General features: G+C 40.4%; 6 protein-coding genes, 1 long non-coding RNA gene and 1 other non-coding gene across 13 annotated transcripts in view; 5 read left to right on the top strand and 3 right to left on the bottom strand.

Moving 5' to 3' along the window:
- LOC137600458 (protein TANC1-like) overlaps positions 1-1499 on the bottom strand; it is a 32384-nt gene extending 30885 nt beyond the window's left edge. Inside the window, exons 1-2 of one of the 2 annotated variants that reach the window (XM_068322111.1) lie at positions 1411-1486; positions 1-117 (exon numbers count right to left, since the gene is read on the bottom strand). The exon at positions 1-117 is cut by the window's left edge and continues 210 nt beyond it. The gene's annotated coding sequence lies outside the window, so the exon portion shown is untranslated. Of the gene's footprint in view, positions 118-1410 lie in introns of both variants that reach the window. The other variant, XM_068322105.1, reaches the window with a different exon arrangement.
- Positions 1500-6404: 4905 nt separating this feature from the next.
- LOC137598832 (uncharacterized) lies at positions 6405-9329 on the top strand. The gene is made up of 4 exons (XR_011036728.1): positions 6405-6529; positions 8279-8451; positions 8732-8809; positions 9189-9329. It is a non-coding gene; the product is annotated as an uncharacterized lncRNA (long non-coding RNA).
- On the top strand, positions 8847-8978 carry LOC137601112 (small nucleolar RNA SNORA31). Its single transcript, XR_011037028.1, has one exon. It is a non-coding gene; the product is annotated as a small nucleolar RNA SNORA31 (small nucleolar RNA).
- A 2225-nt stretch (positions 9330-11554) lies between the features above and the next one.
- gtf2f2a (general transcription factor IIF, polypeptide 2a) lies at positions 11555-18057 on the bottom strand. Its single transcript, XM_068319319.1, has 9 exons — positions 17949-18057; positions 17468-17541; positions 17160-17184; positions 16610-16748; positions 15518-15577; positions 14373-14454; positions 12487-12586; positions 12216-12359; positions 11555-11691 (listed from the first exon to the last, which is right to left on the bottom strand). The coding sequence occupies exons 1-9, from the start codon at positions 18009-18011 to the stop codon at positions 11569-11571; spliced, it is 810 nt and encodes a 269-aa protein (XP_068175420.1). The 5' UTR covers positions 18012-18057; the 3' UTR covers positions 11555-11568.
- Positions 18058-20546: 2489 nt separating this feature from the next.
- On the bottom strand, positions 20547-23728 carry gpalpp1 (GPALPP motifs containing 1). The gene is made up of 7 exons (XM_068320890.1): positions 23534-23728; positions 23311-23440; positions 23147-23230; positions 22796-23039; positions 22442-22606; positions 22245-22343; positions 20547-22102 (listed from the first exon to the last, which is right to left on the bottom strand). Exons 1-7 carry the CDS (start codon positions 23619-23621, stop codon positions 21884-21886), a joined length of 1029 nt encoding a protein of 342 aa, XP_068176991.1. The 5' UTR covers positions 23622-23728; the 3' UTR covers positions 20547-21883.
- ercc3 (excision repair cross-complementation group 3) lies at positions 22919-30967 on the top strand. Of its 2 annotated transcripts, XM_068320879.1 has the most exons (16): positions 22919-23034; positions 23154-23268; positions 24728-24927; positions 25015-25251; positions 25358-25407; positions 25497-25632; positions 26232-26402; positions 26733-26937; positions 27226-27540; positions 27680-27864; positions 28285-28487; positions 28583-28679; positions 28997-29114; positions 29235-29353; positions 29969-30118; positions 30209-30967. In XM_068320879.1, the coding sequence occupies exons 3-16, from the start codon at positions 24886-24888 to the stop codon at positions 30344-30346; spliced, it is 2166 nt and encodes a 721-aa protein (XP_068176980.1). In that variant the 5' UTR covers positions 22919-23034; positions 23154-23268; positions 24728-24885; the 3' UTR covers positions 30347-30967. The 2 variants fall into 2 exon arrangements, with proteins under 2 accessions (XP_068176980.1, XP_068176970.1); XM_068320869.1 differs by lacking the exons at positions 22919-23034; positions 23154-23268 and adding an exon at positions 24031-24191.
- Positions 30968-32869: 1902 nt separating this feature from the next.
- cyp27c1 (cytochrome P450, family 27, subfamily C, polypeptide 1) lies at positions 32870-41299 on the top strand. Of its 3 annotated transcripts, none has more exons than XM_068311044.1 (9): positions 32870-33309; positions 34668-34804; positions 34998-35197; positions 35545-35754; positions 36658-36821; positions 38764-38930; positions 39191-39269; positions 39481-39684; positions 40248-41299. In XM_068311044.1, the coding sequence occupies exons 1-9, from the start codon at positions 33022-33024 to the stop codon at positions 40365-40367; spliced, it is 1569 nt and encodes a 522-aa protein (XP_068167145.1). In that variant the 5' UTR covers positions 32870-33021; the 3' UTR covers positions 40368-41299. The 3 variants fall into 3 exon arrangements, with proteins under 3 accessions (XP_068167145.1, XP_068167135.1, XP_068167153.1); XM_068311034.1 differs by having other exon boundaries at positions 34614-34804; XM_068311052.1 differs by lacking the exon at positions 40248-41299 and having other exon boundaries at positions 34614-34804; positions 39191-39295; positions 39481-39621.
- Positions 41300-43381: 2082 nt separating this feature from the next.
- Positions 43382-53914, top strand: rbm26 (RNA binding motif protein 26). 2 transcript variants are annotated; one of them, XM_068311023.1, is made up of 22 exons: positions 43382-43829; positions 44012-44130; positions 44247-44365; positions 44527-44612; positions 44706-44965; positions 46139-46411; positions 46515-46757; positions 47821-47961; positions 48053-48193; positions 48310-48418; positions 48545-48701; positions 48855-49055; positions 49726-49827; positions 49925-49993; positions 50097-50195; positions 50300-50374; positions 50692-50859; positions 51122-51226; positions 51353-51556; positions 52170-52256; positions 52428-52541; positions 52849-53914. In XM_068311023.1, exons 1-22 carry the CDS (start codon positions 43771-43773, stop codon positions 52936-52938), a joined length of 3021 nt encoding a protein of 1006 aa, XP_068167124.1. In that variant the 5' UTR covers positions 43382-43770; the 3' UTR covers positions 52939-53914. The 2 variants fall into 2 exon arrangements, with proteins under 2 accessions (XP_068167124.1, XP_068167115.1); XM_068311014.1 differs by having other exon boundaries at positions 52846-53914.
- Positions 53915-67091: the final 13177 nt, after the last annotated feature.

Below are 67091 nucleotides of genomic sequence, written 5' to 3'. Positions count from 1 at the left end.
AGTTGAGCTTCCTTGTGAGATGCATCACTAGTGAACTGAGAGATATGTATGCATCCACAGGTCAGCACATTCCCAGCTGCCCTGCTTATGAATTCACAGACATTGGCTTTCCTGTCCCTGTTGAGACAGAAGCAAGAGGTTGCGTTAGGTTGGGAGTTTGCCTGTGCACACGCCTGCCAGGTGCTCTCAGTTAGAAGACGGGTTGTGAATTTTAATGAGCTCGGTGTCGACTCTGTAGCAGAAAGAAGGAGTGCCATAGATCTGCCATTGTTATTGCTCCTGGAGATACTGGCATTGTGTGGCCGCATTAATATATCACTGTCCAAGGCTTGATGTTACTTTGACCTCAGCCCCTAGCTTTTCTGAGGTCCATGCTCACCTCTGCAGAGGCTCAATGAGCTCTCACATCTCTGTGCTTCCACCAGCTGGTAGTCCTCCTTCTCACTCTTCACCTATGTACCATTATCAGCTGAGTAACATGCATATTGAGTAGGCATATTAACAGGATGACAGGACATCACAGATTACAAGAACAGCTCACTCCTCCTCACGAACATCTTTGTGTTTAGACATCACATTCATTTTCACACTCCCTCCACTGGTTCTCATTCTGTCTTGCTGGCTCATGCTCGCCTTTTAAAAAGGCACTGCAGTTCATTCCTCTTACTTTCTTTCCTTTTTTTTTTTTTTTTTAAAACACAATCTTTGCACCGTGAGAGGATCAAGGTCAATTTTGAAAGCCAAGCCTGGTAACTTTTATTCCAGGAAGCACATCACAGCCTTTGTTAGTGTTCTTCACTTCACAACTGAAGCAGCTAATGAATACTCAGAGTGCAAAAGTGGATGTGTATCTGAAAGATGCGGAGGAGAGAAAACTTTGCATAGCAATAAGAACCAATCTGGAGTATTGTGAGGACACACTGAATGTCCAGTTCTATTCATCAAACCAAATAGCAGTTGCTATTGGAAACGGGAAGCTGAGAGGTGCCTGGCAACTGGGATGAAAGATGCCTCGTGAAATCTGTTAGCCTATGGGTAGCCCTCTTGTCAACAACATAACGGAAGCCGGTGGAAATGTAGGAATTCAAAACATTACCCTTAAACTGATGTTAAACTGCACAAACAACATCAAGATTAACAAAGGCTTGGACTCAGGAGAAACTGATAAATCTAATCCACTCATTATACACAGGCAATTACACAAACATCATCACCCCGAAACATATATGAAAGGAAAAACTTCATGAAAGGCCTTTTAAATGTAATTAAAACAAAAGTGCACACTCACCTCCCCTTATTTCTCACCATTCACACTCCCCTCACCTGCATCCCATTCACTCTCTTTCAGCTCTCTTGATCAATACCTGGATGATCTGACAAGATGCTAAACACAAACGCTCCAGCTCTCACCTCTGTTGACTGTCTTGCCACGGCACGAGGCAAAGACAGGAGGTTCTCTCGCCCTGGAGGAGCCATCCACATACTCCTGCCTCCTTGTACGTCCTTTGGCCACGACAGAAAGGGAGAACGGAGAGCAAACAGGGTGGTGGGGTGGGAGGGAGGGAGGGAGGGATTGAGGGTGGAGATGAGAAGGATGAGGGATATGAAAGAAATTGTATGTGTGAGAAAGAGAGAGAGAGAGAGAGAGAGAGAGACAGAGAGAGAGAGAGCGTGTGTGTGTGTGTGTGTGTGTGTGTGTGTGTGTCAGAGAGAGAGAGAGAGAGAGAGAGACAGAGAGACAGAGAGACAGAGACAGTGACAGAGAGAGAGAGAGAGAGAGAGAGAGAGAGAGAGATATTAAGCCCCCCTCTGATTAAATCTGTGGTGCGGAATTTAAATTGTGTCCCAGAAGTATAAAACAGTATGTACTTAGTGCGATACGAGCCTTGCATGCAAATACTACAATACTCACTCTGCTGTGTTTACGCAATACATCAACAACTCTAATATATGTGTCCTTGTGTGTCTGTGTGTATGTGACGAACAGCAGTGCACTCACACCTACAGTACGTGTTTGGGTGTGTCTCAATTAATGCGCAAATATCTGAGGATTCTTGGAAGCACAGATTCTCTGGCGTTGGAGAGCCTTTCAAGGGAGGAGATGTTTGCGAACACAGAGTTTTCATACTCAAGGTTATTCATTGTTTACATGTATGTGGGTGGACGTGGAAACACAGCGTGCAGTTTTTTTATACAAATCTAATGTATGATTTGCACAGCTACTAAAGACATGACAGTACATGCTTTTTATTTTCTGTATATTTCCTCATCATGTTAGTGTGTGTCCTGGGGACAAACAAGATGATGCTGTATGCAATGAAATGTGTGGGCACCTTTTTCTGAATGGCTGTAGTTGCACTACACTGCCACCCAGTGTTTCTTTAAACGAGAACCCTCCAGGTAAGAAAACAGTTAGTCATTTTTCATCCAAAAATTAAGAGAGTATAAATGGCTACAGAACGCTACATAATTCCTAAACTGACTACATTAAAGTAAAACAAACTAAACCAAATGGCAACTTCCTTCAAAACTCACTTATGTTATTGGTATATAGTTAGAATGGTTATTTAAGCAACTCATAAAAAATATTGGGTGTTTGTTTTTACTGTTTTAAGAAATGAGATTCACATGAATTTGGCACACATTTTGTTAGCTCACTAAATAATCAAAGGAGCTGCATGCAAAAAAAAACTAAACTCAGCCCATATCTTCTTTTTAAAAACTCAATGAGATTAACTATATATTGAAATTAACATTCAATATGCAGAAGGATGAATATTTGTCATTTAATACCAGAAGGCTGTTTTTTTTATATATATACCTCTCGTGATTGGGGAATTTTTCTTTGTGATCACCTTAAATTAAAACAATCTCAAACATGATACGTTAACAATCAGGATATTGTGAGGAGACAAATCATTGTTTACTGTGCAACTTATACAGGCCTGACTAATCTCACCACACATTACTGAGAATGACATTTTTCAGGAGACATCCTCTCTTCAATGCTTGAATGTTTTAATCAACAATATTTACAAGGTAACTTAATTTTTGTAAAGCCTATTCTTGGCTTGATGACTATATTTGATATATTTGTCAGATGCTGACATGGAACATTTGCATTTATTTGTGTAGATAAAAGCACTGAGTCACATACTTGCTTCCATCTACTACCTACTGTTCACGTGATGCACGTGACAGTGCACTGAATCTTTTCACATGTGAAAATGGAAAAAGAAAAAAGAAAAAAAAAGAACAACGTTCCCTTTGAACATGACTTTTTGCACACACAATCATACAATCGACCCACCTAATTGAGCTTCCTCGCCTGGAGTGCTTTTTCAATCATTTACTCTTACAATCTGTCACTTATTTCTGGGCCCTAGGGCTCTATAGTATGGAAAGCACAGAAGCTCTCCACTAATCAAGACAAACCCATGAGTGTTCTACTATACCTTCACAGCTATATAACTAAAGTTTTTCCATCATTCTCAGCCACTCTTTATGCTTTATTTTTTGCTATTGATCTCATGCAGCCTACCTGTGAACTTGATGCACGATTGGGAGGAAACGATGTTGGCCTGGCGAGGGAGAAGAGGGGAGGATGGCAAAGAAATGGACACACCCTTGATCAGTCTCATAAGTTTAAGTGGGCTTGTTGTGTAGGTGGTGTTAGGATCCTGGAAGTTTTTGGCATGTCCACCATTTTTTCTCTGCAAATCTCTGTGAGCGTACACCTCCCCACCTGCTTGAGGATGAAAGGATAAAAAAAAAAGATGAAGAAAAACAGATGTTCGGGTTAAAGAAGCATTATGTGGGAAGTTTTCAGCAGAATCAAGGGAGGTTTTATTCTGAACAGTGGCTGTGCAGCAGATCCACCATATTGCATAGAGAGATGTGTAAAATATGCTTTGCATAAGACTGTGACACAGAGAACATATTGCTGACTGAGATCATGGGAAATTGGCAGGGTCCGAACATCTAATTCAAGGAATGAGCTCACACTCAATAAAGAGGCTACACTTTTTAAATTTCGGCTGTATGTTTGAATCATTTTACTGTCCACTCTTATTAGGTCCATTTACTCCATCTTGTGTCTTTGAATAAATATTATTCAAGAGAACCCATTAAGTCTGATGATGACAGATCCATTATTACCACTTATCTTGGTTCTCCAACATTTTAAGTTCTGTCTGTGGTATTATTCCGTCATTACTTCCTCTTACCCTATGTGATGCTATTTTTGCTATTAAGAACATGAAGAGAAGAAGAACGTAAAGGCCTAATTTGTAGTGTTATATATTTACCTGACATTCTGTTGGATACCTCCAAACAGTGCAGAAAGATAACTGCTTGGAAACCTTTCACTTCAAGACAAGAATCTCTTTGAAAATAATAAGAGGCCTCAAAATGTTAATCACTTTAATGATAATAAGTATGTCCCTCTGTTCTTGTTTCCAACAGCAGCAATTATTAAATATTAATGAGCAAGATGGTTGCTCTAATACTGAGTTCTACTTATGTTCATCTGTCTGTGCTCCATAATCTGAAATCTCCTCTCAATTATATCCGTTCACTCCGGGAAAAATACATACATTTAGCCTCGTTTCAACAGCATAATGTTGCATTTGTTAACGGAGTGTTTCAGTTCACATATCACTTTAATGTTCAGTCTCAACAGTGCATTCTTAACATTTGTACTATGGTAAGATTCATTCCATTCATTTGTAGCTGCTTCCATAAGTCACTGGTAAATTCAGTGTGTTTTAGTAGGTCAGGATGTTTGCCTAACCCACTCCAACTCATGACACACTTAAAATGCAAGCAGCGGAACATTATGTGAAGGACAGAACACACTGATGAATTAGGCTAATTGAAATGGCTCTACTTAAATCACCCAAGAGAACCTGAATATTGCCATCAGTTAATACAAGAACAACAAACATACAGACTAATGATCAGAAATTTAAAAAAAAAAAAGATTCCTCTGGATGCAGTCTGAAATAAAAATGTCATAAAGGTAAGATTCAGCCCCATGAATGTTCCAGTTTCCAGGTTGCTTCAATGTTGTCTTACCTGGATTCCTCTGGCTCTTCTTGTCTCTTAGTTTTGCTTCTCCCTCTTTCTTATTTTTGGTTCCAAACACTGCTCTGAACATGGCTGGACGGTTGTTTCTCTTCCATCTATGGAAGAACATGCAAAATGTTAATTTGCATTTGGAGCGAGTTATTTCACGCATCATAACCTCCATTTGTTAGTTCTTAACTCAGCTGCTAGAGAATGAGAATTAATTGACATTTTGTCTCAAACAATGAGTCTTTTTTTTTTTTTTTGCCATTAAGCGTTTCAACAAACATGGATCATCACACGGATAAACATTTCATCCAAAAAAAAAAATTGTTCTCAAGTTACCCGTTATTAAATGTCCTGTGGTGTTCGTCCGTCTTCACATAATGGGTGGCTGATGACGTCCAGTTCAGACGTGCGGCTGCCTCCTCAGCCTCACTGCTGGAGGAAGGGTCGAGTGCGCGCGTCGTGAACGTGCGTGTTCGCCTCATGTTCCAGTTAGAACCATGCCCTTAATATGATTTATTTTGAATCGGTTCGGTCTTTTAATTTGAAACTTTAGTTGAAACTTAACTTGTTTAGTTGTTTTGAACTCCGCTATTTATTTCATATGCGCTGCATTTATTACACCACCACGTGATGGAGAGAGAGAGAAAGAGGGAGAGAGATTTTTATTTTTTAACATCATGTTTATTCATAAAAGTCAAATTACAAAATAATCACGTTGACACAAAATCAAAAAGGGATTCAAGGAAAGAGGATGTTCAATAGTACTGTGAGTTTTCTGAACAAAGAAACATCTAACCCCCACAAAATTAAGAAAAAAAAACAAATATCCGTTCTCCACAATCATGTCTTCAACTTTTTTCCCCCATTTTTTTTCAATCTATAAAACTCTTGGTCTGTAAAAACTGGTTCACCACTTCTCCTTTTTTTTATTTTTATATAAAAGCAGACGTTATCCAGAAACATATGAGGTTCTGGGGAAAAAAAATCTACTTTTGCCATCAAACTTTTTGAGTCTTGCAGGATTTTTAAAAAAAAATCTTTTGTGAACACACACATATATATATATATATATATATATATATATATATATATATCACATATATATATATATATATATATATATCACATATATATATATATATATATATATATATATATATATATATATATATATATATATATACACACATATGTATACATACATACAGATATACAGTACTGTACATACAGGCAGACAGACATACATTTCCAACAAGTTACAACAGTTCCTACTCTGTCCTCTGGGGGGCGAAATGAGTCCCAAGCGGTAACCTATAAAAGCAGACCGCGTTACACTGTTGGGTCTTTTCACCGGCTGTGCTTTCGTCGAACATATAGGGAAGTGTAAATTGAACTAAAATATAACCATGCCTGCGTTACGACTTCTCAGTCGTCCGTACCATCATGCTCCTTTGTAAGTATAGCGCTGGTTCTCCCTGTAAGAGGATCAGAATGATCCGCTAACGTACTATTGATAGTTGAACAGGACACGTGTGCCGGTAATGGCGTTCGATTGCACACGTCTATTATTCCGTTGTAATATACGTTGCAGATGTGCCAAATAAATGTTACACGACACACGGATAATACTGAACAGCATTGATCCAGGGTTCGAAAGTCAGGGGAACACGTTCTACGAAACTTAACGTGGAACTGTTGAGGCTTACTCTATTATATTGGTCAGCTAGCTTACCTTAATGCTAACCCCGGCTGTGTCGTTAGCGCTGGACAGATCACACGTGGGGTAAAGGAAAGATACATTAGTACTAAAAGATACATTAATACTAATCCCAACCTTAAAATAAAAAAAACAAAACATAAGATAAAGTTAAAATAAAAATAAGAGGTCTATTTAATCTTGAGTTATGGCATTTATATAGTCTATTACATTCAGTGCTCCTTTGGTTTTTAATATACTTAGTTTTTATTTCATTCATGTAAACACAAAATAACTCGCATTCATAAAACGACACTTGTGTATGTTTTTTGGCCAGAATAATTATGGTATTGTATACATTTTCCCTTTTTCTATCCTCCAGTCAAACGCCAAATTTAATGACATCGTAACTTGGATCGGGTGAATTTGAACCATTTTCAGATATCCAGTTTTGAAGAGATCTCCACAAGGTTGTCAGAGTCACGCTTGGAAAAAAAGATCTTCCAATGATTCAATTTGGGATTCACAAAATGTAGCGTCATTTTTTTCAAACTTAAATCTCTAAGAAATGCATTACAGGGGTAAATATCATTTATTCAGATGAGTTTCTTTAGCTTTGGGCGAAACTGGAAGGGAAAGGTATCTAGTTCGGATTTTTGTAATCTGATCCCTTAAAACTTGCAAAATATTTCTCCTTTTCAGTAGGAAGGGAAAAAGTTTGTTTGTGACAGCACCTCTTATAATTTTGTTTGTACATTTCTTTTCTGTGAAGTTTAAATCATTAAGAGGTAAGGGTAAAGAAGGAAGTACTTTACCATATGATAGCACACCTTTTATCATATTCAACATTGTATCAGGGATTGATCTTGTAATTTCCAAGTATTGTTGTCTGGTGCAATTAATGTTATATTTATTAAGTCAGTGTGATTCAGAAGATTTCCTTCTGAGTCCATTAAATGTACAATAGACCAGATATCTTTTTTCAACCAGTCTTCAAAACATAGATTTTCTCTTAGACAAAACATACCTGTTATTCCAAATTGAAGAATTATGAGGGGTAAAGTTATGTTTGAAGGCCAATTTCAAACATAACTTTAAAAAGGACTTGTTGGTGAAATCTGGACAACTTAATGGGTAGCTTAAAAACTCAAAAATCACATTTTAAAAGAAATTCGATGCCACCACATTTGCTGAATATTTTAGAAGGAATATTGTACCATATAGCCTTGCTATTACAGATAAATTGTTGAGCTGACTGAAGTTACTTGTTGGTAACGTGATACCGTAGTCAAGTCGTACTGTGACTTTTTGAAGTGCGGTTTTCAACCCATTTTCCAGTGCAGGTAGTGTATTTATGTACCTTAGGGTTAAAACTGAATACAGTGTAGCATCTCAAACTTTATAATGTACTCTTGCTAAAATGTACCTTCCCCCATAGGTAATTCGTTCAGCAGACTTAAACCTTTGGAATAACTTAACAGATATGTTGTCCCTTTTACCCATCAGATCTTCTTCTGTGTGGACACCTCCATGAACCAGAGGGAGAATGAAGACTCGAGTTTGTGCTTCTGCCAAAAAGCACCAGTGATGCTGTGACAACCTGATAATCTGCAATTGCCAGAGTAGTGGTCCGGTAGAGGATCTTGGACAAGACGATGTCGACATTGAAGGAAATCCAAGTATGTAAATGTTAAACAGATGTCTGCTTAGGATAACGGATCATGCATCTTTGACAGCCTGGGCTCTCTTGGGTGAGATATCCTGGGTTTTATTATTTCAGGTGCAATATTAAATGTCCCTGCGCTTTCTGACCGTCTCTTCCATGGCGTCTCGGATTGAAAGGGGGAGGATATGTCAAATGAGTAGAAAGCAAAGAGGAGGTTTCAATTTACAAGGCTCAATCATCTAACATGTATTGCTGTATTAATGGTTTATAACTATAAACCCTCATCTGCACAGATGCCACAGAGAAGCTTCTGGTGGATATGAGCTTGGGTGGAAATGAACTGCAGCAACAGTTGTAACACACCGTTACATGTAAGCACTTCTGATATAACATTTGGTTTGCTTCGATTTGCATCCACTGATAGACCTGAAGCAGGTTTTATTGGCTTCTAGGTTTGCGCAGAGATGCTAAATGAGCATTTCTCATACATTCTGACTGCTACAATCAATAGCAGCGCAGACTGAAGTGAGGAAAACATAAAAGCTGTTCAAGGCCAAATTTTTCTCAGGACTCTAAATGGCTTTATTTCTCATATTACTGACATTTATTCTGCACACTTCTGTCATTTGATAGTCTTCTGTAGAATAAATATAACATTGTAGTCTGACATAGTTGGAAAGAAACTTGATGTTTAGCAAATACATGCTTGCAATTTCTAGGCACTTACTGTCTACATTTGTTTTCTTGCAGGTAATGAGTAAGACCTCAGAGACTGGTCCTGTGGAACATTTCCTCCGCCATCTGTCACCAAACTTTTACATGTTTATATCCATTGTTTCCAGTGGTTTCATCTGATGCAGTGTTACTTTGTGCAAGGTTTTTCAGTATTGATCAGTAAGCTGTACAAGCTGTATCAAACCACAAACCTATGTCAACTGTACTGACATGGGTTTTGTCAGTACAACTGGCAAGAAGTAAAAGTCTGCTCTTTCAGTTTTTATAATGCCAATTTGCATATACTCCAGAATGTTATGAGGAGTGATCAGCTCAACTGCAAATAATTGCGAAGTCCTTCTTTGCCTTGAAAATGAACTTTATCACCAAAACACATTTCCACTGCATTTCAGCCTTGCCACAAAAGGACCACCTAACATAGTTTCAATGACACACAGGTGTCACACACACATTAACACAGGGGTGGGTGATGATGATGACAAGGCTGGAGATCAATATCATGATGGAGTGACTGGACACTTTAAAACGAAGCTGGTGCATGACACCATTGTTCCTCATCTTTTAGCCATGGTTACCTGCAAGGAAACACGTGCAGCCATCATTGCACTGCACAAAAAGGGTCTAACAGGGAAGTTTTTAGCAGCGAGTAAGATTGCGCCTCAGTCAACCATCATCGAATTATCAAGAACTTAACAGGTAGTGATGGGTGGATGAAGCATTGAAGCTTTTCATCCCAATCGGTTCACCCTGGTTCAAAGCTTCACGAGGCTTCATTTGCTAGTATGACATCTGGATGGTAAAATATAAAGTGGCATGAGTTTGAAGTGTGTAGCATTTTGCAGAGAGCCTGTGAATACAACTGTCAGCAAAATAAAGAAGTATGCACAACGTATATTTTAGTGATTGTGTATATAATGTCCACACAGACCGGCACTATGGAAAGTGATTATGTGGACAGGAAAAAGAAAATAAGCATGTAGAGTGGGGAGGGTGGTTGGGGTAGGGACAATGATTGTGCTTCTGTACCATTGATGTATGCGCAATGATTATGCTTTGGTGACATCATTGGTTTTTATTTGGGGTAAAAATTAGTATATATATATATATATACTTATTAATATAAGTGTATATACTGTATTGGCCTGAATATAAGATGGTTTTTTTGCATTGAAATAAGACTGAAAAAGTGGGGGTCGTCTTACATTCAGGGTCTAGACATAATACCCATTCACAGCGCTAGATAGCGCCAGATATCTTTAAAGCGAATGCTGAACTTGTCTCCCCAGGCCAAAGCGAACCCCTGTCACGAAGAATAAAAATAAAAAAAAACGGTAAGAAAGAAAAGAGACAACAGAAAATTGAGAAACGTAGCGACAATCCGGAGAAAAGTGGGTCGAAGATCGGCCAGGTTAACTGGCAGCTGAGGAGAAGTTATGATGCAAACTTCAAGATGAGGGTGATAAATGAGGCAAAGTCTTCAAACAATTGCAAAGGATTTGGTCCAGAAGTTGATTAACAACATGCCAGTGAGAATTGCAGAGGTCTTGGAAAAAGAAGGGTCAACACTGCAAATGACTTAATTGCATGAATTCTGTGTAATTCTCAATAAAAGCTTTTGAAAGTGATGAAATGCTTCAAATTGTATTTCATTATAACATAGAAACATCTGACAAAAACAACTGAAGCAGCAGACTTAGTGAAAATGTATTATTTATGTAATTCTCGAAACTTTTGGCCATGTCCCGTGCATTTTCTGCCTGTCTCTTAAGATGTGAAGTACAATAAACTTGCATATTGACAAAACATCAAGTAGTTGTCTGAATGTCACAAAGTCTGTCATTGCTAGTTACGCAGTTTGCACTGCTGTGAATGTGCGGTGATAATTAAGTACAAAGTATCATTCTTTTTATTCCACAAAAATGCATTAAAATCTACAATAACAGTTGGGATGGGGGTACAAACACCTTGAAGCACAAGATTTAGGAAAGACTACAGCAATGATACCAAATTTGTGTAAAAGCTCAGGCTGAATGTGTTATGGTAGTTTTTGGGTTTTTTTAAAGCGACAAACTTTTAAAAAGATTACTATAAAACAGGAAAAGAGTACTGTTTACTTGCCACTGTTACTTAAATGAAAAGCTCTATTTTTGACAATACAGTATTTCTACAAGAACATCAAAACATGTCAATACTCAGTGCCATTAGATTAACACATCAAAACTGAAGCTTTTTCTTTTAAATATGTGAAACAGTGCACACTTCAGTGTAAAGTCTCAACTTCTTTCCTAAAGCCACTTTTTTTTTTTGCTTTACCTGAGCGTCCATCCATTGGGATTTAATGTAGAAAATCAGAAAAGCTCCAAGACCCGGCCAATCACCTGGTCATGGTCACAGACTATTCATCTGTTTTTTCCTCGCCTTGGTAATGTCGATATTCTGGCCTGAGCTCCCAGGTATTCTTGTGTGTTCCTTTCACATTGTACACGCCGATATCACGCAAGATTTCTTTCAAGTAAATCTGGGGGAAGTAAAACATTACAAGAAAATATTAGTGAAATTTTCTTAGTAATAACAAGGCAGTCACAGACTCCAACATCCCGTGATTTACCATGACCTACTTCCAGGGTAGGTCAGGGTACCCTGAAAGTAGCAGGGTAGTAGTAGGTAGGGTAGGTCAAAGCTATTCACTAGCTTTGACCATAGATCAAAGCTGGTGCATAGCTATATCGAAGCACTAGCTTTGATCTATAGTCTTCTCCCTCGTCTTTCTATCTTATCCGGTTCCTGAGGGTACAAAAGTTGAAATTTGACCTTGACTTAGTTTTCTCAAGGTCAAGGTCATCATCTCATTTTCATTCCCTTTGTCGACCAAGTAAAGTGTTTTTTGTTTCATTTTTCTATGCAACGGTTGAGAAGATATTTGGTGGACCAACTGACAAATACAATAAATCACTGCTTTGAAGCGGGATATAATAACAGCTGCATATCAATCAACCAATCGATCAGATGAAACATTAGGTACCCAGAGCCCTCTCATCTTACCACAGGCTGTTTGGTGATGTCCACCAGATCTTTGATGTTGTAATACTGGTGCTTTTCAAAAGCAGAAAACAGCATGTCCAACACCTGCTGTTTGTCGGCTCTTGCTCTCTTGCCCTCCTCCTTTTTTTTCCTCTCATACTCAAGCTGCAAAGAAAAAGTAAACAGACTTGGTTTTGGTATCACAGCACAGAGGTTTGTGTCCTCCAAGAATCAATTCATATCATTCTTTTTATCAACACGTGAAACAATAGGTACACGGTGTATTTCTTACATTGTAACTGTGGTTGGCCACCGGTTTGTAGTTGTTGGTGACAGGATTTTGCAGCTGTTGTGACAGCCTAACTGGCTTCGATGACTCTTCAATTTGCAACCTGTTGAACCAAATAGTTGACTTGCCAAGCACATCAAATACTATCTGCAGTGACATTAAAAAGGTCTTTTAATTCCACATACAAGACGTGTATATGTTATGTTAAAGCCACAAAAGTAATCTAACCCTAACCCTAAACCAAAAGGGTAAAAGGGCCTCATGTACGATCTGTACTGTCTTTTGGAGTGCAGGGGGACTCCTGAAGACTTTTTATTTTTTATGACACGGTAGTAGCCTCAGCTATTTTTCATGGGGTGGTCTGCTGGGGGAGCAGCATCTCTGAGGCCGACAGGAAAAGACTGGACAGGCTGATTAGGAAGGCGGGTTCTGTCCTAGGATGCTCCCTGGACTCAGTGGAGGTGGTGATGGAGAGGAGGATGACAGCCAAGCAGGGGGTGAAGAACCACTCCCACCCCCTGCAGGGCACTCTAAGATCACTGGAGAGCTCCTTATGCGATCGGTTAGGGTTAGGGTTAGTTTGTAGTGTAAATATAAAATTGTTGATAATATATGTTAATATGTATACCATATGTGAATATGTATATTTCATATACTACATACACTATGTTAATATGTATGTATGACAATAAAGCAGGGCTCAAAATTGCGACCATTTTGGTCGCATACGCACCCAAATTTTTATCAGTGTGACTATTAAATATATTTGGGAGCACCGGTGCAACTAGGGGAAAAAATCTGGTGCGCCTTTTTTTTCCTCTTCTCTCTTGCTCTTTCTCTCTCTCCATAGAGTGAAATGGTGGACCGCGGTCTGGATCCAGACTGATTGATGGTTCTGTCCGGACCCCTGACCACTCCATGATAAATTCACGAGAGCAGATTCTCTTGAAGCATTTTTACTTGCAGTTCGCGGCTACAGACGGCGAGCGCTGCTCTTCCAGTTAATCCGGTAATAGCTCCACTCAGTTGAGCCAATCAGATCGTTTGTCTACCCTGTACTGTCAGTGTACCAGGAAGTGAGACAGCTCGCTGCCGCTGTGAGTTTACCGCTACAGCGCAGCACAAAAGAAGGGAGACAGCATAGCTCCAAACAAAGGGAGGTTAACGAGGAAAACCGCTGGTTAACAGAGTGGACGAAATTTATGTTTATTCCTCCGTCAGGCAGTTCAAAACCATTTTACCTCATATGGGCTGAACACGTAGCATGAATTAAAAGTGGTAACATGAAGCGCCACTATGAAACAAAGCACAGATCTTTTGCGCAGAATTATCCCCTGAAGTCCGAGCTGAGGGAAACCTCAGCTCGGACTCCACCTCAGCTAAACTCCACCATTGAACGAATGTTTAATGGTGGAGTTTAGGGCAACATAAAACATCTTTTAGTGATGTTTTAAAATACAAAACAATCCAATAATAACCAAAATGGTTCAGTCCAGGTACCGGGCTGGCCTGACAGCGTGCCACAATGCGCTATTTAAGCCACACCCAGGTAGTGACTCGGTTTGGCCCTGACCCGGATGCGGACCAACGCAGACTCCTCAGGTGAGCGTCTCCCATACAGTTATGTGCACCCTCGAACGCACTACCGCGACAGTTTGTTTGATGCGAACACGTGAGTGTGGACCTGCTGGAGAATGTGCGCAAAACAGTCTGAGCAGGACCGCGGTCCTGCGGGTCCTTGCTTTTGGGTAGGTGCTCCTAAAGTCTTTGCTGGTGCTACTAACTTCTAAATTTGGGTGCACCAGTGCTACCAAGAAAAAAAGTTCATTTTGAGCCCTGCAATAAAGGATTATTATCTTATCTTATGTATACAAACTGAAAAGCCTCACCTCTTAAGCCTCATGTAGCTTTCGCTAGCAGCAGGCCTGCACTCTGCTCTCTGCACCACCACTCCTTCCAAGGCTATTTTATCTGAAAAGGAAAGCAGTTGGTTGAAATCTGAATTTAGGCCCATGTGTCCGCATTCATATTTTACACGTTTACTTCTTAAAGAATGAAGGCTGAGTGATATCTCCTGAAGTTAATTCTGAGTCAGTCAACACATATTTTTGGAAACGAAAACCCTTTCATTTCACTTCCTTTTTCTTTATATGGGAAAAAATTCCCCTGTTGTTTGAGAAACTCAACCACGGCTGATGTGGAGTGATCACACCCCATACAGTGTAAGAAACTGACCTGAATATTCGACAAAATTTAAATTTGCATAGAAATGTAAAAATAAGCAAATTGAAGAGAGCAGTTATAAGATATAAAATGTAAATTCTGATGCAAACCTTATTTTAATGAAAACTCATTCTTCTGGGCTGATTTTTAATCCAGTGTCATTGGAATGTCACCAGACTTATTAGTTTTATTATTTTAAAATAATGACCAGATTTATGTTGAATGACACTGCTCTATAACATGGGATAAAGTAATGTATATTATTATGGCAAGACTAAACAATTTTTCAATACTGATTCTTGCAGCTACCTTTGTATGCTTTGCATCATGAAGACTATTTTTCTACTTTCGTAAATTAATCAAATCCCTGTTTCTTCATTGTATAAGTACCACTTGAACACAAAATCTAGGGTTAGTCATATTTTAAAACTTATAAGTCTTAGTTTTCATTTAAACTTTTACAACATGTAAATATTAATTATGTTTTCCAGCCTGATGACACAATTTGACTCATAACCAACACCACAAGCAGGTACCACTGTCCTCTAAACCACTCAACCCGCCAGCCAACACAGTGAAGGTGCTCCACATGAAAAAGATGCTCAAAAAGACAAGAGGGTGATATGCGTAGTCAAGGCAAACCAGGACCCTAAATGCATACATTGAATTTACACTTTACATTCATCTTCTAAAGAAGGTCAGTCCTATTGTGACAAGAAACTCCATTTCTTAATAAAAAAGAAGAGTTATTCAGTGCGCCTCATTCCTTGTGGTGCTACATGGTCACTTGCCAGTGAAACAGAGGACTCACCTGGACCTGACCCCGCCCCCGAACCTGAGCTGCTGCCATCTGATCTTTCTTCTGACTGGCCTACAGGAATGGAGGGAGGAATGGTAAAAATGAAAATGTAAGGGATGGAAGACGGAGGGAGGAGGGGATCGAACAATGAGAACCACACCCAGGGTTTAGTCGCACACGAAAACGTGATGAGTACACATGCGTGTGCATGAGCAAAGCAAGCAAGCCCCATCAATAATGAGCAGATAATGTGCTACTGCAAATATTTATCCATAATAGGGCAGCACAACTACATGAATGACAATACAATTTCACAAAACTTACCAATCATTTCACAGTTTCAAGTTAACAGTATAGAAATAGTTACCTCCATCTCCATTTGCCTTTTCAGTCACTACAGCATTATATCTACTGAATCCATGACAATGTCTCCAAATCATTTTCACATAACATTGTATTGCGCACCCATAAACCACACACAAACACACACAAGCTGGTTTCCTCAGAGTAAGCACAGTAGCTATAGCTCACCAGCACCCTGAGCAACAAGACATTGAAATTACATTCATGCACAAGTTGTGCTCCAAATTCAGTGACGATCTATGCTGCTATTGATGCATTGGGGCCACTGTGCCTGATCAGAGACCCAATCTGCTGAGGTGATTGCTGTGGACTGGAAATGCCAAGCCACAAATGAATAACAGAATAAAGTTCAAGAGCTGAAACGAAGCCTCCCTTCCACACAGGGACAATAACAAAAACTGGTTGAATACCTAGTCATTACTTCCCCTTACCATTATTAAAAACACATTTTCACATGTTCTATGCTAGGACTGTGAACACCCTGAAAACACACAGATACACAAGCAGGGCAAGCAAGAAAAAAACTACACAAGAAAACAGTCAACTGTACCAAAAGCAGCAGGACAAGCACCTCCACCACCAAACTACGCAGTACTTACCTCTGGGGCCTTACAGAAAAACATATTTCATGTTACGGTGAGATTACATTATAACTTGTAGGCTGTTAGTGTGTTATGAACATCTCATCTTGTAGCAAGGGTGCTCATAGTGGACACTTAACAGGTGAAAATAGAAACTCACCTGATGCATTTTCAGTAAAGACAGCCAGTGTCTGTCCCCCCACTGACTGCATGGTGAATGGGTGCTCACGAGGTGCAGACACCATCTTATCTTCTAAACCATGAACTGCAGTCAGCTCTTCATTCAAAGTAAAAGAAACCTGTAAGGAGAAGCATCATTCGCATTTGATATTCCCAGGTCATCTGATCTGACTGCCATTTGTCTGGGTCCAGTAAAGCAGAATAACAAGTTTTACCCTATGCATTTTCAAATTAAAAGTCAGTATTTGTACAGAATTTAAATAATGTCCTATCCAAGTGCTACACATCCTAGGGAGGCTATCATTAGTTTTGTGAGCTTCACTCAATTAAATACACAAAGCATAATTTTAAAAAAGGATATTTTGGTTCCCATAAAAGCTGGTCATCAATAAATATGAGCGTAGACAATAAATGATGACAAAAGTCAGGAGATCCTAGCAAAAGGCATAGAGCTTTTACCCCAAATATTGCTCTGTAGATTTTATGTAACATTAGCAGAATTCAGCATTCTTATTTCAAATGTCACTGACCTCTGCTTTTCCTTGGGTTCCTTTCCTTGGAGATAAAAAAAAAGAAGAAGTATATTTTTAATTGGCAGACTACATGTCCCATATTACTAATAGTACAACAAAACATAGCTTATATTAAATTATACTGCATTAAAACACACACACACACACACACACACACACACACACACACACACACACACACACACACACACACACACATTCTCCCATTCTTTCAGTAGTAATATACATGCATGCTAGACACCAACACTGATTGCATAAAAAACCCACAAAAAACATCCCAAACTGCTTTACTGACGCTCACGTACTTGCAGATTCTTAGTTTCCCGACCTCTCCTCTGCCAGTCGCTTTGTCCCATTGCTGAGAGAGGTATTTGGGCACCTGACCACATGACGACACGCCGTTATGTATGGAGAGCATGAGGCTGACAAAGGTTCGTATGGTATGAAGACAAATGTTGAAGCTATCCTTTGGATATGCAGTTTGTCAATTCTTCAAAGCTCGTTTAAATAATAATTTCAACGAGCTGTTGGGATGAAATTATCAGACACTAATCTCAATAAAATTACGTGTTTTCGATATTGGGGGGATAAAAGCATTGCATTTCTACTTGTTGATTAAAATAGTAGTAGGTGTGACAAGTTAAACTAAGCTAACATTAGCTCAGATACTGAATGTACGTATTCCATTGTAGCTCTGGATGCTAAGCTACACTCCTACTAGCCATTCAGTTGAGTATTGTACCTACAACCCATTACGTAGCGCTGCTAACAACGCACTCTACGCACCTTTACAAGCCAAACCCCCGTGTTCTGCTTGGCACCGGTTAAATCCACTTCTTTCTCTGACATGTTTTGAAATGTTGATGCTAGTTGATCAAATGCATCCGACGGTACGCATGCGTAAAACGAATACTAAAGTACGGCGTCTCTAAAGGTCCATAAAACCGCCATCTTCTTTTCCTTTCGGCTTTTCCCTTCAGGGGTCTCCACAGTGAATCAGTGTCCTCCATCTAGCCCTGTCTTCTGCATCCTCTTCTCTCACACCAACCACCTTCATGTCCTCTTTCACTACATCCATAAACCTCCTCTTTGGTCTTCCTCTAGGCCTCCTGCCTGGCAGCTCAAAACTCAGCATCCTTCTACCAATATATTCACTATCTCTCCTCTGGACATGTCCAAACCATCTCAGTCTGGCCTCTCTGACTTTATCTCCAGAACCTCTAACATGTGCTGTCCCTCTGATGTACTCATTCCTGATCCTCTCTCAAGGTCCATAAACCGCAATACACATTTAAAATCAGGGCTTAATTTGACCCAGAAATGTAGCTAATTGGGTCGTTCCGATAGAAACAGTATTATCATTTTCACATTCCTCCCAAGAATTGACGTTTCTGAATCAGTAACAAATAAAAAATATAGTTCCAGGACCAGTTAATAACCATCCATCCTTCCACCGCTTATCCGTAGTCGGGTCACGGGGGCAGCAGCTTCAACATGGAGCCCCAAACTTCCCTTTCCCCGGCCACATCCACCAGCTCTGACTGGGGGATCCCAAGGCGTTCCCAGGCCAGTGTTGAGATGTAATCCCTCCACCTGGTCCTGGGTCTGCCCCGAGGTCTCCTCCCAGCTGGACATGCCAGAAACAACACCCTAAAGAGGCGTCCCGGAGGCATCCGCACCAGATGCCCAAACCACCTCAGCTGACTCCTTTCCACATGAAGGAGCAGCGGCTCTACTCTGAGCCCCTCGCAAACAGCAGTGTTTCTCACCTTATCTCTAAGGGAGACACCAGCTACTTGCCTGAGAAAGCCAAGTTCCGCTGTTTGTATCCGCGACCTCGTTCTTTCGGTCATGACCCATCGCTCATGACTATAGGTGAGGGTTGGAACGAAGATTGACCGGAAGATGGAGAGCTTCGCCTCTCGGCTTAGCTCCCTCTTTGTTCCAACAGTGCGGTAAAGCGACTGCAATACCGCTCCTGCTGCCCCAATTCTTCATCCAATCTCACGTTCCATTGTTCCCTCACTCGTGAACAGGACCCCAAAAATACTTACGCTCTTTCATTTGTGGAAGGACCTCATTCCCCACTCGGAGAAGGCAGTCCACCAGCTTCCTGTTAAGGACCATGGCCTCAGATTTAGAGGTGCTGATCCTCATCCCCGCCGCTTCACACTCGGCTGTAAACCAAACCAGTGAGTACTGCAGGTAAAAGGCCGATGACACAAACAGAAAACATATTATCTGCAAAAGGCAGCCCACCAAACCGTAAACCCTCCTCAGCACGACTACGCCTTGATATCCTGTCCATGAAAATCAAGAACGGAATTGGTGAGAAAGTGGAGCCGTGGCGAAGGCCAACAGTCACTCAGAACAAGTCGGACTTCCTGCTGAGAATCCGAATGCAACTCTCACTTTGGGCGTACAGGGATCGGATGGCCCTGAGGAGAGGCCCCCTCACCCCATACTCCCGCAGTATCTCTCCCACAGTAAGTCCCTACAAAACACATGTAGACTGTATGGACATGCTCCCAAATCCCCCTCTAGGATCCCTGCGAGACTAAAAAGCTGGTCCGTTGTTCCACGACCAGGACAGAACCCACATTGTTCCTCCTCAATCTCCTTTCCAGCACCTTGGGGTAAATTTTCCCATGGAGGCTGAGGAGTGTGATGCCCCTGTAGTTGGCAAACACCCTCTGGCCCTCTTTTTAAAAAGAGGAACCACCACCTCAATCTGCCACTCTTTCTGCACAATTTTTTTACAGCAATCTGCTACAGAAAGTCTTTCCATAAATGATAAATCAATACAGTATTACGAAAAGGGCTGGTTAATAACGTTCATTGTAAATATAAATGGGTAGGTAGCTTTAGGACTTTTAAATAAACAATTAAGGCAATTAGTTTAAATAGTGCAGATATGTTGTCCCTGCTGTAAACAGGACAACAGCACTGATCAAGTTACGGTGTAGAAGATGGAGAATCAGAGGGAGATGGAGAATATGCGGCAGCTTATGGCGCAACAACGTTTCAAAGCTTCAAAGTAGTCTGGGGAACTCTGCTCCGAAAACGACTGGCAGCCAAAGAGTTCATGTCTAATTCAAACATTTTTCTGCGATTGACAGCCTGCAGTATTTACCTGTTATGAATATAACTAGATTGGGCGACTGCATTTCCCTTGACTGCTGGTGATACACCTCAACTTCTCTCCGTTCTCATCTCGCATTGAGTGAATGACCGGAAGTGAAACACGCAGTCAGTTCAAGAACAAAAAAAGAGATATTAACCTGTTGGTTTTATTTTGAAAACCGATTAAAAAATATACATTTTTTGTTTTCATTTTTGTTCCTGGCAAAATACAAAAAGGCTCTGGTTTTTGTTTTCGTCCCATTAACCGTTTCAAAGGCCTGTTCAAAATACTTGCGTACAAAAGAACATATTTAAAACAAGAATTTTATTCAAAAATATGAGAAAAAGCTTAAAAATGCTTGATGGACACAAGAGAGACACAACTAAAATATATGATGTAATTTTTTTATAGCAATCTACTACAGAAAGTCTTTCCATAAATGATAAATCAATATTACGAAAAAGGCTAAGTTATTTGAAGTGTGTCAGGGAATTTTTTCTGCTAAATGAGAGTTGCCAATTCTCAGAAGAAATACAAGTTAGTCATATTTCTTTAATACATACCGGTACGGGGAGCAGAGCGCTTGAGAGTGATGCTCCCACAGTTGTTACAGCAAATTGTTGTTTTATACCTGTTTCAAGCCCATCCCAACAACAAATTTACATTTTACTGCACACAAAACCAGGAAGGGTCATCACCTGTTAGGGTCACTGACATACCCATTTCTGTATTTACTCTGGCCAACCCCAAATGGCATAATGACCCTGAGAACTTTAATGCAAACATTTCTCACAAGTGTTAATCATTAAAGTATAAAAATAAACACACGGCATTCAAACTTTATTATTATCTAGATACTAATCATGTGGGGCTTAAATTCTAAATGATAAAAATAGACATTTGAATTTTGACAGGTTTACTAAATATTGGTCAGATCTCATATGTAAAGGGGGTGATCTCATGAAACTTTATATAAACTGGAATGTTGGTGCCCATCCTTATTGTCATTTTTGTGATTACACTCACTTTCAAAATGTGTATTAGTGTAACTGTGCTGTGGGATTAATTTATCAGCCATAGTATTTTTTTTTGTTTAAATTAACAAGCAAAAGCAATTTTAAAGTCTGGGTTTTTTTTATTCATGTCATTCTGAAATTGTTTCAGCATTCCTGATGAAAATGACTTCCTGTATGTTGATCCAACAGAATGAATATTACCTCAGCTATAATTATGAGATGTTTGGTAAGCTTCAAAGATAACTTGTCACACTGTTATAGACATATTCCATTTTTTAGATTATTTCTTTCTGTAGCAGTATCCATAATAAAGTGTCTCCTGGAACAACATGGGGTTCATTCACGGCTGCTTTCTTTGAAACATTTGCTGAAGCAGTGCTCACAGTCACTGATATGAACTCCCAAAACCTTCAGTGTTTGCTGTCTTTGTATTCTTCTAAATCCACTTTAGTTTACCTCTTTGACTTAAACGCTTCATTTGAGTGACACATTTGCAACCAAAGAAACATAGTCCATTGTAAATACCCTTTATGAACTGTCAATCTGCCCACTGGAACACTTTTTTGTATTCTGAAGCTGTGTTACAGGAACATTCGGTCCTTGCTGTGAGAGAATCGTGTGTTGAGTTCCTGAGACTTCTTCAACAGCCGCTGCTTCTGTGCATCATCAAAGCGATTCACCTGCAAGTCCGCCTCTCGATCAAACTCTCTCCTGCCTTCTGGTTTGGTAGCTTTCTCCTTGGCTTTTTCCTTCATTGTCTTTGTGTGCATGCTGATTAAAGACTCAGCACGCTTGGACTCCTAACAGCGTCAAGACAGAAGATGGTAGAAAGGTAAACTTACTTCTGTGCTAAATTTGAACCCTTTAAAATAGCAGTACATGCAGTAATAGATATATGTGGGGACATTTTAGGAAACTGACTCATAAATTAACACCACTTACATTGTATTTGGACACTTTTGTTGCCATTTCCAAGTCCTTCTGGGAGAATTGTGGGACATCGTTTTTCTCCACGTCCTCCTTCTTTCCCTCAAGGCGTTCCTGTAGTTCAAGAATAGACCCATTAAACTCGGAAAGATTACACAAACAGCATGTTTCCTAAGAATTATCAACACCATTGCAACGCGATTTGTAGCTACCCTGATCTTGCGCTCTCTGTCCGCTGGTGTATCTGTCCAAATGGAACGATCCTTGTTTTCCGGACCTGACCTCTTCTTGAATGTTCGAGCCCCCAAACCAATGTGCTGCAGTTCTGGTGGGAGCTCTGTCATCCACGTTTCTCGACTCAGCACCTCAGGGGTGTCCTGTTTACACAAAAGTACACACAGGGATGACCTCAGATGGAAGAGGAGGAAAACATAAAAAGAACAGAAAGATATCCAGGTACTCTGCCTAGTTTCTATTATATTTCTTTCTTTGGTGAGGTATATGTTTAATGGAAGAGTCCGTACAGTCCCTATGATAATGGTGTCAATAGAAGGGTAAGAACTCACATTTCCTGTCAGCTTTTCTTTCATTTTTCGTGCTCTCCTCTCAAAGTCAAGAGCCACAGAATCTTGAATAGGCCCTGTAGACGGCATGGGCCCGATGACATCCTCATCCTCACTGCTGGATGACTCGGCGCAGTATCCTGGAGGTAGAGCAGGTCCTGGGAAATCCTCTGTATCTTCAACATCATTATCATCATAAGCTGCTCTGCGAAACCCAGGAGGCAAAGCTGGCCCCAGCACAGGTGCTCTAAGGAAACACCATAACATTTTAACATTTCACAAATACAAATAACCATTTTAAGTGCTCACACTTTTTTCAGTAAGCTGGAACATTTAGTAAATGACTTTGTTCACCTCTCAGGTGAGCTCTGTTGCTTCTTAAATCCTGGTGGCAACGCTGGTCCAAAGAAACCAAGATCTTTGTCTTGTTCCACCGCCCTATTCAAACCACACGCTTTACCATGATGTCTGTTGAGGTACTTTCTTTCTCTAACTTTAAGTTAATTCACATAACTTACTTCTCTGCAGATATGTCTGCATCTGTGTGTCTTGTTTTTGCTCTTTTGACTTCCACCTCTTGTTCACTTTCATCCGAAGAGCTCGACGGGTCTCCCCGTTTGTATCCAGGTGGTAAAGCAGGGCCAGAGACTACACCGATGACAGAATAACAACAGATTTAATTAAAAGTAGAGCTGGTTGATGGGCTTTGGCAGGACATTTTTGCCTTTATACTGTACTTACCATCCTTTTCGTTATCAAAGTCTTCATGGCTTCCCTTTCGTCTGAACATCGGGGGTAAGGCTGGTCCGATTGGTTTATCAGACGACATTTTTGACACGAATACTTTCCTTTACTTGATTAATCTGTTGGACTGTTTCAGTGATTTACGGTTTAGAAAATGTAATGTTCACCATGAACCACAGCGATCCTGTGAAATGGAACTTTCACCCCGGAAGTAAACAATGAGGTTCCGTCAAGTTATCGACTCTAAACTTTAAAGTAACCATCGCTGCAAGAGTAAAGCGCAAGAAATTAAATTTTATTTTATACACAGTATTCTAGTGTATGCTATCCTGATACTGTTTCTTTTGACTTATGGCTACTTATCCATTTCAAAGATTTTCTAGTCCATTCATAGTAATATAAATAAAATAGCATATGTTCTTGGATGTGCTAAACATTATTTTGAAGGACGGAAACGGAACTAGTATTATTTTTCGTACTTGACGCCGGTCGTCGCAGTTTTTACATCAGACACACAGTCTGCTGTGGGACTTCGGGAGAAATGTCGAGGCTTGTCGACATATCTGTGAAAAATTTATCTCGAAAGATTACTCTATGAAAGATTTAACTTATTGAAGAATTTGTAAAATGGGCAAAAAGGATAAAGTGGATCGAGGTGAGTCTCTAGCTAATATTAGTTAAACTAGCTAGCTAGCTTTAAGTGCTCTATAAAGTGTTGCATTAGTTAAAATGACATTTATTGCCGACTAGATTAGATGCTGAACACATACCTTGATTATTAATATGTTGTTATATGATATACTTCAATGCTAGTTCAGACAGTGTTGTTACATTTTAATACAAATCTTAATAATATAGTCCGGACGCTTCTACCCATGAATTTCCATTCACTGCATTATCTTTCAGTTTAAATTAGAAATGAATAGCTGAGTGACACAAATTCTATGTCAAAAATCATTAAGTGACCGCCATCGTTCTGAATGAAATACCTCTTTTGTGATGCTAAATGACTCTAATGCTAAATTGTCATACATGCTAACAAAAAGACAAAACCGCAATCTGTAGGTTTGAAATAGTGTATAACAACCTTATTGTTAAGGCCAGGAGTGTGTGAGCGAGATAACTTACAATATATTATATAATTTTGGTTATTTTCCCACCCCGTTTGCTGAAAGTCTTTTCTGTCAATAGACAGGAAGTCCAAAAAACGTTTCTATGAAGAGGAGGAAGATGATGAAGAGGCGGGCGGCAGTGAGTCTCAAGAAGCCATACCTGCTGCTGCAGGGAAACAAGTGGATGAATCCACGACCAAACTGGATGAGTATGGAGCCAAAGACTACCGCGTTCAGATGCTTTTGAAGAATGATCACTCCTCACGACCTCTCTGGGTGGTAAGATATGTTTGGTTTTCTTCACTTGAGATACGTGAGAATTCGAAACTCGTGGTTCTCTTTGATATTCATTCTTCCCAATTCTAGGCTCCAGATGGACACATCTTTCTAGAAGCTTTCTCACCTGTGTATAAATATGCCCAGGATTTCTTGGTGGCCATTGCAGAGCCAGTTTGCAGGCCAAACCATGTCCATGAGTACAAGATGACGGCCTATTCCTTATATGCAGCTGTTAGTGTAGGGCTGCAAACCTCTGATATTGTGGAGTACCTGCAGAAACTCAGCAAGACATCTGTACCTGATGGAATCGTGCAGTTCATCCAGGTATGAATAAGAGAGCATTTTCTGCTTACAGGTAAGGTGATTTTTTTAAAAATGTTTTGTCCAAAATGTGTTTTTTTTAATCACCTCAATTGTTCTTTTTATTCAGCTCTGCACTGTGAGCTATGGCAAAGTCAAGCTGGTGCTCAAACACAATAGGTAAAGTCATTGAACCATTACTTATGGACTTGCATCATTCACCAATCCCTCCATGCTGTTCTTTATCTGTGCTGCTTGAAATCCCTCAGGTATTTTGTAGAGAGTGCCTTCCCTGATGTGATCCAGCGTCTTCTGCAGGACTCCGTGATCCGTGATAGTCGTCTCCGTACTGGAGATGGAGGGGACACTGAGCTTATTACTGAAGTCATCCACAGCAAGTCAGCGGTATGCCAACCAGCATATTTATTTTTGCTCACACACAAATATGTAAATTACTTACATATTTTGAGTTCAATTTATCCATGAACTTGAACAGATTTTAAACTTACACATGTTTGTGTTTTCTTCCTAGTACTGGGTTAACAGAATTGGCAATATAATGTGTGATTTTAGTTGTACCATCACAGAACATTTGAAAGAATGAGAGGAGTTGTTGGCATGAACCATTACTGGTATATCTACTATGCTTCTGACAATACAATGATCTTGCACCTAAACTCATGTCAGATTTTTAAGTACAGTACTGTACTCGGGCATTGTCACGTTCACGAGTTTGGGACAGATCATGCATCAGCCGCTAGATGGCAGCACAACCAAAATTGAAAGGATGAAAGGATGGTTAGTTTTAAAAATGGCATTTTATTTCCTTTTAACATAACGTTAGGAGAAATGTCTTATGATGCTGAAACTTAACAGTCATACCAGGCCTGTAAGTAAATTAAATTAGTTCAATTCATCTGAAAACAAACAATAAAATTAATATTTGTAAGAAAAAGACATCCTAATCAATCCGCTAACAAATGCCCTTCTGTGTCTCCTGTCAGATCACAAAGTTTGTTCAGGAAAAGGGAGATTCTTCCACCTCGCAGCAACCCAGCGATGGACAGATGTCAAGCCAGCAGATTCCAGAAGACATCTTTAGTTATTATGAGCAGATGGATAAAGAGGAGGAGGAGGAGGAGGAAACTCAGACTGTGTCATTTGAGATTCGCCAGGTAATCGTCTCTCTTTCTTAATTTAAATTTTCTCTGTTTCACTTACTAAGTTTTAATTACTTGTCAGATTTAGTTGAACATGGTAAGAGGTGTAGGTTTGTGACCAGGAAGAACTCATTACATTCTGAAGTGGATCTCGATAAAAGGGCAGTGTGGATTTATTCATTTCCTTTACTTTGTGACACAGAATTAACTTCACCATTTTTAATGACACATAACCCTCGCCGGAGACAAACTAGTTTTTAAATAGTCATGATCCCTGCTTTAAAAATTAAATGCTATTTGTTTTGTTTACTCTAACCCGTTGTATTTCTCACTTGTCTGCCACAGGAGATGATTGAAGAGTTGCAGAAACGCTGTATTCAGCTGGAGTACCCCCTCCTAGCGGAGTACGACTTTCGCAATGATACAGTCAACCCCGATATCAACATAGACCTGAAGCCCACTGCTGTGTTGAGGCCCTACCAGGAAAAAAGTCTGCGCAAGATGTTTGGAAATGGTCGTGCTCGATCTGGGGTCATTGTGCTGCCCTGTGGTGAGACAAGTGGTTTGGATCATTGAATGGCAAAACACCAATCCTTTCATTCAACTAAATGTCTAATACTGTAATTGAAAAATGTAAAAAACTTATGTATGAAAAGGTATTTGAAATGAAATGTTGAATCAATATTTCGTACCCTGTTTTAAAACAAAAGAAGGAGCTCTATAGATGATTCTTTTATCTTAATGCTGCAGAGTAACCAAATTACTGGTTACCATTGTGAACCATATTGATGATTAAATCTTATTTGTCTCTAATTTTATCCCCCCTTTTGCTGTCCAGGAGCGGGCAAATCTCTGGTGGGCGTGACGGCAGCGTGCACCGTGCGTAAGCGCTGCCTGGTGCTGGGTAACTCCTCGGTGTCGGTTGAGCAGTGGAAGGCTCAGTTCAAGATGTGGTCAACTATCGATGACTCCCAGATCTGCCGCTTCACTTCTGATGCCAAGGATAAACCCATCGGCTGCTCGGTGGCAATCAGCACCTACTCTATGCTGGGCCACACCACCAAGCGTTCCTGGGAGGCGGAGAAGGTCATGGAGTGGATGCGGAGCCAGGAGTGGGGGCTCATTATACTGGATGAGGTGCACACTATCCCTGGTGAGCTGTTACTGTAATTCCTTTTGTAGATGTCGTTGTTTTGTAGGAGACAACAGGATGTAGACTTTTGAAGTAGATATGTGTTTTGGCGATATTAATATTCATGTTAACATGAAGATAACACAAGTTTTCTCTTTAGCCAAGATGTTTCGTCGTGTCCTGACCATAGTCCAGGCTCACTGCAAACTTGGACTTACTGCCACACTGGTCAGGGAAGACGACAAGATTGTGGACCTCAACTTCCTCATAGGACCAAAGCTTTTTGAGGCTAACTGGATGGAATTGCAAAACAATGGCTACATTGCCAAAGTTCAGTGTGCAGAGGTGAGTAAATATAGTCTTCTTCTTCTTTTCCTTTCAGCTTTTCCCTTCAGGGGTCACCACAGCGAATCAATTGCCTCCATCTAACCCTGTCTTGTGCATCCTCTTCTCTCACACCAACTACCTTCATGTCCTCTTTCACTACATCCATAAACCTCCTCTTTGGTCTTCCTCTAGGCCTCCTGCCTGGCAGTTCAAAACTCAGCATCCTTAGTAAATATTGTGTTACACCAAAAAAATAACCATTAGGAGACATGCACATTGTATGTTATAAATCTAAACAACTCTGTTTTGTTTTTAGAGGCATTTTTTATTACCTATGTGCTATGTGGTATTATACAGTGTATCTTCACAGTTGCATATCTTTACATGAGTATGTTCCACATGGCTAAAGCTGCCTGAACAACATACTCTGCACTTCAGGTGTGGTGCCCCATGTCTCCAGAGTTTTACAGAGAGTATGTGGCTATAAAGACGAAGAAGCGAATCCTACTTTACACAATGAACCCCAACAAGTTCCGCGCGTGCCAGTTTCTCATTCGTTTCCACGAACGGCGCAATGACAAGATTATTGTCTTTGCTGACAATGTGTTTGCCTTGAAGGAATACGCTATTCGCCTCAACAAGTAAGTCGACCCGAAAAAGTGCAGCATGTCAAATGCTTCTATGGCGAACGTTCAGATGGGGTGAATTATGTTAACTCACTTTTATTCCTCTCAAGGCCTTACATCTACGGTCCGACCTCTCAGGGCGAACGTATGCAGATCTTACAGAACTTCAAACACAACCCCAAAATCAACACAATTTTCATCTCCAAGGTAAACTAATCAAACTATAATACAAAGTTTGTGCATTATATGGATTACTGTACATGCTCAGTGAATCTAGCCAACTAACCATGATTAAAATCAAAGCATTACCTAAGCCAGAATAGTTACATTGATATATATCTTTTTTTTTTTTTTTTGGCGCTTGTTTTGTCATTCTATTGCTGAATGTAAGTGTGGTGAAAGAGCCTCTTTTTCTACCTCCTTGAGATGTTTTTGTAAAAGAACAATAAATACACAACTGGAACAGCGATACGGTGGTAATGTTTCATGACGTAAATTCGTAATGCATTCCTTCCACCAAACAGGTTGGAGACACCTCATTTGACCTGCCAGAAGCCAATGTTTTGATACAGATATCCTCCCATGGTGGATCACGCCGGCAGGAGGCCCAGAGGCTTGGCAGAGTCCTGCGAGCTAAGAAAGGTCAGCCTGCCTTGCAACTAAAACAAAATACTGACTCATGTGTGACAATGCATATCGAAATCCTCTTGCTTCCATCCATTTGTGAAAGGTTGCTCTCACTCCTCCTATCTGCTTGTTTAGGGATGGTAGCAGAGGAGTACAATGCATACTTTTATTCTCTGGTGTCCCAGGACACCCAGGAAATGGCCTACTCAACTAAGAGGCAGAGGTTCCTAGTGGACCAAGGCTACAGCTTTAAGGTGCAGTATCTAATCAACCACACACAATTTCAAGTTATTAGTGATAAAACTGAATACACATCTCTGTCATGGAACTGGTGATCCATACCCCTAAATGTTTGCTCTTGGGGTCTCAACAGTGTTTTCTTCCATTTTTATTATGAGCACAACTTGCCCCAGACAGGTTATAGTATATCTGATATTATGTCTTTGAAAGTGTTTGGTTTCATCAGATCCAGTTTGTCTGGACTTTTGTATTGTGAATTGGTCCAAGATGCACCAACACTGAAATCTGAGATGCATTGTGGCAACAGCCAAAGTTTAATAGTGAGGTGACAAAAAAAGAGCAGAGAGAATAACCCTGTAAAGAATGTGGCTTCAGAAAAAAAGCATCTTCCATTCACAGAAAGCATTTCTATCTAGAGCACTCCTCCCATTTTCTTGCGTGCCATGGCAATAAAGACATTTTAATTGTTTTAAAACAGACTGTTTTGAAGTTTCAGTTTACGGTAAATGCATCTGGGACAAATTCTTCCAAAAAAAATTGTTTTTTTAACGAATAAGTACTGGATGGTACCTTTCTTTTTCTGCATTTAAATTCCATCTGTCATCTTTCATGTCGGTCTTCTTTCACAGGTGATCACTAAGTTAGCAGGTATGGAAGAGGAGGACCTGATGTTCTCCTCTAGAGATGACCAACAGCTGCTGCTTCAGAAGGTCCTAGCTGCTTCAGACCTGGATGCTGAGGAAGAAGTAGTGGCTGGGGATTTGGGTGCACGACCACAGGTAAGGAAACAAACGGCCGTATGCTTAGCGTTGTGTAATTGCATTTGACCATATTCTACTATTTCTTCTCTCTCTCTTTTTTTCCTTTAGTTCTCAAGGCGAACCGGAACCATGAGCTCCATGTCGGGTGCAGATGACACCGTCTACATGGAATATCAGAGTCGAGGAAGCAAAGCCTCCGCAGCAAAGAAGGGCGTCCACCCGCTGTTCAAACGTTTCAGAAAGTAGATGCATTCATTCAAACTTTGAAACACTGAAGATGAAGACCATGCTACTTGTACCAGGTCCAGATAAGTTTAGCGGTTCTGCTGTTGATTTAATAAGGTACATGGCTTCCTCCTAGGTAGCTGCTACCACTGGTAATGTGGATGGTGGTGGCTGAAATAATCTCTTTATCCTCTTTATCTGGTTCAAAAAGTATAGTTTGATTCTCTTTTGCGAAACTAAGTAATTTCAAACCTGGTTTTCCCAAACATACCTGTTAATGAACTGCAAATTCAGTCGACCACCACTGAGCCAATTGGAGCCAGTTAAGCCTTGATTATGAGATTTAAAGTGAATTCTGTGATGCTTGGAGGCTTTAAGTTCCTCCTTGAAATAAATTTCAGACACAAATGTCTTCCCAGGAGGAGGTGGGTCGAAGTCGGCGTTGGAGGATGAGGGTGGCTAAAGACCATCCCTCATACATTTAGTAGTCAGAGGAATGACATAGCTTGTGTTGTCTTGGTGGTAGCCTGAAAGGCACCTGTGCTTTGAGGAGAAAAGCACAAACATGTTCACTGTCAATATATTTTTGTTGTAAATTTATCTACATTATAGGCATGAATAAATATGACATTTTAAACCCATGTCAATTTGTACTTTGTGTTCCTGTTGACAGTTTTCTCTCATGTTTTGGACTTTTCCTATATAGTAAAGTATGTCTCGTTTATTTATTTATTTTTAATTCTGAAAGGTGGAAATCTGTATAGGTGTCTGTGTAGGTTCTCATTTATCCAGGCCATGGTTATGTTTTCCATTCGCCACAGCGAATCAGTTGCCCCCATCTAACCCTGTCTTCTGCATCCTCTTCTCTCACACCAACTACCTTCATGTCTTCCCTCATTACATCCATAAACCTCCTCTTTGGTCTTCCTCTAGGCCTCCTGCCTGGCAGTTCAAAACTCAGCATCCTTCTACCAATATATTCACTATCTCTCCTCTGGACATGTCCAAACCATCTCAGTCTGGCATCTCTGACTTTATCTCCAAAACCTCTAACATGTGCTGTCCCTCTGATGTACTCATTCCTGATCCTATCCATCCTGGTCACTCTCCTGTCCTTTCCTCAGTGACACTGTCTCTAGACCAAACAACATCACTGGTCTCACCACAGTTTTGTACACCTTTCCTTTCATTTTAGCTGAAACTTCTATCACACATCACACCTGACACTTTTCTCCACCTGTTCCATCCTGCCTGTACACCCTTCTTCAGCTCTTTTCCACACTCTCCATTGCTCTGGACTGTTGACCCTAAAAACCACACCTCACAGGTTAATACGCTGGGACAAGACCAACCACCATTAGAACTGAAGAAGCCTCTTGGATGAGAGGTGAAACATCTTCAAGAAACGTTTTTAATGCAGTGGATTGATTTAAACAGCTTTGGGTAAAGCTGTACAGGTTTTTGTATTTTCAAAGACAAAAATAAAAACATAATCAGCAACTGCAGGAGGTTGAAATTAACTCCTAAAAACTGGCTTACAATGAAAGCTGCACATGAAGAAGAACCACAGAAGAGTGATCCTAATACCCCAGATAATATACAGATAATGAAATACGATGAATGATGATCCAGAAAATTAAGCCCACTGATGTATTCAGCTACATAACCTACTCTACCAAGATGACCTGGGCTACTGTCTACACATTTCTTTTTCCCCAATGTTAGACCTAGTGAAGAAAGTGTCCCTGCTGGATTCCTCCCAGTTGAAATCTGGTTGTGAAAAATCCTCTAGAACCTTATACCTAATTAAAATATCCACTCCTGCTCAACCATCCTTCAGGGAACCACCCAGTGGCCCCTATCTGAGGCCTCCTCAGTTTAATCCCAGTTTTTTCACAAAGCAATTTTAGGTCTATTGGTCTATACACCAACACTTTAATCCAACTTTGAGTGCAATCTGAGACGAATTAGTACTAACTAATTACAAGAAGACTACATAGCTTCTATCTTGGTCCTTGTCTACAATTAATCTTCCAGAAATGTTCAACTGTTTGGTTCCAGAGAGGGGCATATGCAATTCAGTGCCAATAAAATCTTATTTGTCTTGGCAGTCTGTCTTTGCAGTCCATCAGTAGTTTTAAACTTCAAGCTTTCAATCTGAACGAACCGTCAACATTTACAGTCGTAGTAACGAACGACTGATGGTTTGAGCACGTGTTGACGTGAGGCGCACCGTGGGAGGGATTTCCCCGCGTTGCAGGAAAAACTAAACATTTAGTTTGACTCATGACTGTGACGTCGACCACACTACTATTCACTAAACGTACGCGCGCCCGTGCGTGCGTGAGCGTGTGTGTGTGTGTGTGTGTGTGTGTGTTCACGCAGGCTGATTAATTGGTGTGATGTAACAGTGTTTGCAACGCACTCCTTTTCTAAAGAATGAATGCAACAGCTTTTTTTTTAAGCGGAAACGCCCACCGTGATATCCCTCCCTTCTTTTTGCCGAATGTCCAATCCTCTTCCATTTCAGAGGTCGAACACGCAACTGTTTAAAAGGATCCCCGATACATTCCTGCCGAACATTACACTACCGCACGGACAGGACCGCGTTTTGCACGTGTCAGGAACATGCATTTGCAGATGTGAACTCTTGATTAATTTATTTCAAGAATCAGCGGAAAAAAGTATCAAAAACAATGGCAACCCTGCATAAGATGACGCTAACATGCTGGAGGAATTTTCAAGGCGACCGGTTAAATAAGCAACTTTTCTTCATTTTACGCGCCTTACACAAGTCAGCAGCCAGCGAGGCATTTGAGGTCTCCACCGCAGGAGGAGAAACCGTTCCAGAGAGATTGACTCCGCGGAATGCCGGCGAGAAAACCGTTGTCAAGACCCTGAAGGAGATGCCTGGACCGAGCACCTTATCCAACCTAATCGAGTTCTTCTGGAGAGACGGGTTTAGTAGAATTCACGACATACAGGTGATTGTACTCATTCATTGACACTTGGTGCTGCGGTTAGCTCAGTTTCTCAGAAATCCTCTCTGCCTATGTAATCTGAGCGTCAGTAAGATTCGCCACTTCTGCGTAAAATGGCACAGACCGTTGCGTAAAAGCGCACCAGGAGTCTGGCCGCAGGTCAGATTTCCACTCCAAGTTATGAGTTTTGTAATCGTCCTTAGTTACATGAAACAAGAAAATGCGTTTGCTCTCTACATGATGCATCCGAAAAATGTGTAAAACTCTTCTGGCTTGAAGAGAAAACGTTAAAGTTAAAAATGGATAAATGTGCGGATTAGCCAAAATATCCAAAAGACCCAGTTTTGTACCCAAATATCAAAAATATGTATTTGAATTAAACTTTGTAATTAGTGATGCTCTCGTTTTCTTTTGTTACTTGTGCGTATCAGCACATCTTCAAAATTGTAGCGTGAGGTTAACACACCTCTTTATAAATTTAATATCTTCATTATTTTAGTTTCTTTCTCCGTATTCAGATTATAGAGATTCCTATTTTCCTTTATCATGAATTTTAATCACGAATTGATTTTAGTGTTTTATGTAATGTCTTGTTTTTTGGACTTGGGAGTCTGTAATAATGTTTTATCATATCTCATTAAAATCTAATCAGTACTTTGATTATCCCGAAGTTGTAGAAATAGTTTTTTTTAACTATTAATGTCGCTGCTAGGTGGAACTAAGTATTGCCACATTTACTAAATGAATCTGGAAATTATTCGGCATGATGAAGTGAAATGGTAGCGCAATACAGGGAAAAACATGGACAGATATTTATCCTAAATCAAAATTTCAACAATTACTACTGTGGATAAGATCAGGTCAGAATTAATGACACACACAAGTCGTATATTGTGGCTTATTTAAGAAACAGAAGCGTCAACGTGTTATTTCTCATAGACATTCAGTAGATAATGTCTTTGATTCAAACAAATAATGGTAATTAAGACTTTAAATAATGCCAGTGTTACACCTTGGTTATAGAGTTAATTTCTTCATTGGTATGTCTAGCATACAGTCCTATTCAATATTAGTGTATGACATCACAGTTTTTATCTAAAGTAATCAACATGATTAAATCAAATGAGTTCTATTGTCATTTATAATATCTTTACAAAGCTAAATCAATGATCAAACCTAAAAATCATAGTTACAACATTTAATTAAATTAATCATGTCTCCGTCCTTGTAAATTAGGTTAACATTGGATGTTCACATAATTTTTTATGAAACTATCAAACAATTAATTGGTGTCTGCTGCTTTGTAGATGAAGCACAAGAAGACATACGGCAAAATTTTCAAGTCCTATTTTGGGCCCCAGCTAGTGGTCTCAGTGGCAGATCGTGATCTGGTGGCTGAGGTGCTGAGGGCCGAGGGTGTTGCCCCGCAGAGAGCAAATATGGAGTCTTGGAAGGAGTACAGAGACATGAGAGGCCGTTCCACCGGTCTCATCTCTGCGTGAGTCCCTTTCACCTCTTGAACATTGAGTCTGGGCGAACAGCTGCTGTTTACTTCTCAATGCTTTTGCTTGTGTAAACTTGATAATATTATAAAGCTAAGTTATGTCCTACAAGTGTTCATGATTATTTAATATTAAAATACAACCTCCGCATGGACATTCTGAAAATTCCCCCTGTCTCCTGTTTCAAAGGGAAGGAGAAGACTGGTTGAGGATGCGGAGTGTGCTCAGACAGCTCATCATGCGCCCACGTGACGTAGCCGTCTTCTCCGATGATGTAAACAAAGTGGTAGACGACCTTATAAAGCGAATTTGTGTTCTACGATCCCAGGACTCTGTTGGAGTTACTGTCTTCAATGTAAATGACCTTTTCTTCAAATATGCTATGGAAGGTAAGAAAAAATCTGACGCAGGATGTGAAGAAATTGAAATTTGGGTAGTGTGATGGATGTTGGTCAGTGATGCTATCCTAGAGGACAAAAGGTAGGGAGGAAGGGGCAATAGTGAAATGAGAAGGAAAAGGAAGAATGTACATTTGATGTGATTGAACCCTAACAAATTTAGATTTTTCACATGTGATGCTTTCAACCCAACGATTCAAGTCACTGCTGTGCTCAGCTGTGCATCGATAGAGTTTGATTTTTATTCCATTGACAACAATACGAGTTCTGGGAAAGGAATCCATGTAATAAAACTATGAAAACTCTCTTAAAGTTATTCCCCTTGTTCATCTTTACAGGTGTGGCAGCCATTCTGTATGAATGTCGACTAGGCTGTTTGGAAAATGAGATTCCCCAGGAAACCCAAGACTACATTAGTGCACTGCACCTTATGTTCAGCTCCTTCAAGACAACCATGTATGCCGGTGCAATTCCCAAGTGGCTCCGGCCTGTCATCCCAAGACCGTGGAGGGAGTTCTGTCTTTCTTGGGATGGCCTATTCAAATTCAGTAAGGATTACACATATTGTAATTTAAGTATAATAGGAAGCATGTAAATTCTTTTTTTTAGTAGTAGTAGATATTCCAGCAGTTAGTGTACATTGTACACCTTACAACATTGGGACTTAGAACATGGAGATTAAAGCAGGGAGAACAAAGAGTAGCCTATAGTAAGGTTCAACACCTAAAGTCATCAGCAGCAGTTGTTTTTTCATAACAACATTTCTAAAACATTTCTAGAGCCACAGAAGAAATTATGCAACTCTGCAGAGAATGATGCATGAAGATCATCATTCTCATACATGCATAAATGATCCCTTCCGTTCTTGATGAAGGACATCATACAAAATTCTCTTTGGGTGACTTGTTGAAAAACAAATTAGATTTGCAACATAAAAATCCTTTAAATTGAACTTACTCTTTCTCTTGCATTTAAAATCCCTGCATATATACAAATATGCAAAAATTTATAATTTCACAAATTAAATTGATGGACATAATATCTCTTCATTTTTGGGGTCACAAATCAAGTTCAAATGTTAATTAACTAAAATGAGATTGAAATGTACACATTCAAACGCACAGCAAAAACTTTTGATATTATCCAGAAGAAAATAAAGTACAGGGATGCATCATTTCCTTGGCGAGGAAAGGTCATTCTAGTTTGACCTGTAGATAAATTACAGTGTGTTTTCTCTGTGTTACTTTTTAAATAACTAAATGTCTGATCAAGTTTTTGTGGATGCGTCACCTTGAATCAATAGAAAGGAATGTTGATTTGATATAAATCACTAGTGCTGTACCATGGGGGAGTATGGGGTTCCTTTGTTACATAACCGGTTCTTTCCTCTCTCTTCTTTCCTTCTCTACCCCCCACACCTCATTCATCCCAACTTCCCGGTCTCGTCCCAGGCCGTATTCATGTAAATAAGAGGTTCGCTGAGATCAAGTCCCAGCTGAAACAGGGCGAGGAGGTGAAGGGGGGCCTGCTCACACATATGCTTATTACCAAGGAGATGAACATTGAGGAGATCTATGCCAATTCAACGGAGATGCTGCTGGCTGGGGTTGACACGGTGCGTATTTGTTGTGTGTGTCTAAATGAAGTGTAGTAGGATACATACTGTACATATGGAGGTGCAAAAAAATATGGTTTTAGTTGGAATTGGAGGGTTAGGGAATTCTGTGTGCGTACTTTGCCTGTGTGTTTGAGTGTGTGTTTGAGTCAGTGTTGAGTTTCAAGGGTTGGGTTTCTGGCGCCATATCCATGCCTGTGTAGCTCTGCCAGCGTCAGGTCAGAGCAGTGAATCGGGGGGTTACACATTGTCCCACTGACAAACTTGTTCTCACTCAGATATAGTTTCTTGTCATTTGTCTTTGTCTTTCAGATCCACACAGGGGGCCTCTTGTCTTTTCCCCCCTCTGTCAGACCTCAATGCTGGGTTTAAGACCACGGAAGTATCATTTTTGGAAGATTTCTTTCTCTGTTTAATTGGCAAGTTATTGAACGTGGAAGTAGGAAACACAGGAAGGGGGAAGGGGTATCTTAAAAGCCCAGGATACTTTTACATGGTTGGCCCACTGCCCACTGAGTCATCAAATGCCTGGAGAAAATTAACTCCGTTTAAAAAAAAGAAATCATTAAAATCCATAATTCTGAGAAAAAAAGAACAGTTACCCAATAAGAATGATTATTTTCCCAACACTTTCACGCTTTACTGGTGTTAACTGTGTGAATTTGCCTCTGTGTGGATACTGTGTGCACATGTGCACAGTTACTGCCTAATTTGTTTGGGCTACTGTCAGATCAATGAGAATTATGGTGTAGAGTGTTTTGTTCTGAGCTGGGGGCCACGGGATAAAAGGGTGTGTGTGTTTTTGTTGAACTTGTTGCAACGGCCATGTCCTAGTAGGGGGTGGGCTTAGCTGAGCCATTACCTGACCCTGTGGTGCATATGCCTTTACTCGGTGCACATAAGAGCTGTCAAGACACGTTAGCCACAGCCAGAGTTATAGCGCAGACTGGGCAAAGGTGAGATAAAGGGGGGGGGGTGGGTAAGAGGGGGAGGCGTGAGGAAGACGGATACTGTCATGAAACACCAAAGATTGGGGTACTGGAGGAATAGAGGTGGGAGGAAAGAAGAGATGTGTGTACGATGGATGGTAGAAAATGAAGAGAAGACGTGGGGGGATAAAAGGGGGGAGGCCTAAGCCTTTTAGGGCTGGGATGCGTTGTTGTCATATGATTCCTCTCAGGCTTTGTCTGAGGTGTTGCCAGCATCTGCCCCGGCTGGCGTTGATTAAGTTCATGTCGGTTAGATGGGGTGAGGGTGATGACGGAGTGAGAGGGCAAATCTTAAGAAGAGAAGAGGGAGGAGGGAGACTAAACAGTGAAAAGGATGACAGGGCTTTTCTTTTAGAAGGATAGAGACTCTTTTGCTCATTAGTTAGTCCACTCAGAGATGCTGACCTTGAACTGACCTCTCGAGTCTATTCATTGTGATGTTACGAAAACAACACATCCTCTTTATATTTTTTATTTTTTTTACAAACTCTGAGATATACACTTATTGAAATGAGGAAGGCCAATATGAAAGATGGATAGATTGCTGGGAAATGACGTAAGAGGCAGACTTGAGTAAAACAGTGTGTCTTACAGTCACTAATAATGTGATTTCAGTTCAAGAATAATGACTCTTAGTTTCACATCATTTGCTCATCTGCCTAAGTCAAGGAAATTTAAAGGCCAGCAACGTGGGAGACAGAAAAGGGAAGCCAATTGAGAACAGCATACTGACTGAAACAAGTATGTAGTGTGGTTGCAATAAAGGAAAGAGGGGGAAAAAATGATCAGGGTGTGTCATGAGATATGTGGTAAGAATTGGCAGAAGTTGCCTGGTGAGGAGGAGTAGTGAGAGATTGCATTCAAACAAAGGAAAAACAATTGATCAGAGAGTTAATGGGCTAATAAGCAATAGTGATATAGTGTGTTAAATAATTTCCTATCCATTTTCCTAGACATCCTTCACTCTTTCGTGGGCCAGCTACCTGTTAGGACGGCATCCTAATGTGCAACAACAAATCTACATGGAAGTCATGAGGATTCTGGGACCTGAAAAAGCTGCTACAGCTGACGATGTCCCTTACCTGCCTCTCGTCCGAGGGCTGGTCAAAGAGACTCTCAGGTGCTCACATTATGGATTTTTTAATTTTCAAGCATCATCTTCTCCCACTTGTTTTTGCTTATTAACTTGGAATAAATGTGGCTAGTTGTTGAAAACACTTTCAAAAGCAGCAGCCGCCTTGTATTTCATACATCCAGATGTTTTGTGTTTGTACATTATTGTTTTTTACTGTGTTGCTTTCAACACTTATCTTGCACTTCTTTGGATTAATTTATATTGCTGTTGAATAACTGTATCTGTATGCCCCTCCCTGGGAGCAGGCTTTTTCCAGTTCTCCCAGGCAATGGCCGGATTACCCAGGATGACTTGGTGGTGGGTGGATACCTCATTCCCAAAGGGGTAAGACTGATGAAGATGTAATAGATGTGAGTCTTCCAGAGTGTGCATGTGTGGAAGAAATAAAAATGAATCAAACAAAACATTACAGTGAAACCAGATGTAACACGATTCAGCATTACTCATTTCTCGTTCCTACAGAAGCATGTACAATAGCACAGCTGTTTTCATTTCACAGCTGACATTTTTTCCCCCTGTTTTCCCGCTCTGTTAGACTCAGTTGGCCTTGTGTCACTACTCGACATCTTTGGATGAAGAGAACTTCCCTGATGCACTAGACTTCCGACCGGATCGCTGGATACGGAAACATTCCACAGATCGTGTCGACAACTTTGGCTCCATTCCCTTTGGCTACGGCATCAGGAGCTGCATAGGCAGGAGAATAGCAGAGTTAGAGATGCATCTTGCTCTGACAAGGGTAAGGGAGTAATCCACATTCATTTTCAAAAGTTTTTATTGTTGGATAATGCACGTAGACAGCTAAACCAAAATATGTCATTTCAAGTGATAATAAGTAGAAAATGTAAGAAAATCAGAATTGCTGAAAATTGCATAGAGTTACTCTATAATACTCAAAAGATCTGCATGATTAGTCGATGATCCACACTGACGTATTCCTCTTATCTTCTGAGATAAAATTAGAACATACAGTATAAGTGATAACTCTAGCTTAAATGAATGAATAAATCATCTGTACAGCAGAATATTTTGGGATTTTGTTGATCTATTTGATGGGAAATGTTGATACTGAGTCATCGACATGTATAAGGTGGCAAAAAAATTGGATTAATTTACCCTCTTCCCAATATTTGCACATTTCAGTCACTTTCTGAATATTTCCTTGTTTGCCAACACCAGATGAAGTCTACTGGTTACCTACTTGTGCTACTTGTAATTGAAAATGTATCACATTTGATGTGTCACGTCCAAAATGAGCTGCATTTCTGATTAATACATTCATTTTTTTTGTTCTTTGTGCAGCTCATACAACGGTTCCACATTCGCATGTCTCCCATCACTGGTGATGTCCAGGCCAAAACTCATGGCCTACTCTGCCCTGCTGCCCCCATCCACCTGCAGTTCATTGACAGGGAAAAGTAGATGCAGTCCCTTCTCCATAAGCTCTACTGTTTTTAGGGGTTGCAATACACTGCTTTTAACAAACACTCCATTTTTAGATTGTAGCTAATGAGCTGAGACTGAGGTTTTACTCAGAGGAGAAATGTGTCTTATGTTCTCCTGCTCATTAGTCAGGAGGACACAAACACAGTATTGGACTGATAATATAAAGACAAAGAATGTTCTTTTATGTACTGTATGTTTTAACTGCAGCTCGGACTCTCTCCATTCAGTCTATTGAGAATAGCGAGTGGATGGATACATGAACTATAATCTGTGTATTCAAACCTTCACTTTTCATTAATGTACATGCATGTATTTAATGTGTACACGCACAATAAGGCATAATCACACTGATTCTTCCCTGCGTTTTGAGAAAGTAATTCACTGAGAATGATGAAGGGCAACCATGAATGTACTAAAAAAATAAACTGCATTTAGAGGTACAGTATGTATATAATGAGCTTTAACATTGGGTTAACAAATCAGAATTCTGTAGCAGGTAACTCCTTTTCTACATGAAAATGTTTTTATTCACAATTTTGAAATCAAAACATTTTTTTCAGTACTAATGAATTAATTAAATTACAATATTTGCTTGAGTAGTTACATGTCTATGTATTTTTTTTACATGATACATTTGAATCAAAACAAAATAATGTTTCAGTATTTTGGGTTTGTGTTGTCTTTATGTGAAGTATTTTTACAAGAACATAAGTTTCACTCTTTTCTAATGAGCATGATAAGGTATGTCACTGAGAAGTTTGTGCAAGTGTAAGAAACAAGTTGTTGGGTTGCACCATTATGAAGGATCACACTGGTTTGCATGAAGGAAAATGGAAACGTTTTGTATCATTGTATTTATCTGCTCTCTCCTTTATTTTTTACTTGTACTGTAGTCCAGTGAAACTGGAAACAATAAAATTATCAAATTATTTTAGCATTGCATGTTGTTCTTTGTCTATCCACGATCCTTTAAAAATTGTAATGATCAAAGCATTTGCAATATTTCCATCTAGAATGAAATGACTTAGGTGTAGTCATTTGAAGAGATGAAAAGAATTGAATTCTAACAAATTTTCCACCTCTTAAGAAACACAAACAAATGGGTGCAAAGACTTTTGACAATACGAGGAATAAGTTTTCTCTCAAGGCAGAAGGTTTATCTCAACCGACTTATTTTGCTCTTTCTGTATGCTTTTGAATTTTTTTCAGGAAGAATAGAGCACATTATATTAGAAAACATGCAATGATGAATGACTATGAAATTAGCGGATTAAATGTCCCAGATTTCATTACCCTCAATAATACTTTTAAAATCAACTGAGCTAAACATTTTCTAAAAATCCCATCTCCATTTGGAACTTTATTCCCAACTATGGTTTTTCGAGGTTAGGTGGCTTGAATTTTATAGTACGCTGCAACTACAATGTAGATAAACATCCAGAAAAACTCCTTATTTCATCAACAAGTTCTATTGGCTTGGTCTCTAATATATATCTCCAATATATGTGACATGGAATAATCAGGACGTACTGTTCACAAATAAATCGTTATACTGCTCAATTTGGGTTGAGAAACTTTCTACAGATTTGGGAAGAGGAATAGGTTGTACACGAAAAAAAACACCTCTGAATAACATTTTTACACCCTTTGGTAAAGCATCAAATACCTTTGCATATTCTTAAGGTGTAGGCGGAGATTTATGTTTTTTTTAAAAAGATGAATAAAACTTAAGTTGTCCATTACAATTAAAAAGTTAGATTACCAGTATGATCTTCAGTAGTAAAATATTCCACTCATTCTAAAAATAGGAATAGAAGCTCCTTAACTCAAAAAGAATGTACTGTACAGTATATCTGTTTCACACATTGTTTCAAAATGGAATTCTTTTGTAAAAAGATATCAAGTGAAAGAAAGTATGGACAATTCCCAGTGTTTTTTTTCTGACAAATAAGGTAAAAGAATTTTTGTAATCATTCAGAAATGTTACCCTGCAAACCTGCAAACCACCACATGAAAAAAATTCAAAAGAGACATTGATACTAACTGTTCTTTCTGCAGAAATCACCCTAAGACCCTTCAGCACCATTTCTTGATCTGCAAACATTCTACTTCATTTTGGAAGAGCTTCAGTATAGCTTAATCTTTTGTGAACTCTGTATGAACTTGTCTTTAAAATGAAAAAATGTTGTGTATTTTGCTTTTTTACGTTTTTAAAAAAAAAATTATAAACCTATTAATTGTTTTGGCAAAGCTCTATAAACATAAATGTGAAATAGGAATTAACAGACTGCAATACCCTGCAACACCTCTTAATTAAAAATTTTACCCTGATTTACTCTCATAGGTCAGGGTCACTTAATAAATGACCCATGATCAAATAACTGATGTCTCAGTCAAAGCGCTTGGCACACATCAAAGCTAGGGTTAGGGTTAGGGTTAGGGTTATACTCACACTTGCCTTCTCTCTTGTCTTTCTATCCTATTCCTGAGTGTACAAAAGTTGACATTTGACCTTGACCTAGTTTTCTCAAGGTCAACGTCATCTAATTTTCATCCCTTTTGCTGCCCGAGTAATGTGCTTTTTGTTTCATCTTTCTATCTGTAAACATTGCGAAAATATTTGGTGGACATTCGAACGGACGAACGAATGAAAGAATGAACACACATCACCGCTTGGAAGAGGGATGTAATAAGAGAGACCTGCATTCAGACATTTTTATAATGATACTAATAGCATATATAAAATTAATCAGTGTTTCATTGAACAAAAAGGCTTCAAAAGCTTTAAATATCTGTATCACACACACATATTATTTGAATGTTTGTAAGGGTTTTATATATTAATCCATGGCTATTGTTATCCAGTCTAATTATTAGTCACTCTTAAAAAAAGATTTAAAGAAAAAAAGAAAAAGCGTGACGATTTCCGCGGGCACTCGGGAAACGTTCTCGCGATATTTCGGCAACGAGAACTAAACCGGAAGTAAATAGTCGCAATGGCATGGTCAGTTAGTGATAGCAGATAAAAGCAGCAAGTGATTCGTGGATGTGCTTATGGTGTAGCTGTCACAGTTATTTGCAACTTGTAACGTTAGTTGGCTGAACGCTGAAGAGGAATAGGATTCCGACGGTCCTTATTTACATAATAAATACGCTGCTGGAGATAAAGGAATCGTGCAGCACTTTTGGGGCCTGTGGCCTGGAAAGACGTATGCTAACGCGGCTAATTTGGCCAGTGCAATCTCGGCTGTTGAACGTTTTTTTTCTGCACCCCAACCTAGCCAAATAGCACAAGTGGCTAGTTTCAGTCTTTATTTTCGTGCATAATTTAAACGGATTATTAACGTCAACCCACCCCAATAGTTAGGCTGGATCTAAAATGATAATTGAAAACCTTGATACTTTGAAAACATGGCTGTCTGATACCCTGGAGCCTATGTAAGTAACGTTAGCTGTTCGTGACTCCACCGATGCTATGCTAGTTTTATTTATATAACGCATCATACCTAACGCCCAGTAGGGTTTTACCAATTACTAATATGCAACTTTCTAGTGATTTAAAATTGTATTGCTGTTATTATACTCTGTGGGTTCTTAATGTTTTTGCTTTTACGTTCCAGCTGTGATGCAGACCCTTCTGCACTTGCTAAGTATGTTGTTGCTTTGGTGAAGAAAGACAAGAGTGAGAAGGAACTAAAAGCCTTGTGTATAGACCAGCTGGATGTGTTTCTTCAGAAAGGTATTTAATCCCGTTTAAATGTTTATTTATTTATTTTTTTCTGATCCCGTTTAAAATAGAACGGTGCTTGGTGTTTTAGCCGACTAATGTTTAATCTTCAATCTGTGTGATTTTAGAGACCCAGCCCTTTGTGGATAAATTGTTCAATGCCATTAACAACAAAAGCTACCTCCCGCAACCAGAGCAGCAATCCTCTGTAGCTAAGGTTGAGAAAGATGAGCAGAAGAAGGATGAGGTAATTTTCTTACACAAATTTTGTTTTTTTTCAAATACAAGTATAAGTATATAATTTTCAAAGACTGTATACCTCATTACCAAACAACATGGAAGACTTCTCATGTCTTTGGCCATTGTGGATGAGTAATATTTACAAAATCACTTTTATGTATTTTTAAGACAAATCGTGAAGAAGAGAGAGAGAAGAAATTCTCTCGCCGAGTGAATCACAGCCCACCAAGCTACCGCTATAATAGAGAAGTCAGGTGTGTACAACTGCTTCCACAACTCTTTCCGCTTTTTCAACTTTTCAGATTTACCTCATCTAATTATCATGTTTTATTTACTCTAATTCCAAGGAGAGGAGATGATCGTAAGAGAGATGACCGTCCCAGGAAAAGGGATTTTGACCGCATTCCACCAAGGAGAGACTCATACCGTGATCGCTACAACCGCAGACGGGGCCGCAGTCGTAGCCGCAGCCGGAGTTGGAGCAAGGATCGCATCCGAGACCGGGACAGAGAGAGAGATAGGGACAGGGAGAGGGACAGAGAAAGGGATCGAGATCGCAGCAGGAGTCGGTCAAACAGCAGGACACGGTCTAGAAGCAGGAGTAGAGGTAAGACCCTAACTGAAATTAGTTCAAGGCAATCTACTCACCATCAGCAGCTTGGTCACTTTATATGTTACTGGAAAGAGTGGTGATATCAAACCCTGTTTTTATTTTTAAAACACATTTTTCAGTGTGCTCAAAAGTTAATTTTATTCAAAGTAACCCTGTTTTTGTTTCTGAATGTTGTCCATTCAGACAGATTACAGCTGACCTTATTAAACACAAAGATTAGCTTGTCAGTTTGTCTAATTCCACAAAGACATGTTGGATTTTCATCACTGAGTTAACAGTTCTGTTTAAATGAATTATTTGTGATTATTTTGAGTCACTCTTTGTATATGATGACTTTCCAAACTTCAAGTTGTGCTTTTTGAGCTCACACTTCCCATTAATTTTAGCAGCACATATAGCTTACTCTTGGTAAGAATAACAGACAACTAATGACCAAAAGGAAGAACTCTGTCGACAACCCATGAAAAATTAGGTGTTTGTATTTTGTTAACACTTCTATCTCCTAATGACTATATATGCTGAGTTTTCCCCCATGAGTTAGAAATTAAGAAGTGTAGAACATATTCAGCATGTCTGTTTTTGCTACATAGCATTACATTGTGCTGTATTTTCATGCATTAAAATTGGCATTTGAAGTTGCTCAAAGTTGCCAAATGTAATGCAACAGTATCATCAGGTATATAGAGATAAAAGGTAGACGTTATTAATCCCAAGGGAAATTTTGCATACCAGCTGCTCACATACATTCACAAACGTTACACCATAATAAATACATAAATACACATAATCCTTGCAAAAAAAAAAATCAAACCAAAAAACATAACAAAAACAATTGAACGGTAGAGACAAAACTAAGCAGGCACACAATTTTTGTCAAGCACGAGAAATGCAAGAAAAAGTAGCAGAAGTAGAAAGCGTAGAAAAGCAGAATGTAACCGTAAAGTGGAGGCCCACATGTTGAGTAAGATGCATCCAACATAGATAACAATATTTGACACGTACGTCTAGGACCCCTCCATAGTTTATCATTGGCTGTCTTCACCCACCTGTTCATCCACCGTCCTCTGATTTTGTTGATTTTGCTGGTGTTCCCTAGATCAGTGTTTATGTTATGTGCTTATACCTTGATCCTACCTTTTTTATACGATCATTTTTGTCTAATTGCAGAAAGAGATTCTGCGAAGCTGAAGTATGATCATGATCACAGGCCAGAGAGTGGTGACAACTACACCCCAGTGGCCCTGGTTTCCAGTACAACCACGTCACACTTCCCCGTGCCAGCACTCAGCAGCGCCATTACGGTTATTGCCCCCACCCATCATCATAGTAACAACACAACTGAAAGTTGGTCAGACTTCCGCCCTGAGCCCCCCGTGGATCATGGGCCTTTCATCATGGCAGTGCCCCCTCAACCAAGGAAACGATGCCGTGATTATGATGGTAAGCACAGCTGTTAAATTTTTTTTTTTCCTGTCTTGACTGTTTGTTGTTACTCTTTCATTCAGTGTGTTGATGTTCTACAAATGTCTGCTCTTCTTTCCAGAAAAGGGTTTCTGCATGAGGGGGGACATGTGTCCTTTCGACCATGGAAGTGACCCAGTTGTAGTGGAGGATGTCAATCTGCCCAACATGCTACCCTTCCAGGCTCCGCCAATCCAAGGTGTTGATGCACCACCCCCAGGCCTCCCACCTCCACCACCCACCCTCATGAACCCTCCTCCTGTCAACCTGCGTCCCCCCGTACCCCCACCAGGTGCCCTGCCACCAAGCCTTCCACCCGTTGCAGGTAGGAAATCTACAGTTCACTGGAATTTGAGTTGGATTAAATTTTTCCCTGAAAGATGAATTTATTTAAGATTTCAGTGAAAGTTTATCAATTTTTTAAAGGATTCTGGCTGAGATAGAAGCTTTTGGAACTCACCTACAAGACTTGAATTTTCTGAATGGGCCGACTTTCCACTGATCCATGGTTTTTCTTTTCTTCCTGACATCCTTGAGCACAACTTGTCCAGACTTTCCTTTTTTTCCTGTTTTCCCCATGACATTGCTCACCTTTCACAAGTAATGTTGTTTGTTGATGCAAAGAGTCTGTACTCATCCGTTTTGTAGGTTTTCTGTGGAGAGTACCTGGCTGACATTTTTTCTCCCCCACCAACATGTTAATACCAGTGTTACGGGTTTTCTTGAAACTTGTCTGTTTAGTGGATGTAGTGATCATTTTTTGTACCAGCAATACGATTCAAACATGTTATGATGGGACAACAAAAAAGTCAAGAGTTGAGGCAGTTGGGTTTTCACATGCCAGAGTGATCATTAATGGTGGTGCTCACAACTCACACAATATGGAACTACTGTACGAATTAAGTGACGAAAGAAAATGCAAGTACCTGAGATTTGGACAGTAATGTAGTACGTGAGCACTTAGTCACGTCTTTGTTGTTAATGTTTATTGATGTTTCTACCAGTGATTGTCGATTTGCAGGATTACACAAATCACACCCTGATGCTTCATTTTAAACATGTTTTTGAACAATGCATCTTGGACTGTTTATGACTGTTATCTTGAAGCTGGATGAAAAAGTGAGCTATGTACTAATGAAGAAAGAATCCTTCTTCAATACACTGAGTTGCGGTTTTGTCATTGGGTTTGGTTGGTTGGTTAGCTAGGAAGTATACCTTTTAAAATGTGGCCTTGTCATTTTTAACGTATGCTTTAACCCAGTATTACAAGTTTTTCAGGAACTGGTTTGGTATGAAAATTGACTGAAATGTGAATCTTTCTTTGTTGTTCAAATGTTGACTGCAATAGAAGTTAAAATTTTGTACTTAATTTTCATTACCTGGCACAGGACCACCTCCTCCACTTCCTCCACTGCAACCATCAGGCATGGATGCACCTCCCAATTCCATCACCAGTTCTGTCCCCACCATTGTCACTTCTGGGATGCGGTCCTCGCTTCCACAAGCATCAGTGCCACGCTTTACCCCTGGTACACATTGGATTTCTTTTATTGCTAAACCACTGTTTCTGCACCTTGCTGGGCTGATTTAGTAGTAAATATATCCTCCTCTACTTTTTAGACAACTATGACACAGATGTGTACAATCCTGAGTCTCCCAGCATCACTAATATTTCCAGACCCACCTACCGCCACCGAGTCAATGCCCAGAGACCCAACCTGATTGGCCTCACAATGGGAGATGTGGACCAGCCACAGAGAGGTATTGTTCGCATTAACTGAGTAATCCAATCTTTGAATAGACTGATTGTTTTGTAGTATGTATCCACGTATTGTGTCATGGCCTCAGAACTGTCCTGTCATTGTTTTTTCAACCAGACAAGATTCCAAACAAAAGCATGAGGATCGTTATGGAATCCAATCCAAGGAAAAGATTGGCCATCTCCCATGATGGAGGCCTCCCCTTAAAGAAACCGTGGTTTGACAAGTAAAAAACCCTTTTCCTGTCACATATATCTAAATGTCTTGTGTTGTCTTCAAAGTCATTTACACATTTGACAGATGTATGTATTAATGAGCTCCTTTTCTATTAAATTCCCTTTTTTATGTTCAGACCCCACTTCAACAAACCTAACCACCAGGGGTACCACAAAAGAGCCCCGTTCTCTACGAACACCAAGCTGCTTGTTCGGCAAATTCCTCCTGAGCTCAACAACATCAGCAAACTCAATGAACATTTCAGCAAGTTTGGCACCATTGTCAACCTGCAGGTTAGTCTCTGGGTGGTGTTGTAGATGTACAAGTGCAGCTTTGATGGGCAGCAGTCATAGATTTTTTTTTTCCTTGTGTTCCCATAAATCACCCGGGGATTCTTGAAGGGGTTCTGTTTTGCACCCATTGATAATATCACTGTCACTTTACAGGTGGCCTACCGCAATGATCCAGAAGGTGCACTGATTCAGTTTGCCTCTGCGGATGAGGCTAAGCGGGCGATCCAAAGCACAGAAGCTGTTCTCAACAACCGTTTCATCAGGTTGCACTGGTTCCGTGACGATGGGAGCGATGGTCAGGGTCAAGGCCTGTCTCACTTGCAGCAGCAGCAGCCTCAGACACAGCCGGCCGTGGTAAGAAGTCCAGAGTAACCTACTTCAAAATAAAATTTGATTTGAGCTTGTGAATGATCTAGTCAGCTCCATGTAATTAAATCCCGTGAAGCAGTGATGTATTGTAACTGTCAGTGTTTGTGTGTTCGTTAGTCCACCAAATATCTTCACATATCTTGCAAATAGAAAGTTGAAAGAAAAAGCACAGTAGTCTGGTAGCAAAAGGGATGAAAATGAGATGATGACCTTGACCTTGAAAAAACGACGTCAAGGTCAAATTTCAACTTTTGTAAAAAAAAAATTGCACATACCACAGGAACCGGATGAGATAGAAAGACAAAACAAAAGGTGTTATATTCAGGGAAGCATGGGGATGAAAATGAGATAACAACCTTGACCTTGAAAAAGTAGGTCAAGGTCAAATTTTCACTTTTACACCTTTTTAGGTACACATCAAGCATCCATTGCTGCGACCATTATGAAAGTAGGTCAGGATAAAATTTTGAATTCAGGGGTGTCACGGGATGTTGCAGTCTCTGACTGCCTTGTTTCTGGTTTCAATTTTTAGTCTAATTTCATGTATGAAGTGCACTCACACAAGTTTCAGGGTGCTTGAACAGTTTTTACATTCAGCCTTTTGTATCAGGGTGCATCTACTGGGCATTTAAATAATACAAAACCTCTAATTCAGCATCCCACAGCAACGTCTCTGAAGCAGTCTGTCAAGGATCGCCTTGGACCACTGCTCACCCCAAACTCTGAACCCTCGCAAGATTCCAATGTAGCCTCTCAGGTATGTGTGGGTGACAGTGTAGAATATTTTTTCACATATGCCTGTCCATTTCTGGAGAAGGTGTGTATAAACATGCATTTTTTTCCTGTTGGTACAGAATCCTTCCAAAATGTCTGTGAAGGACCGTTTGGGCTTCTCTGCTAAACCAGCAGCTCCTGTTGAAAAAGTATGATTTTGCTAAATGTCTCCAAATGCAAACTTACTTTGGATGGAAAATTCTACCCTTTGAAATCTAGTATTCTGAATGATCACGTTTATTTCCCTTTCAGGTGTTTTCTACTTCCATGGGCCTCACAAAGACAGTTTACAATCCTTCTGTCCTGAAGGCAGCACAGAAAACCTCAGAAGAGGCACTGAAAAAGAAGCAGGTGAGAGGACAAATGGAGGGATTGGTGTGGTGGGAAAAAGAGGGGCGTGAATAAATTGCAGACAAAGCGGATTAGCAAATAATTTCTAACAACTCCTTTCACAGGAAGCTCTAAGGATACAGCAGGTTGTAAGGAAGAAGAAGCAGGAAATACTGGAGAAGCACATAGAGACGCAGAAGGTAAGAGTTGACATGTTAATACACTCGTTTTGTATGCATGCTTGCTTTTTTCATCTATCATCTCTGCAAGTTAGTGCTTTTATTTTGTAAGGGTTCATGTTGTTCTTTACATTCTCTGCTCATCATATATTTGGTAGTAGTGCAGAAGCCATTTGATAATATACTGTTAACCAAGCACTGTTGTATCAACATCGTTCTTTGTATAAACACGCAAAGGGTTCTTAGACCAGAACCCTGCAGTGCTCAGCTATTCCTCAAACCCAGCTTTAGAGGTCTAAATCTTTCTTTTTCTTTTTTTTTTCACCCTTGCTCCAAAGCTCCTCATATCCAAGCTTGAGAAAAACAAAGCAATGAAGGCAGAGGATAAAGCCAAAATCATGGAAACCTTGGGAACTTTAACCAAGAGCATCACAAAACTGCAAGACGAGATAAAGGGAATCTCAAGCAACAGCAACTTACCTCCTACCACGAAGAGCAAAACCCAGGTCGTGTTCTGAATCAGTCTCATAGGGGCAACACTCAAACCAATACAAGTTTGTCTTAGCACGATGATTTTCACTGTAGTTTCAGTTGGTACCAGCTTTTAGATTATAACTCTGTTTATATTTATCTTTCTTTCATTCTTTATTTCTATTCTTTGTTCCAAGGTAGCACTAGATAAGATGCTTTTCAGCTTAGCCTTTGAATTATTATGTGTGACTTGTTTTTTTGGTCCTGATGCTAGTGTTTTTTGTTATTTTTGTTCAGGCACAGAAGGAACTGCTAGATGCAGAGCTGGATCTTTACAAGAAGACTCAGGCAGGAGAGGACACGGCGTTGTTGAAGATGAAGTATACACAGCTGCAAATCGAGGTAACAAAGTTACCCTAAACGAGAAACTTTCTACTGATGGGAGTTTAATCTCTGCAGCTCTTTGTCTTTCAATAAATTTGTGCTGTCCGGATGTCCTCACACCCCTTTTTTCCCCCTCTTGCTCAGGCTGCTAAAAGGGGACTCTTGTCGCCAGCACGAGGCAGAGGGGTCCATGTTCGTGGCCGCGGTGCTCTCAGGGCTCGGGGAAGGGGCTCCAGAGGGCGAGGAAGGGGAGTGCCATCGCACGCAGTAGTAGACCATCGACCACGAGCGTTAGAGATTACTGGGTTTGCTGAGAGGGACCGCGTAGGCCTGCTGCCACACTTTGCTGTAAGTCAGCCTGAAAATGTCACTGAGACTGAGAAATTTGATGACCTTTTGGTGGAAGCTGTTAAAGGCCGCTACCTTTATTTTTGAAGGGTGGAAAGTCTCACTGCTACCTGACCGTTCAAGACTCATGTCACGGCTCATACTTTGGGTGAATGCTGCTTGGGGCAGTATTCTACAGGAATACAAATTCAAATCACACATTATAGGTGATTTGACTTTTCCCAAAGACCAGAAATAAGTTGAAAAGTTAACATAGAAATGTTAATGTCACATCATATACATAGAATTATTTAAACTGATCAATGCAACAATAGTTAACAGTGACCTCTTGCAACATAAATGCTATTTGACTGTCAAAGTTCTGCGGATATATATGCTTTTGTCTCGTGTACTGGCTCTCAGTCCATCCTCAGATTTCTTAATCTTTGAAATATAATCAATTTTTAGTGCAGATCACAAAAGGATGAAATTACAAAACAGTGTATTGCTGTCACTTTGTATTTATTAGGTAACTGCAATGACAGAAGATTCATGAGATAAGTTTTCAATAATTGCTCAGGGATGAAAATAGTTGGTGAAGTAACTGGAATTTTGTGTGTGCACAATTTTGAAGCAATTTGGAGAGATTGAAGATTGCCAGATCGAGGACAATAACCTGCCTGCAGTCATCACCTTCAAGTCCAGAGCAGAGGCTGAGCAGGTGGGGCAACTACCAGACACCTACACACACACACGCACACGGATGCTTGAATACTATTTATTTGTACGAGTTTCTTTGGATACCAGCACTGAAATATATTTTCAGTTTTAATATCTAACCACATCTCGCCCCCCCACCCCCACCCCATTTTGTTTTTCACCTGTTGATAAGGCCGCTCTTCATGGAGTGAGGTTCAACAACCAAAATCTACGCCTGGCCTGGCATAAGGCTGTCATGACCCACAGTCCCACGGATGCAAATGAGGCAGAACCAGAGGAGGAGGAGGTTTGTCACTGAATAGTCTGATCTCAGAAAAGCACTCTGTCAAATATTTAGTGTAGCAGTTTCCTCTGTTGAGAAGTGTCTGACGAGCTTAAGTTTCCAACTTAATACACAAATGGAACACAAGAGGGCGCCATTTCACAATAAATGAATTGTTGCTGCTTTTATTGAGTTATTGATCCGTCTGCTGTCCGATATACAGAGTGTTCATATACATAGTGAAAATTAAGCACCACCTGAAGTAAAATGTTTTTTTCAATTTGGGTTTTAAACATTCATAATCAAAAAGTGTTTTTCTTTCTGTTAGCAGTACCCAGAGGAGTCACTGAGCGAGGAAACCCTGCTGCAGGATGATGATGAGGAAGAGGACGACAATGAGCCTCGCTCGTGGCGCAGATGAAGATCATTGTTCTTCGGTTGCACTGCTGTGGACGACGAGCAGCCATCCTTCAGCTTTATCAGATTTCAGTACCTGTCTGTAAATTAATGAGATGAATGTCACTTCGGCAAGACTCTTTTTCTTTTTGTTCCATTCACATGTGTAACTGACCGTCAAATCATGTCAGAAGTTTGAATCATTTTAATATTGGATTTTTTTTAACGCTCTTAATGTAGTTTTTTGTTGTTGTTTCACAAATGTTTGTCTAGACATGTTACAGTGAATGGATAACCTGTTGAACTTCCAATTTAACAAAACAACTTGTGTTGACATTTAACTGATTGACAGTAGCTTTTGCAGAATAATTTAGTATTAGGGTGACTGATATAGATGCTCATATGTAAATATTTTATCTCTGTTGAAATGATTTGTATAAAAGCTTGGCTTCTCAGTTATTGAATCTAATTTGAATTGTACAAAAAAATAAAGAGTTGAAATGGTCTTAATGCGTCCTGCCAAACCAAAAAACAAATCAAAAAAAGAAAACAAAAAAAAAACAGTGCAGAGGCAGTGACAAAACAACGCTCCAAAAAAAGCGGAGAAAAAAAAGACCATTTCAAAAAAACAAAAAAACTTCCTCGTCCCTAAAAGAGCAAAATTCCTACTTCCAACACTTTTTTTATTTTCATTTTGGATGGTAGGGTAACCTGACTTAAACATATTTTCATCCCAGGTAAGATCATGACGTTCTGATTTTAGTATTGCAAAATGTTAAAATTGACTACATGTATTGACTAAGAATGATTTAACGATAGCTAAACTGCGCATACTTTTTGAAATAAATTGCATATCAATGCATTTAAAATACACTTTGCTAATGTATTAATATATGTGTTCTGTTTTCTTACAGGTGCTGCCGGTCTGCAATATCCAGCTACGTCACCATAAACATTTCAAAATTATAATCTTTACTATAACTATTTGATGCCAAAAAACATGCTGCATTAAAATGATTGAGATTATTTTGTGTGTGAAAATTTATTTTTCTTTTGATTAATTCGGATTAATTTTTACTTGATTAATACCCAAAGGGAAATTAGTGACAAATGATAAATCGATATAATTTCTCTGAATTTATTAACAGCATCTTAATTTGGGACCAACTTGGGTGTGATACTTATATTTTTGTCCATCAAGTGCAAATGATTAAGACAAATAGCAGAATTTCGCAAGAGGAAGGTTGATATTACATCCCATAGTTTACACCAAGTAGCTGATTGGGAAAATACATGTATGTTGTTAATGCATTTCTATATGTTTTCCAGTAAGGCATCTGTGCCATCTCATGCACTGATATCATATTTCTGCCATACTGGAATCAATTTATTACTGAAATAACTCTCATGTCAACATTAATGCCATTATTCTGACGAGCAAGTCTGTTTCCTGGTAGCTCCTGCTTCCACTGAACACCCCAAATCTGCCACTGTGCTCAGTATATACCTTAAAGCTGGTCATTGTCTTTCTTCGAGGGAGTTTCCACATGTGAATGTGAGTCATATTGCTTTTGTAAAGGGGATGTTGCTTTCTGTATGGGGTCAGAATACACCTGCAGAGAGGCTCTCCACAGCACAGCTCCCACAATCCCTCAGTCTTGAAAAGAGGACAAATAACCTAATCACCGTCTACCAGTTTGGTGTTTCTGGCCCACCCTTGGTGCCTGTCAGGCTTGCAGAGATAATTGTGAGAAATCTGATTTGCTCTTGTGGAATATCTACTGTTTATCATTTAAACCCTCCCCCCCCCCCCTGCGCCGTCACCAAACCCCATCTCCCCTTCTTGGCATGGGAGTGTTAAATGCCCCCTCCTGCCATCTCATTTACCTGCTGTGGTGCCACCAAAAGTCACAAAGCTCAGATGAGTATCGTTTGAGCTCAAACTAGTGATATGACTCGTACGTGCAAACTCACCTTTTTAATCTACAGAATATGTTCTATTACCCAACGTCCTGCTTTGATAGACACAAATACAGATACTCCCCGACTAATATTTAGTGGCGCTTGGTGGAATGGCTACACAGATAAATGTGTTTGAGAAAATCTGAGAGTGTGCCCCTCCTTGTCTTATTGGTGATGTGACCAGCATGCTGGAATGTGTGAGATCTCTGCCTGCCTCCCTGAGTGTCTCAGCGGGCAAGAATGTTTATTTGCGCTGTGTCTGCCTAGAAATTATGGGCTAACAGGTTTATAGCATCTGTGTCATCTATTATATAAAGATCTGTGTCAAAGAGACAAATGGTGTGATATTTTGGAATGAACATTAATAATGTTCTTTTTGTTGGTAAGGACTTGGTTACATCAAATCAAAAGTATGTCCAACTGAAAAAAGATGGATGCATTCAAAGTCACTTTTGTCTGGAGAGTTAGCGGCTTTCTCTAAATATGATTATATTTTCTTTTAGACGCCCTCTGGGATGGAAGAAGTCGGTCATATGGATATGCGGCAACTAGGAGAATTCATAACATGGCACACTTCTAATGCATTAATCAGATTCATTTGAATATTATCCCCACATTTCCATCACACAAAAACATTCCTGCATGTCAATTAACAACAATTACCACTCACCAATTCTGTATAGTAATATGTACAAAACTCACCCTAATGGATGGATACTGAGTGGAAACACAATGCTTTGGCCACGTAACCTATGTCATTCATTCATTTAAGGTGAGCACAAACCAGGAAGTCTTTTTTGATCCGGAAATCAACAGTGACCCCCCCCAACACACCACTCCACGCTTTTGTAAGTGCCTTGCTTCTGTTGCTACAATGCCAGTTCTCTGTAAAACCATTAATATTTCATGTGATCATGGGCCTCCATAAGCAAATTTCAGTCCCTAGCAAGTTGAGCCAAAGCATGATTAATTTAGTATTTATACCCCGACAACCCTTAACAACACAGGGCCCCCGGCCACAAAGAAAGGCACAGTTTGAAACAAAACTAGCAGCCCCTAAATCATAATCAGCATAGTCATTCAGGATCATTTGAGTTTGGGGACACATTCATTTCTGTAATACCAGCTGCAGTTTTGGAATCAGTGCCTGTGTGAGAACAGCAGTCTCGGTTGTAAAGTTTCACCGGTAAAATTTAGTGTTAGATAAAAGAAATCTTTATTACTCACATGCAAGATGGGAAAAAACCCCAAAAGGAACTCTTGCTTCGTCCTTACTTTAAGAGTCTTCCTCACTTTAAGAACCAGTGCATACTAAAGCCCTTTAACCTCATCGACTGAGCGTACATCCCAGGCAAAGTCGTCAATAAATCAAAATGTGGCCGGCCTTAAATTGCAGCTCGTGAACATATCCTTCAGTTGTGATGCTACAACCAGGTAGCTACAGTTAATCTACATAAAACACGGCAATGATTGGAGTAATTTCATTTGGAAATTGTAATTTTTTTAAAGCAAATTTTGCTTTCAGTCGATACATAAGACTACTGCATACTATACATGCTGGTTAATTTCAGTGTATCATATTATTCAAGAAGGACCCGATTTGCATTTCAGTTTATGATCAAGCATAAACAAGAGAGACAATCCACTCATTCATGTCATTTACATTTATCTCTCCAGACGTGTTAGTGGTTCAGCAGCGCATTGCTACATCTAGTGGCAGCAGCAGTGTCTAGAACACCATTAAGGTCCTTTTAGTGCAACACAACAGCACCAAGTTTGACTTTGTGTTGGCTGTGGGTCGTCCCCTAATCTGAAGATTGAAGGTTTGACTGTCTATGGCTGCATATCCATTTCCTTGTATCATTTTTATAGGTCAAGTGTTCAAGTTTCATTTTAATGAGCTATTTCATGCTACAAAAAGTAGGCGTGGGGGGGTAGGGGTGGGGTCGTGATTGACTGCTAGAAGGTTGGTGTTAATGGGGACTGCAGTAGGAAAACAAGTTGTGTTTCTAACATGTCGTTTACATTTCTGTGTTTTTAGCTGCCACTATAGGGAAGGGCGGACAGTCGGTTGCAATCAGCAAACATCAGCAAACAAGCAAGGACCCTAAAGCTAAAGCAAGTGGAATTCAACAATCTTTTATTGACTATGTTTTTTTCTGTGCCATGTCAATGTCGGTCAAATCTGTTTCATTTGACATAATTTGCACAACTAAAAGGGAAAGTGGAAGCCAGTAAGATGGCCGGACGTTGCCCCCTAAATGACACCGTATCTTCTCCCTGTTAGGATTAGTGTGTGCCATTACAGTCATGCACTATCTGATTATCCTGTACACTAACACGATCACTGTACAGTTCAACTTCATTAAAGATAATCTGCACAAAGCCTCAGATGGAACACAACAGTCTCCGCCCTCTGCCCTCACCCCTGTCATTGATTGGTGGAATGATTTGCAGCATGTAATCCAATGCACTGTGACAAGTTGTCACTGAGGATAATGATGGCAATTTAATTATGTGTCAGAGGTCACATTGAAGGGCGACCTTTGACCCATTACCACAAGATTCTCTAATTAGTGACAGCCTCATGTTATTCTTATAACAGAGTAACAAGTAATTGATGAAGGATCATTGATGTACCATAGGATTCAAGCATGTTCACCTTTTCTTTTTACCGTTTACTATTAATAAAGTCTTGTGCCAATGTTGTATCAGCTGTTAATCTGAAACCTTTACTCCTAAATGTCCTCGCGACTAAGTGGTGTTTAATTTAATGCATGAACTGGACTTTTGTGTCAATACTCATCATGAATCATGTTATAGCCATGTTGTACTTTTACATAATCATTTGAAATTTACTCTCTTTGAAGATTCAAAGCCGGGTCACGAACAAAAGGGATAGACTCAATTACTGCGTGCAGGAAAATAGTGAAACCCTTAACACTAGAAAACAGCAAATTTTTGTATTTACACATTACTGGTTTTTGAGACACGAAGGCAGATGTATGAAGGCGCTTGTTGTTGCATCTTTGGAAATATCCAGCAGGAGTAGATTATATTCAGCGATTATATGCGATTATGAAATGATTTTTAAACCCCACCTTCAGCAAGAGAGTGAACATGCCTGTTGTGTCAAGGCTTTGTGTTATGAGCCCTGCATACCTCCAGCTGCTTTGTTTAATGTAAACTTGATGATTACTTATGTAAATCACTTTTTTTGGATTAAAAGGAATGTTTCTCTGACTTGTTTATGATACTGTGAATGAGTACAGTGTTGTTCTATTGTGTCATTAGGCCCCTGGGTGCAAGAACCGACTAACATTTCTATAGCCAGCCACATATGCAAATGATACGGCCATTGCAGATATACAAATATGTACCCATGGTCCACACACCCTAATGGCCTCCCTCCCTCTGGCTAGCTCAATGGCTCATTTAGATATCTGCTTGGTTTATTATGTGAATAAGTCACGCCTGGCTTGTTACGACCCTCTAGGTTCCTGTTTCTGCTTTGTAGCTGAGATGTGTGGCGCTCAATTAGGCTGCCTGGCTAGGAGACTTAACTCTTTGCGCCAGATAAGCATTTTTTTTCTTAGCCAGATGGGGTTGGTACAATATGGGGGGTTCCAGGCAGGGATCAAAAGATCAATCCTAATACAGTGCTACCAAGCTGACCTCTCAGATGTAATAAAGGTGCCATCTTTCACCCTAGGGGCCCATTCGGTGTGTCCCACCACAGGAACAAACCGGGTATCTTTAAATTAGCTGACTTGGTTGCCCTGCAGGTAATTGCATTAGTTTATCAATGTTAACCACAATTTATTACATCCTACCTCACCGGAAGGGTCCTGGTGTTAATGTTCTCTGTGAGGAGACAGGAGAGGAAGGTCTTTGTGTTGGAGAGTGTGTATTTTTATGTGTGTCTTTGCAAATAAAGAAAAGTAAAAACAATGACACCATGAAGTGAAATTACACTTTTATTGCCAGAGGAGCAGGTCTAAAGCTTAATGATGACCAAACTCTTTTATTTGCATATTTGGACCAATTTATAACTTTACATTTATTACATACATGCAAACATGCATATATTGCAATATCCTCACAGCTGCATCCAAGGTGTCAGATTAAATCCTGCTCTCTGTATCTCAGCTTTGCTTCACTTTATCGTCGGTGATCATTATCGCAGCAGCACTTGTTTTAAAACTTTATATGACAGCAGACTTATAGACCGTAATAGGTGCTTAAATCAGATTGTCTTTCATTACACTAAAAACAATATTACTGTCTCTACTTCTCAATGGAGTTCTCTGGCCAGAGGCTGCTGCGTGCCTCCTCTCACATCTGTATGCATTATGGATCTGTCTGAGGTAATAAACAGACCCTGCTCTTATTCCAGCTTCCTGATATCATTATTCCTTGGCCCTCAGATGGATTATAGCCCACTGTGCAACATGTAGATGAGTGTTGCTCCTCTGATTGCCTTATGGCCATCAGGCTTTGCATATTTACTGCCCATGCGTCACTGCGTGCTGAAAACCAAGAGCAACACATTCTGATCACCCTCCACTTTTTAACCCTCCACTATGTTCTATATTTTCTCTGTCTTTCAGTCTCTTATTCTAACTTCTATTCGTCCTCTCACTGCTCTTTTCTCTTCCAGTCTCACTCTGTGCCTTGATCCTGCTCAATACATTCCCCACTGCCTGATTAAAGCATGTATTATTAATACTGATACATCTTTGTCCATCCTTCTTCTCTGTTCATATGACTGATACATTAAGTGTAAATTGTTTCTGTGTAATTCCCTTTTAATGTCTCTGTTATAATCAGTGTTCCTGGTGTGTGGAGGCAACGGAGGAGAGAGAAAAGAGTGAGAGAGACGACGACTGAGATCTTAGGCTTTTACTGTAACTTAATCTTTGATGTGTGACTTGCATACTGCCGGCCCTGTAATTAGGTCTGCTTTACAAGTCAAATGTATATGGCACCATTCAGCAAAATATGAGATTAATAAAAGAAAGTTCTCAGATGTTGCTGGTTGGAGTGTACTGACCATCTTTGCTGAGTTCCAAAGAAATTGCTGCAAACTTCATGACTAAGAGCCTGGTTTTTAAAAAGCAACTCATTAACTTGTGAAAACTTAGCAATACTTGGATTTAAAAACCTGCATGATTTGTAATAATCTGAGATCTTAGCCTTTTTTTAAAATGAAAAATTACCTTCCTTTTGGCTTCAAAGGAAAAATAATAAAAGGAAAAAGAAGCACGACTGTTACCTGAAGTGGTAGCAACCAAGGTTATTTTAGTTTTATGTGCCTCGGGTTTAAGATAGTTTTTTTTTCTTCGATAAGGTCCGGCTTCCATGGCAGCAATTTTGTAATTGACAAAATTGAGATTCAACAAGCACTATGCACAGCAATGAAACATTACTTTAAAAAAAAACAACAACAATGTCACATGCATACTCAACAGATCTTTGACACATACTCGATTGCATCTTCATGTGGTTTGTTTATCGGAAGGATTGAGCAATATTAAATTAGGTCTGAATGAAGCGAATCAGACCCTGGAATTTTTTTATGTCCAAGTATCTTAAGATTCCTCAATGGGTGTAGTGATCAGTTTTAATCAGTGAAATTAGCTCGTCTTAAGATAAACAAAAAAACCTTTCAGGTCTAAAATTTCATCCCATCACCTTTCCATGTTTAGCACATTAGCATTGTCAGCATGGACATTAACAAAAATGCTTAAAGAAGAACCATTATTATTATTATTAAAGCTGCTTACCATCAACTTTAAGTCTTATTTAAATATACAGTTATAAATATTTAAAAAGCAACCTAAAGTCAGTGGAATTAGATGCTTTTCACAAACTTGAACAAATCCATTCTAAGTGTCATCAAATCTCGTGGAGAGTTTTACAAATGAAGTCCTGAGCGATTCACATTATTCGCTCACGAGATATCCGTCCCCTGCCAAGGGCAGTCTCCTCGACTCTCCTCTACCCATCATGTCTAATGAAATGGTGTTGATGTTTTACTATTTATTAGTCACAGAGTGGTTGGTCCGCCGTTATTGATTCCAGACGGCCAATTGGCTGGGTGAGTGCTGTAAATTGGGCGATTTAAGACCCACATCCTTCATTGTCACATGATGGGTGTGGAATGAGATTGTAAGAGGCCAAATGAGTGTAGCAGCAATAAATAAGGTGAGCAAAATGTGGTAGGCAGACAGAGGCTGTCGATAGGCCTGGTGTCTCTGATGCCCTCAAAGTGATTATTGGGGCAAGGATGATTAGCTGTGGTGTACTGTGCTCTGGAAGTGCGCTGACAGGATACTTCCTCCTTGTATCTGTACGCTGCTGTCAGTAAGACAGATGCTGTACGTGACTTATGACACAACCGTCATGCCACACAGAGGTCGGCCCACTCCATGCAGTGAGAAGGTGAACATGGAAAGAGTATGTGGGGCCCAGTAATATCGTAAAGCAGTGTTTAAATATTTTAATTTCATTCGTCAGAGGGGCCCCTCCTTGCACTCCATTATCCTGCCAACCATCCTTCATCAGCTGAATGAGTGCATTATTCATTAGCACTAATTATTTTCACATAACGTCTGCCCCGATATATTTAACCTCCACATTACACCCGGGATAATGGCCTTGTAAAATTGAATTGCGAGAAAGAAGTGGAGTTGGAAAGCTCATTTAAAGAACATCAGAAAGACGAAAAAAATAGCGAGGGAGGTGCAGGAGAGGCTTTTGAAGCAGCTGGAGTCGGGGGTGTTGACAGGAAGAATGTTAAGCACTTTGGGACACGGAGCCCAGAAGTGATGGGACATTTGTTCCTGTCTCATTTAAATGCTAAGAGAAGAGCCTGGTGGTTCTCTTTTGGGCTGAAGAGATACCCAAATGCCCCATGGGTTGTAGGTACCCTCCAGACAAAGAGTGACGACGATATCTCCCTGAAATGACACATGACATCAAACCAGGATACAAAAACCCATAGTGGAGGACAGCATGATCATGGAGGAGAAAGGTGCATCTCCTCCAACCTGATCTCCCTCCTCCATCTTTGCTTTGTCTCTAACTTGTTTTCATTTCATCTTACACCTCAATGTTATCCTTTTCCACTTCCTGTTCCTCTTCTGTCTTGTGCTTTGCATGCAGCCACTTACCTGCAGAAGCCCCACTGACAATCACAAGTGGTTCAATCACCCACTTAGGCCTCACAGGCCCTGTTAAGGAGGACCAATGTCTTCCAGATGGACAGACTTCAACACATACTGACGACCAGGGTGAGCTTTGCTCCTGCTTCCTTTATTCATGAGAGTGACATTCACACAAAACGTAAACCTGAACAGGACTTGCTGCTCCTGTTCATAACCGCTGTTTTCAGGACAAAACTTGTGACACCATGCCTGCAGCTGAGCAAAACCCTAAAAGCAGAGGAAATTTTATATATATAATCATATATATATATATATATATATATATATATATATATATATACTGTATTCACAGTGGTACCTCTACTTATGAAATGCATTGGTTCTGGAAGGAATTTCATAAGAAGAAATTTTTGTAAGTAGAGACGCGTTTTCTATGCAAATGCCCTAATCCGTTCCAAGCCCCCCAAAATTCCGACATGTTTTATAAAGCATAAAAATACATCAAAACATGTAACAAATACATGTTACAATTAGATTATTACACAATAAATGAGAGTTGCGTATAATGTAAAAAAACAAAGAATAAAGAATAAAAATGATGGTTATTTACCTTTTAACTGCTGTCCTCATTGTTTTTTGCCCTCTTCGGTTCACGCACTCTTGCCTCACCATGCCGAAGAATAAAGTGAATTTTAGTCCTCCTTTTGGACTTCTCCAACCACCCACGCGATGCCTTAAACTCCTTAAACTTCCTTTTGTTTCAATAACGTGGCGATTGTAGATGCATTACGGCCATATTCTTTGGCGAGATTAACCGAACGCATCCCCTTTTCATGCTTTTCTATTATATCTTGCTTTGTTTGTATGGACAAAAAAACTCTTTTCCTCTTTTCTCCGTCACGTTCTAGGGGTCCATAGCGAATACTCAAAAAGTTAATATATCTGCGTAAAACTATCAGAACACCTCATGGGTTGAGGGCTGAATGTAGAGGACGTTGCATAGACACCTATTTAGCTACACACAGAGGTCCCTCTTAGCCAATGGGATGCCAGGAAGATGCTAGGTAATAGCCAATAGCAGAGCAGCTATAAGAATGTTGCGTTCAGGAACCTTTGGTAGCTGCGAGTAGCAGCCCATACTGTATTTTTACCTTTCATAAATCGACATTTCTTTCGTAACTAGTGGCAATATTTTCCTGTTGAGTCATTTTGTAAGTAGAAAATTTTGTATGTAGAGACATTCGTAAGTAGAGGTACCACATATACATATTATGTATATATACATATACTGTACATATTATATATACACACACACACTTCTGATGGCTACAGTATATATACTATATATATATATATATACATATATATATATACATATATATATATATATATATCTAAGTGACATACGGCACCAGCCAGCCGTGCCTCACCATGGATTGCACAATGACTGGGCTCGCGGTGCTGGCATACTATACAGTGAAACCATAATGCTATCTCTCTATATGTCGCTATTACAATGTCAAACGTGTTTGCTCCATGAACTAAATTTCCATAATTTAGCTAATGTATATAATGTACAGTGTTTCTTTGTCAACATCTGTATGTGTGTAACGTCTTTCTTGAGTTGAGCGGTCCTGAAACCACTGGGAAAAGGAATGAAGTGAGGCATGCAGTTCTCATGCCTCATGGTAGAGGGCGCTGGTGATCCCAGGGTTTCGGCCGAGGATTCCTCTTCCTCGGCCGTAGAAGAAGTGACAGTAAACTACAATCTAGTCAGCACATGAAGTACAGCCATTCATTTGTTTTCCGCTCGCCTTGCCTTACTATAAAAATGGAGGATTATATATCTCAACTCAAAATTTTTTCAATGCTTTTTTTCAGAAGGAGCTGCGCATGGACTTCATTTATAATGAAACATCCCCTGCCACACCCACCAGCTCTGACTGGGTGATCCCAAGGTGTTCCCAGGCCAGTGTTGGGATATAATCCCTCCACCTGGTCCTGGGTTTGCCCCGACATCTCCTCCCAGCTGGACGTGCCAGGAACACCTCTCTAGGGAGGCGCCCCGGACGCATTCGCACAAGATACCCACACCACCTCAACTGACTCCTTTTGACGGGAAGGAACAGCGACTCTACTCTGAGTCCCTCGTGAATAGCAGTGTTTCTCATCCTATCTCTAAGGGAGACACCAGCTATCTGCCTGAGAAAGCCCATTTCCGCCGCTTTTGTCCGCGATCTCATTCTTTCGGTCATGCAATTTCCTCCGGGATTAATAAAGTATCTATCTATCTATCTATCTATGACCCATTGCTCATGACCATAGGTGAGGGTAAGGACGAAGATTAAATGGTTGATGAAAAGCTTCGCCTTTCGGCTTAGCTTCCTCTTTGTGGCAACAGTGTGGTAAAGCAACTGCAATACAGTGCGCCCTCGCGCATTCATGCATTAACACTGGCGACTCCACCTCATCGCGGATTTTTCGTAGGCAGTCACGTGATACCGTATGCGCATTCTATTGGCTGACGACATCCGGAAGTGCGCTCCGTTCCGTCAGTCTCGGACTTTCATGAGACACAAAAGTTCTTTAAACAGTTGAGAAAAGGTAAAACAGATAGAAGATGTTTTAATATCAGCATGGTTCATAAATGTCTAAATTACCGTAAATAATAAGATGAATAGATCACAATCTCGGTTGCGGGTTCCTTGATCGTGTGTGGTTCCTGGAACTTATTAAACGCAAAGATCGAGGGCGCACTGTACCGCTCATGTTGCACTAATTCTCTGTCCAATCTCACGCTCCATTGTTCCCTCACTTGTGAACAGGACCCCAAGATACTTAAACTCCTTCACTTGTGGAAGAACCTCATTCCCCACTCGAAGAAGGCAGTCCATCAGATTTCTGCTAAGGACTTCATCAGCTCACCAGTATATACTACTGTATATACTCTCCTCACCACGGTCACACCTTGATGTCCTGTCCATGAAAATCACAAACAGAATTGTTGATAAAGCGAAACCCTTGCAAAGGCCAAGAGCCACTTGGAAAAAGTGACTGACTTACTTCTGAGAACCCGAATGCAGCTCTCACTATGGGCATGCAGGGATTGGATGGCCCTAAGGAGAGGTCCCCTCACCCCATACTCCCGCAGTACCTCCCACAGTAAGTCCCTGGGGACCCGATCATATGCCTTCTCCAAGTCCACAAAACACATGTAGACTGGATGGGCATACTCCCAAGCCCCCTCTAGGATCCCAGCGAGAGTAAAGAGCTGGTCCATTGTCCCACAACCAGGACGGAACACACATTGTTTTTCCTCAATCCGAGTTTCAACAATCGGCTGAACCCTCCTTTCCAGCACCTTGGAGTAAACGTTCCCAGGGAAGCTGAGGAGTGTGATACCCCTGTAGTTCACACACATCCTCTGGTCCCCCTTTTTGAAAAGAGGAACCACCACCCCAGTCTGTCACTCTTGCAGTACTGTCCCAGACTTCCACGCAATGTTAAAGGGTGTGTCAGCCATGACAGCTTCTCAACATTTACAGCCTTCAGCATTTCCGGGCGAACACCCAGGGCTTTGCCACCATGAAGTTGTTTAACTGCCACTCCTGTGACTTTTCCCTGACAGATTGATTCGAATCCCCCCTATTCTCCAGCTCTGCCTCTGCAACAGAGGACGGGTCAGTTGGGGTGGTTGGATTCAGAAATTCCTCAAAGTGTTCCTTCAACCGACCGACAACCTCCTCAGTCGAGGTCAACATTGTCGTATGCAGCCTGGATGGTCCCCAGATTTCCCCTCCTGAGGTGTCAGACAGTCCTCCAGAACAACTTTGGTTCCGTCCAAAAGTCCTTCTCCATGACCCTCTGTTTTGGCTCCATCACAACCGAGGCTACAGTCCTTCTGGCCTGTCGGTACCCTGCAACTGCCTCAGGAATTCCCAGGGACAATATGCTCCTGAAAACCTCCTTCCTCAGTCGGACAGCTTTCCTGACCACTGGGGTCCATCATGTTCGAGGGTTACTGCCCCTTGAGGCACCCGAGACCTTGAGACCACAGCTCTCAGCTGCAACTTTTGCAATGGAAGCTTTGCACATCAACCATTCAGGTTTGATGTCCCCAGCATCCACAGGGATGCACGAGAAGCTCCTTGTGAAGTGTGAATTGAAGGCCTCGCGAACAGAGTCCTCCTCCAGATGTTCACCTGCACTACTCGATTTGCCAGTTCACCCGCACTACTCGTTTGGGCTTACCAGGTCTATCCAAAGTTTCCCCCGCTTAGGACCCAACTCCCGACCAGGTGGTGATAAGTTGACAGCTCTGCCCCTCTCTTCACCCGAGTGTCCAAAACACATGGTCGAAGGTCAGATGATACAATCACAGATCGATCATCAATCTCTGACCCAGGGTGTTTCAGGTACCAGGTACACTTATGAGCATTCTTGTGTTTGAACATAGTGTTAGTTATGAACAATCCATGACTAGCACTGAAGTCCAACAACATAACACCGCCCGAGTTTAGATCAAGGAGGCCATTCCTACCAATCACGCCATTCCAGGTGTCTCCATCATTGTCGACATGTGCATTGAAGTCCACCAGAAGAACAATGGAGTCCCATACAGGGATCCCCGAAGGACCTCATGTAGTGACCCCAAGAGGGGTAAACTCTAACACAGCAGCACTCAGGTTTGTGAGTAACCCCACACCTGCCCTGCGCCTCATGCCTGACGCAACTCTAGAGTAAAACAAGGTCCAACCCCTATCCAGGAGTTTGGTTCCAGAACTGAGGCTGTGCTTGGAGGTAAGCTCCATCAGATCCAACTGGTAATGCTCCACCTCCAACACAAGCTCCGGCTCCTTCCCTGCCAATGAGGTGACATTTCAAGTCCCCAAAGCCAGCTTCTGCTGCCTGGGTCTGGTCTGTCGTGACCCCCTGTCGTCACTGCCACCAATATGGCAGGTCATGTTTCTCTCAAATTTCTCTTCAAATGTGCAACTGCATAGCATCTGGACCACGTCCTCATCTCCCGATGCTAGAAGTTGTTTGT

The sequence above is a fragment of the Antennarius striatus genome, chromosome 1 (genome assembly GCF_040054535.1).
Source record: "Antennarius striatus isolate MH-2024 chromosome 1, ASM4005453v1, whole genome shotgun sequence".
NCBI lineage: Eukaryota > Metazoa > Chordata > Actinopteri > Lophiiformes > Antennariidae > Antennarius > Antennarius striatus.
This window is presented reverse-complemented; position numbering and strand designations above follow the sequence as displayed.

What these genes read in the sequence shown, in the direction of transcription:
- gtf2f2a (XM_068319319.1), bottom strand. Translation starts at nt 18,011, where the DNA reads ATGTCAGAGAAAGAAGTGGATTTAACCGGTGCCAAGCAGAACACGGGG. An exon ending in GGGAAACTAAGAATCTGCAA is followed by an intron (nt 17,185 to 17,467) that starts GTACGTGAGCGT and finishes TTTATCTCCAAG; the next exon opens with GAAAGGAACCCAAGGAAAAG. An exon ending in CTTTACTGAAAATGCATCAG is followed by an intron (nt 15,578 to 16,609) that starts GTGAGTTTCTAT and finishes CCATTCCTGTAG; the next exon opens with GCCAGTCAGAAGAAAGATCA.
- gpalpp1 (XM_068320890.1), bottom strand. Translation starts at nt 23,621, where the DNA reads ATGTCGTCTGATAAACCAATCGGACCAGCCTTACCCCCGATGTTCAGA. An exon ending in CTTTGATAACGAAAAGGATG is followed by an intron (nt 23,441 to 23,533) that starts GTAAGTACAGTA and finishes TCATCGGTGTAG; the next exon opens with TCTCTGGCCCTGCTTTACCA. An exon ending in AAGAAAAGCTGACAGGAAAT is followed by an intron (nt 22,607 to 22,795) that starts GTGAGTTCTTAC and finishes TTGTGTAAACAG; the next exon opens with GACACCCCTGAGGTGCTGAG.
- ercc3 (XM_068320869.1), top strand. Translation starts at nt 24,164, where the DNA reads ATGGGCAAAAAGGATAAAGTGGATCGAG. An exon ending in GAATCGTGCAGTTCATCCAG is followed by an intron (nt 25,252 to 25,357) that starts GTATGAATAAGA and finishes CTTTTTATTCAG; the next exon opens with CTCTGCACTGTGAGCTATGG. An exon ending in TGTCATTTGAGATTCGCCAG is followed by an intron (nt 26,403 to 26,732) that starts GTAATCGTCTCT and finishes TGTCTGCCACAG; the next exon opens with GAGATGATTGAAGAGTTGCA.
- cyp27c1 (XM_068311034.1), top strand. Translation starts at nt 33,022, where the DNA reads ATGGCAACCCTGCATAAGATGACGCTAACATGCTGGAGGAATTTTCAA. An exon ending in TGCTGGCTGGGGTTGACACG is followed by an intron (nt 36,822 to 38,763) that starts GTGCGTATTTGT and finishes CCATTTTCCTAG; the next exon opens with ACATCCTTCACTCTTTCGTG. An exon ending in GATACCTCATTCCCAAAGGG is followed by an intron (nt 39,270 to 39,480) that starts GTAAGACTGATG and finishes CCGCTCTGTTAG; the next exon opens with ACTCAGTTGGCCTTGTGTCA.
- rbm26 (XM_068311014.1), top strand. Translation starts at nt 43,771, where the DNA reads ATGATAATTGAAAACCTTGATACTTTGAAAACATGGCTGTCTGATACC. An exon ending in AGTGCCACGCTTTACCCCTG is followed by an intron (nt 47,962 to 48,052) that starts GTACACATTGGA and finishes TCTACTTTTTAG; the next exon opens with ACAACTATGACACAGATGTG. An exon ending in GCCTGCTGCCACACTTTGCT is followed by an intron (nt 51,557 to 52,169) that starts GTAAGTCAGCCT and finishes ACAATTTTGAAG; the next exon opens with CAATTTGGAGAGATTGAAGA.